The following is a 72,089-nucleotide window of genomic DNA, read 5'->3' on the forward strand; positions in this document are numbered from 1 at the left end:
GCACGCCTCTGACCGAGTTGTCCTGTCCTATTTCAAACTCTACATTTCCAAGCACAAATTTTGCAGTTGTGCATGGATTTGTTGGACTCCCAGACCAGGATCTTGTATTAGGGTCTCGTGTAATCTCATTGCAATCTCCAAAGCTTCAGCCTGGGTGGATAGCTTTTGTTGTGACCGTCCTTAAATGCGGTGTTAGTGACGCTACAAACCATGTGTGGTGTTGTCCATCTGTCAAGGTCATGTTGGCTTTGCAAATCATACTCTTTAGTCTCTGGTGTAGATCCCACGGGGTCTCACCTGGAAGCATCGTGATTTCGCCTGGAAGAATTCATCCACCGTTGTCAATCCATCATATGTCGGCAGATCTCGTGCCTCTGTTGTTACGCAATGCAGTGAGCTAATCATTATGTTGCAGTTCATATTTGTCACTTCATGCAACCGATTTTGCCATCGTTCTACTTCTTCGTCTGAATCCAAAGTGCAAGAGCTTTCCCGCTCCCACAAGATTCTGCCATCTGCAGTCGGATTCACGTGATCCTGGTCTTGCACAGTTATCTTGTAAATACAATCCAGCTCATCATCGCTTTCATCGTCACGCACTGATTTAGTGTAGCACGCTCCTTCGGCTGGGTCCATTGGGACTACTATGCGTAGTGACTTTTTCTCGAATATCATCTTCCGCTTCTTCAGGTTAATGACTCCGTTCATATCGATGGCCCAGTCTATTCCTAACAACCCGGGATAGGGATTGCTGTCATTGACAATCTCTATCACTTCAAAATCCATCTGTGTGCTCACACCTTCAATATCCACTGTTACCCCTTGCAACCTCCCCATGGGGAAATATTCTATTGGTTCACCATTCATAATTGAATAGGGGACCACTGTAACACGGGCCTGCCCATGCGTTCCCATGTTTGCTTCGGTAACACATTCGCGTCCAAACCCAAATCTAGGATTACCTGATCCATTTCATACTCACCAATCTGTGCAGTCAATCTCATTTCCCTCCCGGTGTGCAATGCATGCTTTCCCAATTTCTGGACAACGCGCAGTTCTCCTGACCCCGTGCACCTGGTGATCAGCTAAATAGGGCCAGAACTGAAAGAAGAACTACCTTTAAGGAAGAACCTTCAGCGTTTGAGCAGAAGTTAGATGCAATCATCAAAGGCATGGACAGACTTGGGGACAGAGTGGAAACCATAGAAAGAAAGGCATCATGGGAAGGGCAAACAAGCAACATAAGAAACCAAAACTTTAGAAAGAATCAAAATCCCAATGCTGGAAGAACTGATCCTGACCAACATGTCAGACCCCCTTTCCAAGAGAATTATGCTGAGGCTTCCACATCCAGTGAGCCCAATGAGGATCCTCACATCAACCTAATGGGTTTGGACAGTGGGAATCAAGTCTTTTTAACACAAGAAGATCATGAGGATGATGATATCAAGCAGTTCCAAACCAAATCAGGTGAGTCATTTGATTTCAAACAAGGCTATGATACAGCTGTTTTTGAAGTTCATAAGCAATATAAATTGAGAAGTAGAACAATAAATGTGACACAGCCTGACAAAACAAAGGACACCCCACAACCTAAGAAGGCTATTGTCACAGAGCCAATTGACAAAACTGATCCAATCACAAAGGAAGTAACAGTTGAAGAAATAACTGAAGCATCTCCCTCAAATCAACAGCCAGTGGCTACATCATCCTTGCAGCATAATCCAAGCAATATTTCTCAAAAGGTGAGTAAAAAGGACAAACCCCAAGATCAAAACGAGAATCAAGAAGAAAGCTCTAAGGAGTCCATTGAAAGGGAAAAGGTTGTTAACCAGAACACTAAAACCCAATCTGAAAAACCTTTTGACTTGGAAGCTGAAATTGGAAAATTGAAGATAGCCATTCCTCTCTCAGAGTTGGCCAAACATAACATCTATAAACAACAAATCAAGAGATCCCTTCAACTCACTCATAACAAAGATGATGTCAATGTGTTGGATGACACTCCAGAACTACTTTTCGGCCCAGAGGTTGATGGAAAGACAACAGTTACAGGAATCTTACCGTTCTATGTCAGCCTGCATGTTCATGATAAGATATTACACAATGCAATGTTTGACTCAGGTGCTTCCCACAACCTGATGCCCAAATCAGTCATGGAAAGATTAAATCTAGATATTACAAGACCATATAAGGACCTATTCTCATTTGACTCCAGCCAAGTCAAGTGTTTAGGCCTGATAAAGGATCTCTGTGTCTCACTTGTCCAATACCCCAATAAGACAATCTTGATGGATGTTGTAGTTGCTGATATCCCACCTAAGTATGGAATGCTGTTATCAAGATCATGGGGGGCTAAACTTCAAGGTTCTCTACAATTAGACATGTCTTATGCCACCATATCTGTCTTTGGGCAACCAAAGAGACTATACAGAGAAACACTCATGAAATACATGGTCAGCAGTGAAGAAAAACCTCAAAACTTTCCCATATATGCTGTCCATTCTGACATAGACTCATATATTCTCTTCAATGATAATACAGGTTCTACAAATGATGATGAAACTAAGACATTCAAACAAGATCAGGATATAAATGAACAAACTACTGCTCTAGAAATAATGATCGAGCAATCAATAAACAAAATTGTTCAAGAAGGAAAACCAAGTGTAAGCCAAGATCTCAAGTTGTTGATGCCAAGCCCCATAGTGGTTGACAATTCCTCCCCTGACCAAGAAATCCTATGGTTCCTTGAATTTGATGGGTCAGTCAACAAATTAGGGGCAGGAGCAGGGGTTTGGATACATAACAAACAAAACAGTCATGCAGAAGGTCGAGCCTATAGACTAAATTTCAGATGCACCAACAATATGGCAGAATATGAAGCTCTTTTACTAGGCCTCAAACTGGTAAAATCATTGAAGGCCACAAAACTTTCGATTATGGGAGATTCAGACCTAATCATCCAACAAGTGAAGGGGGATTTTGTCACTAATGACAAAAGACTGAGATCTTATAGGTCTGCTGCTGTTGAAATACTAAATTCCTTCACTGAATTTCAAATTACCAAAATTTCTAGAACCCATAATCTCCATGCTCATAGTTTGGCCACATTTGCAAGCACATGTAAACTACCTTTTGAACCCAAGCATTGCTTTACAGCTGAGATTAAACACCGGCCTTCTGTCCCAAACAATGTCAAGGACTGGCAAGTGTTTGATGATGATACACAAATAAATAATTTCTTGACTTTGCAGCAAGAATTTTCAGGACTAAACATTGATGCAGAGGCTGCAAGTGAGTCACAAACACTAGGTGAACAGGACCAAACAACAATATCACCCAAAACAGCCAACCAAATGCTACATCCAACAATTTTTAACAAAGACAACATACAAGAAATTCAACAAATCAGTTGTGAAGAAGTAGCTGATGCTGAAGCTGAAGTGATACAATTGAAAGACAATTTTCTTCCAACAGGCCTAACTCCATTGGAGGATATTTTTGACTCAAATGATGTCCCTAGAAAACCAAAAATGCAGCCCCTTAATGCTGCCATTGAAGAATGCAACATTGGAACTGTTGAAAAGCCCAAGATAATAAAATTGTCTGCATCCTTACCTCCTGATCAGAAGCCTAAATACATTGACCTCTTCAAAGAGTTTCAAGATGTCTTTGCATGGAGTTATGAGGATTTAAAATCCTATGACACCTCTGTTATCCAACACACCATCCCTCTCAAGCCTAATCAAAAGCCATTCAAGCAAAAATTGAGAAGGATCAATCCTATGCTTCTCCCTTCAATTGAGAAAGAGGTACAAAAAATGTTTAAAGCTGGTATCATAGCACCTATCAGGTTTTCAGACTGGATTTCAAATTTGGTGCCCACAAGAAAGAAAACTGGTGAGATAAGACTTTGTGTTGATCTAAGGAATTTGAACCAAGTATCCCTCAAGGATAATTATCCCTTACCTAAGATGGATCACATTCTCCAAAGAGTGGTGGGGGCTTCAAGAATATCATTACTTGATGGATTCTCAGGCTTCAATCAGATCCTAGTACACCCTGATGATCAAGATAAAACCGCATTCACAACCCCATGGGGAACCTTCAAATATGTAAAAATGCCTTTTGGATTGAAAAATGCAGGGGCTACATTTCAAAGAGCAATGGATATTGCTTTTGCCAAGGAGATTCATGACTTCCTTGTTATTTATTTAGATGACCTCACACCTTTCTCAAAATCTGACCAAGAACACTTGAAGCACTTGAGACAGATATTCTTAACATGTAGGAAATACGGAATTTCCTTAAATCCCAAGAAGTCTCTATTTGGTTTGGAAGAAGGTAAGTTGTTAGGTCATATCATTTCAAAGGATGGCATTAGAATTGACCCAGATAGGATACAAGCTATTTTACAAATGCCCCACCCAAGAAACATCAAAGAATTACAAGCCTTCTTGGGAAAGATTAACTTCTTAAGGAGGTTTATCCCAAACTTAGCAGAATTGATCAGATTACTAAATAACATGCTAAAGAAGGATTCAAAAGTGAAATGGACAGTAGAAGCAAATCAAGCTTTTGAAGGCATAAAATTGGCCCTTACCCAAACACCAGTCCTAACAAATCCTCAATTTGACAGAGAATTTATCATTTTCTCCTTTGCCTCCCAGCATACCATTGCTGCTGTCTTATTACAGAAAGATGACCAAGGAAATGAAAAACCCATTGCTTTCTTTAGTAGAGCTCTCAGAGATGCACCTCTGAAATATCAGATCATGGAGAAGCAAGCTTATGCTTTGGTCAAGGCCATTAAAGACTTTAGGATTTACATCCTATACTCCCATGTTATAGCTTATGTGCCAAGTCCCATTGTGAAAGACATACTCACTCAAGAAAACCTAGAGGGCAGAAGAGGCAAATGGATTGCCAACATCTTGGAATTTGATATTGAAATAAAACCTACAAAACTGATAAAAGGGCAAGGTTTGGCCAAATTAATGACAGAAGCAAACTTTCAAGCCTTAGACATTAACCAACTGGACAATGAACCGGAGCTGGCGACTCCAAAGATCAATGTAGCCTTTGAACAATCCTCTTGGTATTCTGATATATGTTATGTGTTACAAAACCTGTGTGCTCCCCCAGGATTGTCCAGAACTAAACGTAGGTTCCTAAAGATGAAAGCTTCAAGATTTTGTGTTATGGATGGTAATTTGCTTTGGAAAAACCATGAGGGTATATTGTTAAACTGCTTAATTGAGAATGAGACTAACAATGTCATGAAAGAATTTCATGCAGGTGATTGTGGTGGACACTTGTACTGGAAGTCCACTGTGGATAAGATATTGAGGGCAAGTTATTATTGGCCCACTGTTTTCCCTGATGTCAAAAAATTTACCACTTCATGTCATAAATGCCAAGTGTTTGAGGGAAAGAGAAAGTTACTACCACTTCCTTTGAGGCCTATTGCAACAGAGAGACCTTTTCAACAATGGGGTTTGGATTTCATTGGGGAAATTCATCCCTCATCTTCAGGCCAACATAGATGGATTCTAACAGCTACAGACTACTTTACTAAATGGATTGAAGCTGTCCCATGTAGACAAGCCAATGATTCCACTATCATTCAGTTCCTTGAGACCAATATACTTTCTAGGTTTGGTTGTCCTGACAAGATCATAACAGACAATGCTGCTGCTTTCAGATCCAAGAAGATGGTGAATTTTTGTCACAAATTCCACATTACTTTGGGCCATTCTACTGCATACTACCCTCAAGGAAATGGCCTAGCTGAATCATCAAATAAAAGCCTTGTAAACATCATAAAGAAGATGTTGGAAGAAAATAAGAAGAATTGGCATAAGAAGCTTGTCAATGCCTTATGGGCAGACAGACTAACAACCAAGAGATCTATTGGGGTCAGCCCATATGAGTTAGTCTATGGATTAGAAGCCAAATTTCCTTCATCACTAGGGGTTCCTGTTATGAAACTACTCCAAGAAACTCAAGCTGAGCCCAATGACATGCAAAGAAGGATCAATCAAATAATATGCTTGCAGCAAACTAGAGACCAAGTCTATAGCAGAGTTCAAGTTTTACAAGAAAAGTTAAAGAAAGCTTTTGATAGAAGGACTAAGGCTGAAGACTTTAACATTGGTGACAAAGTCCTCAAGTGGGATTCAAGAAGGGAAGATAAAGGAAAACATGGAAAATTTGATTCCCTTTGGAGAGGACCATTTGTTATTCAAGCAGTGCAAGGAAACAATACTTACTTTCTTAAAAGTCTTGATGAAACTGATTTGGATGAAGGTCCTGTGAATGGCAGGATGTTGAAGCACTATTTTGACTACTCTCCATGTATATAGCATGGCTGTTCCCCTGTACATAATTTTTTGTATATAATGTTTTCTTTCAGCATGTGAATAGCTCAGTTTGAAAGGTCTTGCAGAATAAGGAAAAGGCTTTTAGTTCAGCAAGTTCCACAAGTATGACAGATTCCAATTTTGAGATTTCAAGGAGGAAAACTCCAAGTTTTGGTGAAAAGAAATCAAAGGGCCAAGGCATTCTGACCTGCTGTTCTTGGTCTTTCAAAAAGAAAAACCATCCCCATGTGGAGCCACTGTTAGATACCTATACCAATAGGTTTCATATTTCATGATTGGCAAAAGAAGTTCCAAATATGCTCTGCTTTGGTGATGCAAAGATCCCATATTTCCAAGAGAAGGCAATATGTGTACATAGCTTGAGGTTGACTGAATTTTGGATGGATGGTCCAACAGCCTAATCTGGATCATGCCATGTTTCAATTTTTGTTGTAGAATAGAGAAAGAAGTCTGTCCAAACTATTTAATCTTGGCAGACCAATAGTTAGGTAGAGAATTAAGGTTCCCAACTGCTTAATCTGGGGCCTTGGAAGCAATAAGGGTAGTTCTAGATAGAAAATCAAAAGAAAAATCCAAAGGAAAAGAAAAGGCACATGAGGGTCTGCAAGTCTAAGTGCACCCTCCATGAAGAAACAAAAAATGCTAGGCAAGTAGATGGGTAGGTAGATGGGGTTGCAGAAATGTCATTCCTTTCAATTGAATTTTGCTGGTCTAACATAAAGGAAACATCAATGGATAGAGAAGGTCCTCTTCTCCATCATTTTGCAGCAATACAAAGGAGCATGTCTAACTTCCTGTTTCCCCCCCTCACATTCATTGTTAACATCCCATTACCAGTTATGTTCATGAAAGAAAGTCAAGGTCTTATGGTGGTTCTTGTTTCTTTAAAAGCCACATTTCTTGTGTAAAATTCTTTTCATTTTGATCTACTTCCTAAACTAAGTTGATTCCATATAAAACTTAGTGTTATCCCTTCTCATCCCCATCTTCCACTCATATTAACCCCTAAGTTCTTACTATTTAACTCCCTATACCCCTTGTTCCCCCTATTACTATGTAAATTATACAAAAAACCCAAAAAATTACATATCCCCTTCCCCGAGCATTATAGCTCTATGATTGGTTTCAAATGTTTTGAGCGCTAAACATTAGAGCGCGACCCACAGAGCGCTATAAATTAATCCTGGGATTAATCCAAGATCAGCTTGGATTAATAACCTTAATCCCGGTTTTGTAAATGAGCCCGCGCATAATCCACTTTGCCCGTAACACCGTCAAAAAACCCACTTTTCTAATGTTTCCGCCGGGCGCGTATGTCGAAAATAATGTTATTTTATTCCCCGCCCGCTGCCGTATCGTCCTAACAACTTGATGACCCGTCGACCGTCGGATCTGGGTTTTCCCATCCGACGGCCCTTATCCATATCGGGTCGGCACCGATGACCGTAAGTTACCTCCCGAGAAACTGTCAGAGGGTGACGTCAGGCCTTTGCCACACGTCGCCCCCAAATTTTCTCGGGTCGCCCTCTGACAATACTGCTTCCGTATCCAGAGCGGTCCGAGAAAAACCACTTACCGCTTCTGGTTTACCGCTGGTCCCGTCACGTCCTCGTCACCGCCACGACGTGCCCACGTCACGCCACCTCACCGCCTCATCATCGCCCGGCCCGCCACCGCTCCGACCTGTCCACCACCTCACCAGTCCCCGTGGACCACTCACAGGCCGCCACGTCACCCATCCGTACCCGACCCCACCTAATGACGTCATGCTGACGTCATCCAAAAAAAGCGCCAATGACCCAAAAGTCCATATTTTTGCCGAAAATCGCGGTTTTTCTTACTTTTTGCAAAACAAAAACTGTTCTGCTCTGCATGCATACTACGACCGTTAGCCGCCAACCTGCAGAAACCAATACAAAGACCGTGGGCGCGTCCATTACACCTGCATTTGTAACCATTGCCGGCAATTCATAAGGTATTTATCCAAATCGTTCCCTCCGCGCCTGGTTTTGTCCATAATTCTCCAAAGATAGCTTAAAAAGAGTGAGGAACACTGTAACTACCAGCAAACCTCCAATAACCAGTATCTATTTTCAATTGTTGGGTCGGAATTCCTCTGCAGAACCCGCATTTAGCCAAATTTTCCTAAATTCACAGACAGTTCGCGCATTCGTGAACTTAAGACCCGAGCTCCACTAATTCACCGTGAATACAGTTTCACTAGGCCTGGCATTTGCTCTATCAGTCCTCTGTGCAATATTTCAATTGTTGACACTACCAGTTACCCTCTGTTCCTCTGCAATTCACCTCTCTGTTCCAGAGATACCCCTCTGTGTTGCTCTGTTTAGTAACACCAGTTCTAGTACAAGTCATAGTACTACTTAACCATGGAAACACCAGTAGCCCTGAATATTCAACCTCTAAATGCCCCACAAAGAGAGTTAGAATGGAAGGCCCTGGGTGATAAAGATTATCAGATGATAGAGTCATTTCCAATGAATTCCAAATTTAACATCCATATGCTGAATGAGTTAAAGGCCCAACACCTCAGTGGAGCTGATATTTTGGGGATTTGGGACTCCAATTTGCCCATTTTTAACCTTCCTCAAGTCAATTCCCTTCTAGACTTGATCCATAGATGCTGTGAATGCTATGATCCATGTCAGAGAGCTGTTCTCAGTCCCACAGGCTCAGTCTTGTTCCATATTACCCCTAAGGCCATAAATGAGATGCTGCACTTTCACACTGCAAGACCATTGACTCCTCTCTCCATGTTGGACTTATTAAAGAAGGGGGGCAACCTGTCCAGTGCCCAAATCATCAAAATTAATCAGTTATTTATTCAGCCAAGCTCTGAAACTATGAGAACGCCTCCTATTGGAAATCCATATCTCAATGACTTGGGAAAAATGCTTGTAGATTTGATTAGCTATGTCCTGGGCTACAAGGGAGTTGAGGATGTTGATAACACCATTATGGCCATGCTGTCCATATTTTCTCCTGGGAAGCCTCCTGCTGTGCACTATGACTATGCTGAATACATTGCAAACAAGATTCATGAGCAACTGATGAATCTAGAAAGGGAAAAGGTGTTTAGATACACCTCATACATATATCATCTGTTCTTATTTTATCAACCTGACAGTTTCCCTATTCCTCTCAAGAAACTTGATGCCCAGGGAAATCCAAGGTCGGTTGTGTTTTGGACTTCAGTTTTTCATCATACCTCTTGTTCACCATACACATACTGTGAATTCATAGACCTTTTCATTCATCCAGCTATGACTTTGTTATTTGGTGTTCCTCCTCCGAGATTGACCGATGAAATGCAAAGAATTCTCCATCTCTCTAAGACCTACAGCATTGGTGATTGGTACTTTTACCAACACCATACAGTAATCAGAATATATGGCTGTGAGTTGGACCCTTATAGGTTGCCAAGATATGTCCCTATGAGACTATTTGCCTTGGAGTATTTCAGGCAGTTTGGAAATGCAGACCAAATCCATTTCCATAGTAAAAACAAGAAAGTGCAACTAAAAGTCAGGAACCAGCTAGGCCCATTTCTTTACAACCAAAGGGAGGAGGGATGGAAGGAAGCAGATGGCATGCTAGAGGCCCTCCGATTGGAAACCAGTTTTCGCTGGGTACCTTATGACCCTAATCATTTCATTTCTCTTAGGAGGGTAAAACATAAATTGGGTGGCTATGCTCACATTAGATTGCCTCATATTGAGAAATATGCCAATCTACTAAGTTGGAAAGAGGGCACCCTAGAAGAAGCAATTACTAGAGAGAAAATGATTCATAGAGAGGCAAAGAATATTGAAAAAGAGGCTGACTTGGAAACTTGTGGACAGGTTTCCTCTTCATATCAAAGGCAACTTGGAGCAGCTGCCTCATCTTCTACAGCACATCAGCAAGCAGCCAAAGCTACTTATCAGGCTTCCAGCAAAGGCAAAGAGAAACAGATGGAGCTAGAACAGCCACCTCATGAAGAAGTACAGCAACAAGAAGAACAACAAAAACAGGAGCAGCCAGTGTAGCAAGAACAAACAGCTGAAGCCCCTGTATCCACTGGGCAGCAGGCACAAGAAATTGTGCCTCCTAGACAGGAAACGACAGTGGAGGCCTCAGTACTACAAACTCCACAGAAAGAAGAAAAGGGAAAGAAGAGGGATAGAGAGCAGGAGACTCCCCTCACCACATCCACAAATCAAGGGGAGAAAAGGCACAGAATGAATCCCCTCTCTGAGGAAGAAATGCCTATTGGACAATCTTTGGGCATGGGCCCACCAAGTATGGAGGCATCTGCAAGTTCCTTTCAGCAGGAACAAGAAAGAACAGTTGGAGGAGAAGTCAGCTCCTCAAGCCAGCAACGCAAAGCTGAAACAGGCATCAAACAACAATTTATTGATATCAAAAAGAAGAATGAGCCACTTAGGATACAGCTGTACAATCACCTATTGAAAATGGCTCCTACAAACCAGCAGAGGTTGATGTCTGCATATGATGTAGAAGAGGGCAAAATGATAATGAGTCATTTCATGCCAACCATGCTGCAGCCACAGTCAGCTGCAGACTATATAAGGACCAACCTTGAGGTCCTTGCAAAAGACATCCACCCTATGGATCAGATTGAATTGCACAAGCAAACGGGTGAGATGGTATATGCCACTCTGGCAGACAAAACTTTGGTTAATTATAGGTTGGAAAATAGCCTAAACAATACAGCTGCCCAACTTGAGTTGGAGAAAGCATCCTCTCAGGCAAAAGACAACCGAATCAAAGCATTGGAGGATATCATCATAGAACTTGGGCATGATCCCAAGGACACCAAAGCTATACAAGCGCTGCTGAAACTAAGAGATGCAGATATGGCAGCACTAAGAAAAATGGTTAAGATCCCAGCAACTCTTCACCCACAAACAGAAGAGGTTGCCCAGCTGAGGCATGACCAAGATGCAGCAAGCATGCTGATATCATTATACAAACAGCTGATCCAGACAGAGGAGAAATTGGGAGAGTCAGAGGTTGCGCTGCAGGCAGCCCTACAACAGAAGGAAGGAGGCCAAACATCACAGCCCCCTCCACAAATAATCAACCTTGAGGAATCTCCTCAAACTACTGCTCCTCCTACAGAGCAGATAGCTCAAACAGCGCCATCTACATCAGCACCAGCACCAACAACAGAGCAGGCTCCAAGCCTTGATATGCAGAAGCTGAAGAATGAAATTCAGGCCTTAGAAGCCCAAATGGCAGAGTTAAATGAAGCCAGGGAGAATTTAGCTAAGCTGAATGAAAAATATGACAAGTCAAAGCAAAGCATAGCTGAAAAAGGAAGAGAAGTGAAAGCTCTCAAAGAGAAGATAAAGGAGCTGGAGAAAGAGCTCACCCTTGACAAAGTGGTGGCTGAGCTCAAGACAGTTTTATGGGCCAACATTGGCCAATCAATCACAGATCAATGGCAGTATATTGAGACTATTCATGAGCAAATGGAGCTCATAGGCAAAGCACACAGGGAAGTCCAGAGAGCAAGGGCATCTCTAGGCAATATGCCTGAGATAGCCAATAGAATGATTAACGTGCTCAATAACCGTACAGGTCCTCAGCTGGCAGCAATGGGAATCCCCAATAGAACTGAAACCATCCTGCTGATAAAGAGGGTCCTTACATTAAGAAGCCTGGTACAAACATTGGAAAGAAGAAGCCAGGACATGCAGACAGAAGTAAACAAATTTATGGACAAGTTTTCAGCATTACAAAGCAGAGGTCTTCCTGGCTTACTGAACAGCGCAGGGAGACTACTTTCACATGAGAACTATGCTAAAAGGGTCAATACATTTGCTACCAATTAGATCACTGTAAGACCAAGTACCTTAGAAGAAACAGGGCCAGCATCTGGGCAAAGTCTTTATAACAGAGTAGAGAACTTATTTTTTATTATGAATGAGATCAAACATTTGTTTGAAGTGCCTCCAAACTTCTACAAATATACAAAGGCAGATGAGACCTTGGATGCAATTTTGAGACATCAATTGCCCACACAGGAATGGTGGACCAAAATGATACAGTTGATACTGTGAACAAGAGCCTTTCATCAAGTTTTTCCATCAAAAAACATAAGTCATCAGGATCAGAAAGTGTGATGCATACACTATGACTAAAGAAGAGTGGACTGAGCCAACTCAGCAAACCAATTCGGCCACTAAAGCAGCACTGACAGTTACAGATGACAGGGCCGAGAAAGCTACAGCATGACAAAGCCATAAAGACACATCATTCAGCATTAATACAAAACGCTCAGCCGACTCAGTGGCCTCCAAAGGTCAAAAAGACTTCTGACAGAATTAAAGGGCATTCACTTTGTATTTAGAGCAGTAATAACTTCCTTATCTGCTATTTTGTAAAGTTGGTGAACATATTTATTTCTCAAGTGACTCAGCGGTTCAGATATTTTGTATCACCGATTGTATATATTCCCCCTCGCCGAAGGAGCAGGGGTTGTTGTTGATTTTCTCTTCTAGAGATCTTATGCTGTAAATGTTCAGAGTATTAATACAAAGGCTGATGGAATTTCCAAAGTTCTGTGTTGTCTGAGGCGTTGTGTGTGTTTGCTGAATGCTACAGGATTCCTGCGTATTTCATGGCACAATAAGTTTCCTTTAAACTCTTCGTTATGTGTTTTATTATTTCTTCATAACCCATTCATGTTCTATGTTTCACAGTTAATGGCAGAGAAAAAGAATAGTTTCAGGATTTATTCATAGAATACCCTGACCTCAATCTATGCTGTTATAAATGTTTTCTTCAGTTATAGTTATAAGGGTGTAATTCTTAATTGCTGCACCTCCAGGCTATATCTTTCACAGTGGTTATTGTTCAGGAATTCAAATCTGCTCCTGTACAATATATCTCTTTCTCACACCCCCAGCTTAGTGGAAAATTCTTAATTGCCTTCCACTGGTTAAACATACTTCACCATCACAATTTCAAGTTTGTTTCATGAGATATTTAAATGGCCCTGCAGTTTCAACAATCTCACTCAACATTTCAAACAACCTGTAGCCACAGACTCCATTGCCCAATGGACTAAAACTGTCTGAAGATTTCCACCTTAGGTACTGAAAGACATCACTCAACCAAACTATAAAACCAAACCCTCACCTCATAACTAGCCTAAAATCCTCACAAAACAGAGATAAATCTTAAAGAGAGAGCCCTCTCTGATTACAGTGTGGCTAGAAATTGTAATCCAAAGCTTGGTTAGTGGTTACCCCGGCCGTATTCCCTTGGGAGTCAAAGGGAACAACCTTGGTGTTAACAGTGCCCATCTGGAAAGGTAGGCGCACAAGCTATTTCACCCCTCATAACCAGCTCTCATCTACAGCTAAGGTTTTCCAAATCGTATAAGAATCCCCCTTCTACATTCGCACAAATCCCTGAAACTCTGCTGGTGTGTACCCCACCACCTTGAGGGCATAACGCGCAGTGCCCATTTCAGAGCATCGAACTGATGTTGTTCTGGCACTTCGCTTTCAAATTTTTTCAGGAATTCATCCACCAATGTCAATCCATCATACATGGGCATATCCGTTGCCTCTATTGCTACACAACGTAATGACCTTATCATCATGTTGCAATTTAGCGTGGTTACCTCGTGTAACCAATTCTGCCATCGTTCTGCTTCTTTGTCCGAATCCGAAGTGCAGGAGCTGTTGTGCTCCCAAAAAATTCTACCATCTACTGTTGGATTCACCCAATCCTGATCTCACAATTATCTTGTAGATACAATCGATATCGTCATCACTATCATCCTCATGCACCGGTTCTGTGTATCACACTCCTTCAACAAGATCTAGCAGTACTTCTACACGTAGTGACTTTTTCTCAAAAATCATTTTACGCTTCTTCAGGCTTATGACTCCATTCATATCAATGGCCCAGTCTATGCCCAGTAGTGCAGGATAGGGATTTCTATCGTCAACAATCTCTATCACTTCGAAATCCACAAGCGCGCTCGCACCTTCAATATCCACCGTTATCCCTTGCACTCTTCCCATGGGTAGAATCTTCTATTGGTTCACCATTCACAATTGAATAGGAGACCATTCTAACGTGGGCCTGCCCATGCACTCCCATGTCTGCTTTGGAAGTACATTCGCGTCTGATCCTCGATCTAGAATTACTTGATCCATTTCATACTCATCGATTTATGCAGTCAATCTCATTTCCCTTCTTGTTCGCGATGTATGTTTCCCGAGCTTTCGTACTACGCGTGGCTCTTCTAACCCAGAACACCTAGTGATAAGTTCCTGTAGTCCTTTCACAGCCTTGCTGTTGTGCAATAGCTTCATACATGTCTCCAGAAAGGTAGTGAGCATTGAAGGATCCATCTCTAGTTCTAGTTGATCCTTACTACCTGAAGTCGAGGCCTCCGTGAAGCTCTTCTTAGCTTCCATGAATGTCTCCTTCGCGCTCTCCAAATCAAATTCAGGTTCCTTTGTAGGAGCCTTGAGAACCCATGCACTTTCTTCAGGTTGTTTACCTCTGTCATCTCCAGTTGTGATACCACTTCGAAGCACTATGTTTACATTTGGGTCCTCTTCGCGTGGCTCAGACCACATCATTTGTAGGTTCTAAGTCGGGGGAGGCTGGAGTACTCCTTTATCGCACAACCTTTTTATCAGTGTAGGGCAGTCCTCCATCTCATGATCGAATTGGGTGCAGTATAAACATGATTCTCTCGTCAGATTCATGTAATCGCGGGCATAGTGCCTTGGCCCTCTACAATTGTAACAAATTAGTTGTCGGTGACCCCTTCCTGGTCCCATTCTACCTCGACCTTGTCTGCGCCCCTGAAATCCAGCACTCGCCATCCTTGCATTTGGATCGCGGACTCACGTTTTAGTCTGCACTCTATAGGCAGGAGTCCGATCCATTATCAGCTCGTAACTTTTGCAGGTGCACTCATCATGGCCTACCAACCTGCAGAAATTATAGAACAATTGCTGGGACGTCGTGTATACTTCTGTAATAGGTGACAGTTATCTGTAGTGTGTTTTCCTCCTATCTGACAAATCACGCACCATAATTCAGGCACCGCACTTGGTCCTGCTTGTGCCTCTAGTTTTAATGGCATCGACCCTCCTCTCGCCAAGTAATTCGCGAAAACTAAACAGTGGTCCTTGTCATGCCCTTGGCCTTTGCATTTTATGCACCATACCTCTTCGCGCGCCTCTGACTGAGTTGTCCTATCCTATTTCAAACTCTACATCTCCAAGCACAAATTTTGCAGTTGTGCATGGATTTGTTGGACTCCCAGACCAGGATCTTGTATTAGGGTCTCGTGTAATCTCATTGCAATCTCCAAAGCTTCAGCCTGGGTGGATAGCTTTTGTTGTGACGGCGCCGTCCTTAAATGCGGTGTTAGTGACGCTACAAACCATGCGTGGTGTTGTCCATCTGTCAAGGTCATGTTGGATTTTCAAATCATACTCTTCAGTCTCTGGTGTAGATCCCACGGGGTCTCGCCTGGAAGCATCGTGATTTCGCCTGGAAGAATTCATCCACCGTTGTCAATCCATCATATGTTGGCAGATCTCGTGCCTCTGTTGTTATGCAATGCAGTGAGCTAATCATTATGTTGCAGTTCATATTTTTCACTTCATGCAACCGATTTTGCCATCGTTCTACTTCTTCGTCTGAATCCGAAGTGCAAGAGCTTTCGCGCTCCCACAAGATTCTGCCATCTGCAGTCGGATTCACATGATCCTGGTCTTGCACAGTTATCTTGTAAATACAATCCAGCTCATCATCGCTTTCATTGTCACGCACTGATTTAGTGTAGCACGCTCCTTCGGCTGGGTCCAGTGGGACTACTATGCGTAGTGACTTTTTCTCGAATATCATCTTCCGCTTCTTCAGGTTGATGACTCCGTTCATATCGGTGGCCCAGTCTATTCCTAACAACGCGGGATAGGGATTGTTGTCATCGACAATCTCTATCACTTCAAAATCCATCTGTGTGCTCACACCTTCAATATCAACTGTTACCCCTTGCAACCTCCCCATGGGGAAATATTCTATTGGTTCACCATTCATAATTGAATAGGGGACCACTGTAACACGGGCCTACCCATGCATTCCCATGTTTGCTTCGGTAACACATTCGCGTCCAAACCCAAATCTAGGATTACCTGATCCATTTCATACTCACCAATCTGTGCAGTCAATCTCATTTCCCTCCCAGTGTGCAATGCATGCTTTCCCAATTTCCGGACTACGCGCAGTTCTCCTGACCCCGTGCACCTGGTGATCAGCTCCTGTAGTCCCTTAATTGCCTTGTTGTCGTGCAGTAGTTTCAAGCATGTCTCCAGAAAGGTGGCAAGCATTGAAGGATCCATTCATGGCTCTGGTTGATCCTTACTACCTAAAGTGGAGGCCTCCACAAAGCTCTTTCTTAGCTTCCATGAGCATCTCCTTTGCGCATTCTAAGTCAAACTTAGGTTCCTTTGCAGGAGCCTTGTGAGCCCATGTATCTTCCTTGGACTGCTTCCCCTTATCCTCCCCTGTGGTCGCACCGCTTTTGAGCATCATGTTCACATTCGGGTCTTCTTCGAGCAGTTCAAACCTCATCATTTGTATATTCTGAGTCAGAGGAGGCTGGAATACCCCTTTTTCGCGCATCTGTGTGATCAACGTAGGGAAATCTATTGTTTTATTATCAAATTGAGCATAGCACGAACATGATATCCTCGTCGAGTTGGTACAATCATGGGCATAGTGCCCTGTTCCTCTGCAATTGTAACAAATTAACTGTCTTTGGTCTCTTCCTGGTCCCATTCCTCATCGTCCTCGACCTCACCCCTGAAATCCAGCACATGCCATCCCCGCAGCTAGGTCGAGGGCTCGCATTTCTGTATGCATCCTATAGGCTGGGGTCCGATCCATCATTAACTCATAGCTGTGACAAGTGTGCTTGTCATGGCCTACTGACCTACAGAAATTATAAAACAACTATTGGGGAGTCTGTGTATACTTCTGCAACAACTGACAATTGTCTGTCATGTGTTTTCCTCCTATCTGATAGATCGCACACCATAACGTAGGTGCCATACTCTGCCCTACCTGTGCCTCTAGTCTCAATGGCATTGGCCCCCCTCCTTCCAAGTATTTTGCGAACATTGGACAGTGATCCTTGTCATGGCCCTGGCCTTTGCATTTTATGCACCATACTTCCTCACACGCCTCTAGCCGCGGTGCCCTATATTGCTTCAAACTTTGCATTTCCAGGCATAGTTGCGCGTGGATTTGTTGAACTCCCAACCCAGGGTCTTATATCGGGGTCTCATGCAACCTCATCGCCATTTCCAATGCTTTGGCCTAGGTGGAAAGTTTCTTTTGTGACAGCGCCGTCGTCAAGTGCGGTGTAAGAGATGCCACAAACCATGTGCGATGATATGCATCCATTAGTGTCATATTGGCCTCGCAGATCGCACTCTTTAGCCTTTCGTCCAGATCCCAGGTGATCTCGCCTGGAAGCATTGCGATCTCTTTAAACCTGATGATTGCCTGTGTCTCTGATTTTGGCCTGCTAAATTCTCTGTTCAACGCATTCTGGATCTCTGCTATCCCTGCGTTTTGGTGGTTGTTAGAGTGCTTGATATACCATGTCAATGTGAGATCCTACAACCCGCTCACCAATGTAGCCTTCTTAATATTGTTGTCTGTGACACCTTGCACTTCCCATACTACTCTTACCATGAACCAGAATTGGTTCAGATCTTCATTCCCTACTTCTCTGAATACGGGTAGTTTGATCGCGCTCGCCATCCTGAACTGTGGGGGTGGTGGATGTGGAGTGGGTGGAGATGGAGGTGAGGGAGGTGAAGTGGGAGGTGGCATGGGTGAGGTGGTAACCGCGGAATGCACTACCGTATCAAAATTACCGCGCTTCTCGAAGAGACCTTAGTGAGCTCTTCCTCGCTCTCTCGCGAAGGTGAAATTAAGGGACTATTTTCTAACTCTTCGCTTCTTTTGTAGATCTTTCCGCTCCGCGTTGTCCCAAAAATTAATGTATTTGCATGACCCTATTTTCACATGACAACATCTTAATCCAAGTACTCAAAGATTTAATATACTTACCTCGTGGTCCCTTGAGAAAATGTTGTTCTGCTTCACTGTAGCTCACGGTTGTGTCTACCGCAAACTCAGTGATAAATCCCCCTATTATCTGGTTGAGTTAATGGTCCATAGCTCCCATGATCTTATCTTCTGATGCCTCTAGTCTGCGCACTAATTCTGTAGTCCACACTATTGGTTTGTCGAGCCTACACCTACCCTGGCTATCAGCTAACCCCGTGATCCACTCATATAGTTCAGAAGGAAAGGATGCAAAGAAAATCTCGTGGATTTCTGTATACACGTTGCAATCCAGCCACTTTTTCTCAGATACTTGCGGAATTTTGTTTTCTTGTGTCACGAACTCGTGAATCTTCTTGTCCAACCACTCTTCAATTTCCTTCTTTGTTGGGTTCCAGTGGCATGACATCAGACATCCCTTAGGAAAATCCCAGTCCCGACAATGGAACCATGTGTTGGCTACGTGGGGCTTGACCCAGGTTCAGAAGTGATTTAGCCAAGAAAATCTTAGTACTACTGGGCCTTTCAGCAACAGTTCGCAGAGCGCGAACTAAGGTCTTACCTGAAGTAGTATGGGAGGGTGCTGGAACCAGGTTTCCACACCCTAGGGATGTCTTGATGAAGGTTTTGGAGGTTCGCGGTTCGAACTTGCGCGCTTGCACTGCTCCGCGAAGCAGCCTATGCATACCTCTGTAAGGGGCGCGAATACAGTACTATCCTAATCTCGATCCTTACTGCAGTATTATATTAGTGCTTTGACTTAGTTTCTGCGGGCCCAGTGTTCTTATTACTTATACAACTTTGAAGTAAGTGCGCGTAATAAAAAACAATATAAATGCATAAAGATAAACATAACCATAGATGCACAATAGTCTGAATCAAACTTATCTTTATTAATAATCCTTTTCATGTTCAGTTCAATTACATACCCGACTCCGCCCTGCGCACTCAGCTGCGGACTCTATTAGGCCTCTGTGCACTCAGTTGTAGAGTCTCTTCCTACTACTACGACCCAATACACTTTAGATCCACTTCTATCCTCTAACCATGCCTTCGCATCTATCTATTACCGCCTGCTCAAAAAATATCTTTACACTTAGAACCTCACTCTATTTATACAATCCCATGGTCCACGACCATGGGTAGGCTGACACAACTTTACATTATTTTACAATTCTTAGGGCGGACAACCCTATGACTCATCTTAGACTTTCGTGCTCCATGTCTGTACTTCGCGGATTCTTTACATTACATTGACCAAAACTCGGGCTTTTAAGCCCCAAAAACATGTTGTGGGGGATCCCATGCCCAACACCAACTCATCCTTTATCGTAATCGTAGAGTTCAAAGGAATCAATAGCATTTTCATTCAGGATTCCCAACTTGCGATGTGCGATTGCCTTTTTGTTTGGTTAATTTAGTGTGTCCTAAATTGCTATATAAATTGTCAATCCGGGAGTCATAAACTGCTGAAGTGAAGTGCACTGTATATGCAAGAAAACCAATTTCTTAATTCCTTGTCGTTTGTGATTTTTGGTTTGTTTTGGGTTTATCTTTTGTTGATTCCCTAATGTAAGATGGCAAAATAAAAATTCAAGTATGGATATAAGTGTTCAAGGCAATGGTGACCTCTACAATGATTTCCAAACTTCATAGTTCTCAAAAAGGTTTCAAAACTTGCAATGATGAAGTCAATTACCAAGAGAAAATAAAAATGTACCAAACAGTGAGCTAGTGACAATGAAGCCCAGTATCCTTGCTGCTGTATAAAAAGAGAAAAAAACTGAACTTAAAGCAATTCAAAAACTATAAGTAAAGTAAACTAGATCATACTACTTCAACTCATATTCTGACCTCTCACCAGTAGTCTCCCTCTGGCTATAGGAGGTAATCATAAACAAATTGAGTAATCTGATATCTAAATTGCATAAAATGAAACTAAGATCAAACTATGCATTCATACTTCAATCCCTCACCAGTAGTCTCGCTCTGGCTATAGGAGGTAACTGAAAATGACATGAGTAATATAATCACTAACTTGCAGAAAAATAAACTAAATCATATCACATCAACTCATATTATGACCCCTCACCAGTAGTCTCGCTCTGGCTATAGGAGGTAATCATGAACAAATTGAGTAATCTGATTTCTAAATTGCATAAAAGTAAATGAACAAAACAAAACTGAAAGAAATAAAAATGTTGGAATTAGAAATCAGAAAATAAATCAGCAGAAGGACAAGATGATTTCATGTCATTAGTCATTAAAAAGCTATGTAAAATTGCCCGGGATGTCTACAAGAACCTGAAAGAAAAACATTGATCAGTTAACAATCATGAGAAAACATAAAAGAAAATATGGACAGAAGTTAACATGAATATCAAAAACAGTATAATATATACAAACAAACAGTTATGGAAACAGTAACATAATGGAAGAAAGCAAGAAACTATATAGTAGTTACAGAGCCTTGGTGTACAGGGGCCCTCTGCAACCTCGACCAATCAGCAATCAGTCACAAATTGAACTTAAGAACACTGTCTTCTCATATATTAAAATGCAGTCATAAGATAAAGATAAAGCACGACATAGTGGGCTCGTAAAACAGTAAAAATTACATATATCAAGCTAACTAACAAGCGTATTATAACGTGTTATTTATAATTGAGGATGCTACAACTACTTCCTAAATTCTGCGTTGCTAAACAGACATGTGAATAACCACGTCCGGAGATCTAGCAATATGGTAGCCGTGACAATTAAATCCAAGGAGTGGTGGCTGTTGGATTTGGGTTCACGGAACAGTCCACAGGTGTTAGCACACCTCCTGAGATTGAGGAATTTGCCACACAAGTCTTCACGTGGTGAAAAACAGAGTCCTGCCACCGCAAAACTCTTAGGTTGACCACCGCTTTGACTATCCTTGACCATGGCCTTTTGTGGGTGATTTGGCTGAACCAAGGGGACACGTTCCATGTGCACATCATTTACATCTTGCCCATGTGGCCGGATTCTCCACTAGACACCTATAACATAGACTTTAACAAAATGGCTGTGGAAAGTTGAGCTGGCTGCGGAAATTGACAAGATTCTGCAGCTGACTGAGCAAAAATCTAAATCAAACAGCAATCACAGGACATAGTTAGGAAACCATTTTATAAGCTCTTTTTAAACTAATATGCAATGATTTGACAGCTTGGTGGTTCAAGTAACTGGAAAAGAAGGCTAAAAAGGTGTATAGGGAAGATGCAAGTTTGGGACTCAACATACCCCCACTGTGAAGGTGTTGCATGTCCTCATGCAACCAAAATTTTAGTCATTCCCATTTAGTCCATATGTTCTAAAGCCTCTGCTAGTACATCCAGTCCTCTTCTTTTCTTTCTTGGTGCTACCACCATCCTGGGTTTCCTTATCAAACATCTGAATTTGAGATTGATTAATTCCCTGCTCAACTTTCTGCACTTTTTCTTTAGTTTCTTGTTCTTCTTCTACCATAGACCCAAATGTAGCATAGTATTATCATGAATGATTTTGTCCACTTTGCTCTACTCCTTTAGTGCTTCATTTTCTTGTTTAATATGCCTGTTTAGAACCTCTAATTCAAACACTTCTTGTTTTAAGGATTGGACTTGTGCATCTTGTGTCATGTGGGGCAGAGTGGACAATGTACTCGGGCCTGCAGCTGTCTTTTCTAAAGATTTGAGGTAATCATACACCTCCTGCTGACTTGGATCTATTTCGGGTGTTTTTCTTGGACTGACTTCAAAGTCTTGTTGAGGAGGAGGACTGCTTTCTAATTCCGGCCGAGAGGGACTTACATCAACATCTGGAGGACTAGTTTCAACATTTGACTGAGGATGAGGTGGACTACGGCTAGCTGGGGGTTTTTCGGGTGTTTCCCCACCCAAGTCGATGAAGTGGGGTCCTTTTACTTGTGTTTTCCTCCCCTTTCCTCTAAGCCTGCTGCTTCTTCTTAAATACTGTGGGCTAGTACTCCCTTCTTCCATGCTCTGTTTTCCTTTTTCCTTCTTCTTGGCTGTAGCAGCTTGTTTTTGAAGATGCACTAGTCTCTCAGACAATGTTTGATGGTCTTCCTCTATAGATGGCTCTGGTGATTGGTAGACTTCTTCTATGTTCCTTTTTCCTTTCAATTTCCTCTGTTTTCTGACCTTAGTTCTTTCTTCCTTCTCTTTTTGACCAACTTCTTTAGTTTTGCTAACAGGGGAGTCTTGGATTATGGCACTCTTTTCTTTTCTCCTACTCCTTCTCGGTGTCTTTGGTGTACTGCTTTCAGGTGCCTCAGATGGCTCTTGAAAGTAATTTCTTACTAAGAACCGTTCCCAGGTATCTTTGTTCTTCTTCAGTTGGTCTTCAATGAGAATCCTTACAAGTCCATGATGATATAAATGAGGTTCTATGTCCCCTATGTTCTTTTGGACTGTGGTACTCATCTTTTTCAAACTCAGCAGTAAGAAATAAGGCAGATTAAGGGTTTGACTCTCTAAGAAGTTCATCAATAACCTAGCATGATACATGTACATTGCTCCAAAGCGTCCTTCGCAAGTGATAAACTTTTGGATGATTAACAGTAAGCTGGCCCATTCTTCTTTCAATGCATGAACAGGAATTCCTTTTGTAAATACAGTAACGTCCATACCTGGGTTTCGTAATATGATTCTCCATGCCTGTTCGTCCACACTTTTGTTTTTAAACCAACGCTCACCTTCCTGGGGCAAGTCTGTGGCAGCTGCTATTGATGCTTCAGTGACCGTGAACTTCAGGTCTCCAATTTCCACCATCTGGCCGTTGAAAGACCGTGCAAAGGCTTTTGTTACCTCCTTATTATGGCCTTTAAATTTTTGAATGAAGCGTAGCCATTTTGCTTTCTTCAGCAAATCTTTTACTTGAGGGTAACCTTCTAAATACTTAGGTCCTTCTGGTTCTGCCCTGAGTAATCGTCCCATCCTTTCCTCTGTTTTGAAATTCCACTGAAATTCAACTGCGTGTGAGGGTTTAGCAGAGGTAAGATGGCTAGATTGCAGGGTTTATGGCAAAAACGCAGTGGCTGCAATTGGAAGACGGGTAACAGGTAACGGGAGTGTTCAGGAACTGCAAGCGGAAACAGAGGATGAGCAGCCGAGGTGAGTTCACAAAATGAAGTGCAGACGTATGTGAATGAGGCGGCTTTAACAGAATGGCAGGGTAATGGAGTGAAGTCAGAATTTTGAATTGAACGGCTGCGTACGAGATGTTACATGTTTATGGAATGGCTGCGAAAAATGCGGTGGAGAGGAGCCGTAGTGAAATAGGTCACATCTCATGATTACAAGTGGAGTATGAAAGTGCAGTCATCTACGAGTTAAACCTGAAATTTAATCATGAGACCGTTTAGGGAATAAATGCATGGTTTATGGGATAATGTCGTGGAATGGTAATGGGTAATGGAGCTATCGTGATAATCATTGCACATAGTTGATCTTTAAGGTTTAATAACTATGTAAAATTGTGCCTTTGATTGCTATTTGAAAGAAATTTTTTTCTCATACCTTGGAATCCTTGTCATTTGTTGTCCATTAGCCTTTAATCAACTGCTCCTTATTGATGTCTGTAGATGCTCCATGTCTTCATAGCATATGCTCAGTCACACCTGCATTTTCATGATTATTGCACTAACATTTTGACTGTAAATTTGAAAAACAGAGTGGTGGCTGCGGAAACTGCTTTTGGCTGCGGAAACTGATTCCAGCTGCGGAAACTGACACAACACCCACTTGGCTGAATGAAGATAGTTAGATAATAACTAACTGAATGGAAATGGTCATGAAAGAGACATTTATTGATGAAATGGAATGAAATGGATGAGATGGAGTGAGATGAAGTGGAGTGGAGTGAAATGAAAATGAAATGGAGATGGAGTGGAATGGCAATGAAGTGAAGTGAAGATGGAAAAAGAAGGAGAGATTTTTTTTGGAAAATATAGAGTGTCAGGTGTCCCTGATTTTCACTCTACATTTTCTGTATAAGACTGCCAATCAGTGATTGGTTTTCAGGCTTATAATTTTTATTTTATTTTTTTTTAATTTTTTGAAAAATAGAAAGGAACAAAAGCTAGGCTGGTGGGGAAGAAGGATTCTTCTTCACCAGCCTTATTGTAGAATTTTCTTGAAACATTTTGACAAATTCCTCTTTTGAGAGTGGCTTATGATAAATTTTCAATCTGTGGCCATTCACAATAAGAGGAGTTTGAAATTCATCAATGGTCTTGATTCTTACCGCTCCATTGCTAAAGACTTTGTCAATTTCATATGGCCCAAGCCAATGGGTCTGAAATTTACCTTTGAAGTCTTTAAACTTGGAATCAAATAGTAATGCCCAATCTCCCTCTTGAAACTTTTTCTCTTTGATGTATCTGTCATGCCACTTAGCTCTTTGATGTTGAACTAGATCAGTTCTTAAGATTGCTTCTTGTCTGATCTCATCTAGCTCATTCAGCTGCTCCATTCTGTGCTTTTGGGCTTCTGATAGATCCATCCCCAACTGAACTGCCATCTTGAAAGTTTTGACTTGAAACTCAATGGGGAGCAGGACTTCTTTCCCATAAACAAGTTCATAGGGAGAATGTCCCGTTGTATTCCTCCATGTAGTTCTGTAGGCCCATAAGGCTTCAGGAAGCCTTTCTGCCCAATCTCTTCTGTGTAGATGAATAGTTTTGGTGATGATGCTCTCAATAGCTTTGTTTGTAGACTCCACTTGGCCATTTGCTTGTGGATGGTAAGGAGTAGATTTTCTGTGCTTGATTTTGTATTCTTCCATCAGCTTCTCCATCATGTTGGATGTAAATTGACTTCCCTGATCTGTCACAATTTCTCTTGGGACACCAAAGTGAGTAAAAATATCCTCATAAAGAAAAGTAACTACTGAATTTTCAGTAGCAAAAAGTAATGCTTTGGCTTCTACCCATTTAGTGACATAATCAGTGCATACCAATATATACTTCTTCTATTTAGATGGTGGATTAATGGGTCCAATGAAATCTAAAGCCCATTTTTCAAAGGGTTCGATGAGTACCTGTGGTTGTAATGGAATTTCATTTGAAAGAGTCGGTTTCCCTACTCTTTGGCAGTTGTCACACCTTCTGACATATTCTTTTGTATCTTTGAAGATGGAAGGCCAATAATATCCTAAAGAAAGGATTTTATAGGCCGTCCTTTTGTCAGCAAAGTGTCCATCGCATGGTTCATCATGACATGCCTTAAGGATGTCATCTTCCCGATCACATAATCTGGCCCTGTTTTAAACAATTCGTTAGAAATCCATGAATATTTTGAACTCTCTTGAATAATTCTTCTTTTTTCACTAGGAAATAGATGTGGAGGTAGCTTCCCTGTAACCAAATAGTTAGCAATATCTACATACCAAGGAGTCTTAGTAGTTACTGCAAATAAATATTCATCTGGAAACTTATCCTCTACAGGAGAATCTTAGTTAGTATTTTGGATCCTAGACAAGAAATCAACTACTGTATTTTGTTTCCCTAGTCTATCCAACATAGTAATATTGAATTCTTGTAAAAGTAAGAGCCATCTTGTAACTCTGCCATTAGTAACAGGGTTGTTCATTAGATATCTAATTGCAGAATAATCAGTATGGACAAAAGTTTCATAGCCTGTTATATAATGTCTAAACTTATTGATTGCATAAACAACAGCTAAGAACTCTTTTTCAGTCACAGTACTCAGTGGGAGTCAAATTTTTACTGGTATAGTAAATGGCATAAGGAACTAAATCCTTTTGACCCAACACAGCTCCTAGAGCTGTATCTGAAGCATCTGTAGAAATATGGAAAGGAAGTTTCCAATTTGGTCCTCTCAAAATGGGTGCTTCAGATATTCTTGCTTTCAAAGTTTCAAATGCTGATTGACAATCAGGATCCCATTTGAATTCACAATCTTTTGTAAGTAATTTGAAGAGTGGAGATGCTATTTTGGTGAAGTTTTCTATAAATCTTCTATAGTACCCAGTAAATCCTAGAAAGCTTCTAACATCTTTTTGACAATTTGGAATAGGTAACTTGGAGATGACTTCAACTTTTGATCTATCAACTTTAATCCCATCCCCTGAAATATGATATCCCAAAACAATACCTTCAGTAAACATCATAAATCATTTTTCATGACTCAATGAAAGGTTTGTTTCTTTACACCTTATAAGGACTTTTTCCAAATTCTCTAATGCCTCTTCAAATGAATCACCATAAACTGTAAAATCATCCATATAAACCTCTACACAATCATGGATTAGATCAGAAAATATTCCTAGTATTGCCCTTTGAAATGTTGCGGGTGCATTACATAATCTAAAAGGAATCACTCGGTAAGCAAGAGTTCCCCATGGACAGGTAAATGTGGTCTTATCTTGATCTTCAGGTGATACCTGAATTTAATTATAGCCACTAAAGCCATCCAAAAATGAAAAGTACTTTTTGCCTGCTAGAGTATCTAATACCTGATCGATAAAGGGTAAAGGAAAGTGATCCTTCAAAGTTCCTTTATTCAATTCCCTGTAATCAATGCATACCCTCCATTTACCATTTTTTTTAGGTACTATAACCAAAGGAGAAACCCACTGGCTATCTGAAATTGGATAAATGAAGTTTACATTGAGTAGTTTTTGGAGCTCTTCTTTCACTATCTCTCTAAGGTTTGGATTCATCCTTCTCTGAGGTTGTCTGATTGGTCTACTGTTTTCCTCAATGTATATGTGATGAATGCAAGTCTTAGGGTCAATACCTTTCATATCAGTATACTCCCATGCAAATGCAGTAGAATTTTTTTGCAAGATTTTGGTTAGCTCTCCTTGTTGTGATCTTTCCAAGTTTTTGTTGATATTCAATGTTTTTCCTGGAAAGATCTCAATGGCGGAACTACCAAACTCTTCCATAGAGTAAAGAGACATTTGTCTAGATGATAAATACTCAATGTCAGAATCTAACTGAAATTGTGTGTGGTCATATTCTGAAGATGTTTCAAAATTTTCTAATGTGTTCAGAATTTGACTATCTTCACTGATTTCAGAAATGGTAAAGACAGGTTGTATAGTGTCCTCATCATCGACCCATTCATTATCTCCTACTTCTGTAATTGCTTTTGCTGGAGGATACAGATTGAATTTCTTTGTCGAATTACCATCAGAAATATACATATCCCCAGATCTACAACTGATAAAAGCATCAGTTGTGGCTAGCCAAGGTCTTCCTAAGATGAGTGGGTGCCCTCCTAGATTACTCTTGGGAGTTAAAATCATGAAATCTACTGGATATTCCCAAGAATCTAAGGAGACCGAAATGTCTTCTAATACACCATCTGGTTTGATAATTGATCGATCTGCAAGTTGCAGTAAAGTAGGTGTAAAAAGAAGATTAGGAAGTTTTAGCTGTTCCATAGTCTGTCTACTCATAATGTTGATAGCAGCCCCTAAATCAATCAAAGTATTTGGAATTTCTACCCCATTGATATGTGTTTTGACAATTGGACTACCGGGATCTACATACTTTTGCATGGTAATTTTTCCCATCATGATATCTACAATTTTTCCTACTAGGTGGATTCTTCTTGTATCTCTTGGTTTCCTTCCTGGTCTTTTGAGACTCAACTCCTTTATTGTTTTTGCTAGAATAGGAATTTCTCTAATGGCTTGTAACAAGGGAATCTTGATACAAACATTCTTTAATTCATCTAGGAAATCATAGTCAGGCAACAAGATTTGTTTTTCCACCCCTTTGTCAATTTGTAATCTTTCAGGAAAAGGAGGTGTGGATGAAGATGCAGGTTGCTCAACTATAGGAGTTGTGGGGGTTGACTCTTTTTCTTTTTCTTTTTGAGTGCTTGGGTTTTGAAGAGATGCTTCAGAACTTTTATTGGCTTCAAGAGAATCTTCCTCAGAAATGCTTTGTTTTTTAGCATCTATAGAAGGCTTGTCTAAAACTCTACCAGATCTGAGTTGTACATCATTGAGAGGAACAATCATATAAGTAGGAAATTGTTGTCCTTCTACCATGTAAGCATTTTGAGGGTTTTTATTATTGGGGTTTGGCAATGGCTGGGAAGGTAGTTGATTTGTCTTCTGTTGGAATGGAAGCAAGAGTTGGGAATTTGGATTTTGTTGAGAAGGTTGTTGTTGTTGTGGAAATGGCAATGAAAGTTGTGGATTTTGATTTGGAAGTTGTGGAGCTTGTTGATTTTGAAAAGATGGAGGATATTGATAAAATTGAGCAAATCTCCCATAAGGATTTTGCATACCTTGTACCCATGATTGAAATGGATTTTGACGTTGGGACCAAGGTTATTGCCAAGTATTCCAATTTGGTGGGGGTTGAAAGTTCGTAGGGTTGTTAAACCCTTGATTTTGTTGCCCCTGCCAAGGTCTCCTTGAAACCAAACAGAGAGACTCAATTGAATTTGGATCTTCTTGAAAGACAGCTTTGAGCCCAGGAATTGAAGGACAATCCTTAGTCTCATGGCTTTCTGAACAAATCACACATGTTTCTACAACTTTTGCATCCAAGGGACATTCCCTTAGAGCATGTTTCTTCCTACATTTCGGACAAAAGATGGCCAAAGCTTCAGCTTTTGCTTTCTGTTTGTTTTGTATCTTGAGGGTGTCTAGTTGCTCACTAAGACTCCCTAAAATATCAGTTTTGAACTCATCAAGCATGTTGCCAATCTCAGCCCTACTTACTGATCTAGTTGCAGATTTGTTTGCTCTAATGAGAGAAGGATCTCTAGGCCCTTTCCCAGTTTTAGATTTTCCCCTTGAGAGATGGACACATAACTCTACTATATCATGAAGTGGAAGTTGAGATATATCTCCTTTTCCCATCATGTTCAAAATATCTATCCATTCATCTCTAATGGCTTTTAATAGAAGGGCTTTCAAGGTTTCCTCATCTAAGTTATTCATTTTTGCTCTTTTCAGATTGTATTGAAATCTTTCAAGTAAATCCTCCAAGTTTTCATCTTCTTTTTGCACCATTTTGAATACCTCATCCTTATGATTGGTGGGCATACAATAGTCCAGGTATCTATAAAAAAATGTTTGTTTCATATCATTCCAAGTCCTAATAGATTGAGTGACTAATCCCATGAACCATTTTAAAGCAGCTCCCTTCAATGTTGAAGGAAACAATTTGAGTTTTTGAGAGTCTTCCATATAATCATAAGTTCGAAACATGACTTCAAACTCAAATAGAAATGTTTCAGGATCCTCACTTCGCAACCCATAAAAGTTTGGGAGGACAGATGGTGAGATGTTTTTCATTGTTGTTCGAGATTACTCATCAACTATAGGAAATCCAAATGAGTTATCTCCATCCATATTTCCCCCATTATTACCTCTACCTCCTCCATTGTTTCCTCCTCCTCCTCTACCTCTACCTCTACCTCCTCCAAATCCGTTTACTACTTCCTCTGTCATGATAGTTTCCTCAGAGACTTCAGAATCCTGTGGTTCTTCTACTAATGGCGAACGAGGAGGAATTTCTCCCTCTTCTTCTTCAGGTGATTCTACTTCCTCAATTACAATTTGTTTTCCTATAGAAGTAAAGAAAGGGTCTTTTCCTAACTCAGATTCGGTGGATAGTCTGGGAGAGTCTCCTAATTCAGCTACTGCCTCTTGAATTCCAGGAATCCTAAGGCTAGGAGTGTGAGTTGGAGATGATGGAGGTGTTTCTTGTCTATTCCTTGAAGTAGATGGAGTTGTAAAAATTGAACTCTTAGCCCTAGCTATAAACCTTCCCCTAGAATCTCTTTCTCTATGCATGTCATTTTTTTATTTTTCTTCAAGTCGGGCTAATAATTCTCTTTATGATCTTCTAGGTCACTCTAGGTGCAAGAAGAGAGCATACTCAAGAAATTACTGAACCAATAACTCTCTTTTCTGATCCTCCAGATCACACTAGGTGCAAGAGGAGAGCATACTTTGAGAAGTTATCAATTTTTACCTTCCTTGAAATTTTCTTGTTTTTTTTTAAGAAATTGGCTACCTAGTTTCACTTCCCTGGCAACGGCACCAAAATGTTTGGTCAATTTAGTGTGTCCTAAATTGCTATATAAATTGTCAATCCGGGAGTCGTAAACTGCTGAAGTGAAGTGCACTGTATATGCAAGATAACCGATTTCTTAATTCTTTGTCGTTTGTGATTTTTGGTTTGTTTTGGGTTTATCTTTTGTTGATTCCCTAATGTGAGATGGCAAAATAAAAAGTCAAGTATGGATATAAGTGTTCAAGGCAATGGTGACCTCTACAATGATTTCCAAACTTCAAAGTTCTCAAAAAGGTTTCAAAACTTGCAATGATGAAATCAATTACTAAGAGAAAATAAAAATGTACCAAACAGTGAGCTAGTGACAATGAAGCCCAGTATCCTTGCTGCTGTATAAAAAGAGAAAAAAACTGAACTTAAAGCGATTAAAAAACTGTAAGTAAAGTAAACTAGATCATACTACTTCAACTCATATTCTGACCCCTCATCGGTAGTCTCACTCTGGCTATAGGAGGTAATCATAAACAAATTGAGTAATCTAATATCTAAATTGCATAAAATGAAACTAAGATCAAACTACGCATTCATACTTCAATCCCTCACCAGTAGTCTCGCTCTGGCTATAGGAGGTAACTGAAAATGACATGAGTAATCTAATCACTAACTTGCAGAAAAATAAACTAAATCATATCACATCAACTCATATTCTGACCCCTCACCAGTAGTCTCGCTCTGGCTATAGGAGGTAATCATGAACAAATTGAGTAATCTGATTTCTAAATTGCATAAAAGTAAATGAACAAAACAAAACTGAAAGAAATAAAAATGTTGGAATTAGAACTCAGAAAATAAATCAGCAGAAGGACAAGATGATTTCATGTCATTAGTCATTAAAAAGCTATGTAAAATTGCCCGGGCTGTCTACAAGAACCTGAAAGAAAAACACTGATCAGTTAACAATCATGAGAAAGCATAAAAGAAAATATGGACAGCAATTAACATGAATATCAAAAACAGTATAATATATACAAACAAACGGTTATGGAAACAGTAACATAATGGAAGAAAGCAAGAAACTATACAGTAGTTACAGAGCCTTGGTGTACAGGGGCCCTCTGCAACCTCGGCCAATCAGCAATCAGTCACAAATTGAACTTAAGAACACTGTCTTCTCATATATTAAAATGCAGTCATAAGATAAAGATAGAGCACGACACAGTGGGCTCGTAAAATAGTCAAAATTACATATATCAAGCTAACTAACAAGCGTATGATAACATGTTATTTATAACTGAGGATGCTACAACTACTTCCTAAATTCCGCGCTACTAAACAGACACGTGAATAACCACGTCCGAAGATCTAGCAATATGGTAGCCGTGACAATTAAATCAAAGGAGTGGTGGTTGTTGGATTTGGGTTCACGGAACAGTCCACAGGTGTTAGCACACCTTCTGAGATTGAGGAATTTGCCACACAAGTCTTCACGTGGTGAAAAACAGAGTCCTGCCACTGCAAAACTCTTCGGTTGACCACCGCTTTGACTATCCTTGACCATGGCCTTTTGTGGGTGATTCGGCTGAACCAAGGGGACACGTTCCATGTACACATCATTTGTAGCTTGTCCATGTGATCGGATTCTCCAGTAGACAACTGTAACATAGACTTCAACAAAATGGCTGCGGAAACTGACAAGATTCCGCAGCTGACTGATCAAAAATCTAAATCAAACAACAGTCACAAGACATAGTTAGGAAACAATTTTATAAGCTCTTTTTAAACTAATATGCAATGATTTGACAGCTTGGTGGTTCAAGTAACTGGAAAAGAAGGCTAAAAAGGTGTATAGGGAAGATGCAAGTTTGGGACTCAACACTTTTCCACCATTGATTTTGTCCACAAGATCAATGGTTGTCGCAATATCGCATCACACCATCATTTGACTTCATCACCTCTCACATGCGATATGTGATAACACAATCGAACTTCAAAAGAATGAAACCATGCTTATAACCTTCTTGGGTCCACTCCTTTCCAATTCGTCAATTGAACAACAATTCGTAATTGAACAACACTCGGGATTGAACAACAATCCATAACTGAAAAACACTTTTTTGATTGAACAACAATTCACCAATTGAACAACACTTCACCAATTGAACAACAATTCACCAATTGAACAACAGTTCCGTCCTATGTTTACTTTCACTCTCCATCGTTAATCTTCTCTCTCTAGATCTAACGGTCATCACTTTTCCCAATCACCAAACAATCTAATCGCCATCCTTCACCGATTGATCAAGGCATGCTTGATCAAATCATTCGATCTGACGGTCTACGGGACTTCAATAAGCACACATATTGTCAAGGTCTCAACCCCCGTAGTTGATTATGACGTAAGCATTTGGATTTGTGATCAACGACCAATAACAATTGCGGGCCTTCAACTGCAATCAAGGCATCCTGTACTTTCTACCCCTGTTGCGGTTCCTAATCACCTCCTTACTTTGGTTTTATGTCATTCTTTAGTGTTCTTTTGTGGTTTCATCTTTCTCCAGGGTTCTGGTCTTTAGCTCTTCTGCCTCACAACTTCCTCCTTAACTTAGCTCCACTCACACCTCTATGCTTCTTCCTGTATTGTCGGTGTGTGTAAAGCCATAATACCTTTCAATCACTCTTCTCTGTATGCCACCTCTGATTCTACACTTGCAACCTAAGTTATGCAGAATAACTCAAAATCATACACAGTCTATATCTTAATTACTCAATGCACACACATGAACTCCCAATCGAGTTGTTTGTATTAATAAACAAGTATTTACACAAGAGTCTCTCTCTCAGGCTTGATTTTCTTATCAGTGGCCTCTGTTTCCCTACCTACCCGTAGGCTTACAAATAAACCCTGTTTCCTAACTCTCCAACTATCAATTGACTCGCTCTCAGCCTTTTAGGCTTACCTTTATACAAAAATGTTATATTGAACTAACTCTAGTTTAGATCCTTAATTTGCTTAACTAACTCCTGAAAATCTTCTAAATCCACTTTTAACTCCTACTTATCCCTAAGAATCCTCTCTGGTTCCTCGAATCATGAGACCTATAAGAGTTACAATTGATTTCCAACTCTCTCATCATCATTAATCACTCATGTTCTCCTACACTTGAGACCATTTACAAATATCCTCACACTTATCTAATTAATTCCTACTTTAACCACTCAAAACATTAATAATTACATAAATAGGAATCTAACTTCCTTGAAAATACAAGACCCCATATGTCTACTGAAATACAATAATAGTTTCGAGTCAATGCTCCTGCATCAAACTCCCAAAGTAGAAAACATTCATGATCTCATGATCATGTGTCTTCATCTGTTGATAGGAAACCTCCAAGGTCCCAAACTTTAGTTTGTAGTTGTCTGAATGCTCTGCACCTTTGCTGCCGTTGTATGTCAGTTGTCTTCTATTTCATCTTCCTCTCGTTGTCAATCAGGTTCAACTTATGATTGATCATTCTTCCTTCTTCTATCAATCTCCTCCATATAGACTGTTTCATCATCAATTGCCATAATTTTTCAATTTCCATTTCCAGCACATCCTTGGACTAGTCCATACTTTGCCACTTACTGTTACCTCTTTCGCTTTGTTTCTAGTTGTTTCTGCTGTCTACTAACTCTTCAAACTTCTATTCTTCTCTTTGAAGTTGTTGAATTCTATCACTTACTCTTTCTCCTACGCTTACTTCTTCTTCGCTTATTTTTACTTGTTCCCTTGTTCTTACTTGTTCTGCCATTCTTATTGGTTCTGCCTCCCTTTTATCCTTACCCTCTTTCATTATTATCTCTTTCTATATTGAATCCTGGCTTTCCATCATTCTCTCCAGCTATTTAACATCTTTGTTCCATGGATTAAATACTTCCACAAATCTTCCTCTTTCATTTTTATTTGGCTGCTCATCTATGCCAAATTTTCTCCAGCATCTACAACTAAACTTGCACTCACCAAAAAATTATAAAAGTAAAAATCATAAGGCTTCTGTGCCTTTTCTTCCTTTGGCAGCACATCAGTATGTTGCTCTAATGCTTCCTCCTCTGTCAGCACATCAGTACGCTGATTTGAATTCTCAATAGAATTCACGAGATTTTCATCTAGTGTCTCCTCCACACCATCTATTTTAATAATGTATTCCTGTCCTTGTCCACTGTAGTGAACTTCTTCATTCTCATTCAGTTCTGATTTTACAACTTGAACACTTACTTTTTGGTTTTCTAGCCTTTTCTCCAAAAGACTTAACTCATGCCATAAATTTTCCATCTCACTTGGAATTTCTTCTAAAAGCTCTGTACAATCCTCACTATCTTCTTCTCTGTCACAAGTATAACTTCTTGTTGACACTACTTCTTCATTCTTGATTAGAATAAAATTTTGATCCTCCATCTCTGTGATAATTCCAGATGTTTTTCCATCACTCTCCCTTTGGCCATTTAAGAAACTCAATTCCTCTTTGTCCTCATCAATAGAAAATTCCTTATCATAAGACATAATTGTCTCATCTCCACTGAAGATATTTTTTCCACTAAGAAAGGAATTTTATGAACTCCTTATGCTGTAATAACTCAACTTGATCTTCATTTGAAAGACAATCATCATCATACTTTAATTGGCAAATTTCAGCTTCATTGAAGACAGTTCCATAAGATGGTTTGTCTTCTGCAGTACCTGCATTCACACACAACTTGTAAGTTGTAAAGCCACAAGACCTCATGATCTCATTTGACGATTCAATCTCCAAGTCCTCCTATCATTCCAAGTCCTCTACATGACTCAGAAATATTTCAATGATCTTCTCTTCAATCTCATCAAGTCCTTCACTTGATTGCTTGATATCCTTCTCTACTTCTTCTTTCAGAACGGAATTTAGATTCTACCTGTCTTCTTCCTCCTTTATGACAATATGAGCAAATTGTCCTTCTTTGCATGTTTCATCTGCAAACATACACAAATTATTAGATTTAAAATCATGTGACCCTTTGGTCTCACTTGAAGTTTCAGTCTTCAAGTCTTCATCTTCATCTTCACCTAGAACTTCACCCTGCTTTGGTTCACAAATGGACACTTCCATTTCCAACTCAGCTTCTCTAAGTTTTCCCATCAGCCACTTTACTTGCCTCTGTTGTATCCTTCTCTGTAGCTTATGCCACTTTACTAGATTTTTCTTTAATACCCAATCTTGCCTCTGGTTTTCCTCCAGTATTCTCCATAATGTATTGAGTTGTTCTTTCATCTCTGTAATTTCCTTATCAAATTCCTCTTGACTCATTCTCTTGCCATTTACCTTGGCATCCTCCTTCTTCACTTTTCTTTTGTTGTGATATTCCTCAGAACCTCTGTTATGACTATCAGTAGTCATTTTCTCCTCCATCTCTATGAGTTCCTCGCTCATTCCCTATGAGCTACATTAAAGCCTCTACAACAACAAGTCCTTCCTGCTGCCTCTTACCTCACCAAGCTTTTCCTTGTACTTGGTCTTTTGGCAAGCCCTTGGTCCTCTATCTCTGGAACCTCTTTTGAGCAATTCTCTTTGCTCCTTCTAGGCTCCAACTCATATAAGAACACAACTGTCCTCTTGTACTTCAATCACAAACGAAATACTAGATTCTGACCACCTCTTCTTTGATTCAGAAACTCTTACCAGCTTCCTTCATCCCTTAGAAATTATACCCACATCCTCTGTGGAATTTCCTTTTTGAGCTACAACAATACCTCTGCAGTAACAAGTCTCCTTCTTGCTACATATGCCTCACTAAGCTTCTCTCCTCTCTAAGCTCAGTATTTTAGCATCTCTCTGGTTCTTTCCTCTGGAACCAATTGAGCACTCCTTGCTCTAGGTTGTTGCAATCTTCTCACCTTCCTTCGTTGTCACCTTCATATCAATGTTATTCAAACCAAAGATTATTCCCAAGCTTTCAAAAGCTTGCTTCTCATCTTCCTTCTGAGAACACTCTTATCCTTTTTGTCCAACCTTCAGTTGGATTCTTCAGGTTCACTGCCACTTTTCATTCACTTTTTTCTTTAGAACACATACAACTTTCCTTGTCTATCTACTTCTATCAATCTTTACTCTATCTTAAACTTGCAAAACTCAAACCAGAGTTAAATAAAACAATACCTGCATGGCTTCACAAGCAGTCTCCATCCATTCTTCACATTTGAGTGAACCTCCACTTTCCTCAAGGAAACAAACATCACTATGCTTTCCTTATGCTTCTGTAATATCCTCTTAAGAATATCACTTACTCTCATCTTATGTCATATCTTCTACTTATCAGATTCAAATAACCTGATTTCCTTTTCCTTTTGTAATCACACTTGTATTCTACACAATTTTGCTTTAATTAAAAAGAGCTTTAACTAGCTTTGATACCACTTTGACGCAGGAAAACCTACGTATACCCACAGTATTCATATAAAATGCAATGTCTATTTTGCCCCAAGAATTTCAGACTCTCTGCTGAGTCAAATCTTCATTACTTAATGGTTTAAGGCCCCTTAATTAATCTCATGTGGAACGAGTTAATAACTAACCCAATCTGACCCTTTGGTAATCCTTCTCTAGTAGAACCTTATAACTCACCCCTTTAACCTTTATAACAACTGTGGTTAATTTTATAACCACACACATTAACCAAACTCCACTCTATAAGCCAACTCATCCTTTATCGCAATCGTGGAGTTCAAAGGACTCAATAGCATTAGCATTCAGGATTCCCGACTTGCGATGTGCGATTGCCTTTTCCACCGTTGATTTCATCCACCAGATCAACGACTGTCGCAATATCGCATCACACCATCATGTGACTTCATCGCCTCTCGCATGCGATATGCGATAACACAACCGGACTTCAAAGAATGAAATCGCGCCTATAACCTTCTCGAGTCCGCTCCTTTCTAATTCGTCAATTGAACAACAACTAAACAACATTTGGGATTGAACAGCAATCCATAATTGAACAGAACTTGGGATTGAACAAAAATCCATAACTAAACAACACTTTGCCGATTGAACAACAATTCGCCAATTGAACAACACTTCGCCAATTAAACAACAATTCACCAATTGAATAGCAGTTCTGTCCTACATTGACTTTCACTCTCCGTTGTTGATCTTCTCTCTCCAGATCTAACGGTCATCACTTGTCCCAATCACCAAAACAATCTGATCACCATCCTCCACCGATTGATCAAGGCACGCTTGATCTAATCATTCGATCCGACGGTCTGCAGTTCTTCAACAAACACGTGGATTATCAAGGTCTCAACCCTCATAGTTGATTATGACGTAAGCATTTGGATTTGTGATCGACGGTTAATAACAATTGCAGGCCTTCAACTGTGATCAAGGCATCCCATACTTTCTACCCCTGCTACGGTTACTAATCACCTCTTTACTTTGCTTTTATGTCGTTCTTCAATGTTCTTTTGTGGTTTCGACTTTCTCCAGGGTTCTGGTCTTTAGCTCTTCTGCCTCACAACTTCCTCCTTAACTTAGATCCACTCACACCTTTATGCTTCTTCATGTACTATCGGTGTGTGTAAAGCCATAACACCTCTCAGTCACTCTTCTCTGTATTCTGCTTCTGATTCTGCACCTGCAACCTAAGTTATGCAGAATAACTCAAAATCATACACGATCTATATCTTAATTACTCAATACACACACATGAACTCCAAATCAAGTTGTTTGTATTAATAAACAAGTATTTACACAAGAGTCTCTCTCTCAGGCTTGATTTTATGATCAGTGGCCTCTGTTTCCCTACCTACCCATAGGCTTATAGACAAACCCTGTTTCCTAACTCTCCAACTACTGACTGACTCGCACTCAGCCTTTTAGGCTTACCTTTATACAAAAAGGTTATGTTGAACTAATTCTAGTTCATATCCTTAATTTGTTGAACTAAATCCTAAAAATATTCTGAATCCACTTTTAGCTCCTACTTATCACTAAGAATCCTCTCTAGTTCCTCGAATCATGAGACCTATAAGAGTTACAATTGATTTCCAACTCTCTCATCATCATTAATCACTCATGTTCTCCTACACCATTTACAAATATCCTCACACTTATCTAATTAATTCCTACTTTAACCACTCAAAACATTAATAATTACATACATAGGAATCCAACTTCCTTGAAAATACAAGACCCCCTATGTCTACTAAAATACAATAATAGTTTCGAGTCAATGCTCCTGCATCAAAGGAACTTGCAAATAAAATGAAAACTGAGTTTGGGTTGTCAAGAAGTCACGTGGATACTCTATCTTCTCTATTACAGACCAAGCGTTGTAGTTTGCTGCTTAGATTTTGGCCGGAAAGGTGATGAGAAAATGTTGCGTAGATGAGGTTCTGACGCCAGTAATTTCATTGGCTACACAGTGCACAAAGGGGGTCCAGTACAACTAGGTGCAGTACCTCTACAAGGAATTCTTAGCAAATTGTCGCGAAGCGCGGGATGAAAGAAAGCAATTTCACTATGCCTGGCTCCTACTGTTGATTGTACTCGTTGCATGGCGACTTCCGGAGGATAGTCAGTTCCCTCCGTAGGATGAGGATTTACTGGAGGCAGCGAAGTTCACTTCATTGTGGGCGACAAAGGATCCAAAGAGGATCACAGAATCAAAAGCCTTCTAGACACTGATCGAAATGGACCTCCACATGGTGATCAGTTAGAGGCCAAGGTTGTCTCCGACCTTGCTTGAGCAGTCGTGGGACTATGCAGAATTTAAGGCTGATTTTCATAATGTATCCATCCATATTGTGGGGACATGGCCAGTGGAGTGGCGACAATCCACAGATCTTGGTGTAGGTACCAGCAAAGGTAGAGAAATCTCTTCTGCACAGACGTCAACTATGTAGAAATGGAAAGAAGCAGCACAGGAAGCAATGCAGGAGTTGGTCAATTAAAAAAAGAAAGAAACTACTGCTAAAGCAGTTGCTGCTAAGGCAACTGCCAATAAAGAGCGCGTTGCAAAAGAGTCCATAGCAAAAGTCGAAGCACAGGTTTCCCATCATACTGAAGAGTAGGAACAGTCCGAGCAAGAAGGAGGCGGAGGTGAGGAGCAGAGAACCCCCTTCAAATTGCAAAAGCAGACCAAGGAAATGACTTCTAGACCCAGGAAGAAGAAAAAATCAGACAAGCAGGCACACACGGATCCAATGGTCCTCACTGAGGGGAACTTGGATGAGTTCGAGGATAAGGTCTGTGACACAACAACAGAGCTGTGGACTCAATTTGACTAACAGTACATGCAGACGTTGGGGAGTGTCCAGAAGGATATGCACAAGTTGAAAATTCAAACAGGCAGAATTCAGGCGAGCGTGGGACAAGCGAGCGGGGTTCAAGTGAGCCTACAACAAGCAAGCAAGAGCGTAATGGAAATAGAACGAACTCTGGACCTCAGAGTCATTTCCTTGCTAGAAGGAACATTACATAGAGTGTTAGAGGAAGATAATTACTAGCTCAAAAAGATCAAAGGCGTGGGTATGAATTTAGCCATGTTGCCACTTCATACCCTTCACGCACTTCATTAGGGGATCTCAGATGAGCTTTAGATCGAGAGTAGCATGCGCTATCGGTAATTAGTGAATTCAAAATGAACAATGAGAAGATATTTGCCAAAAAGGCTTAGGTTCTTAAGGAAAAAGAAGAGTTAGCAACACGAAGTCAGAGCCTCTAAGTAGCAATTACACAAGCATGTAATTCCGTACAAGAACTACACATTCCAGAAGATGCGGTAGCTTCAGTAAAGATTCAGAAATTGGCTGCTGCAGTGCGACAGTGTAAGGATGAGGTAGGGCGAGTTACTTTTGACTTTCAAATGAAAATCTTGCAACTGCAATTGAAACTGCAGCCGACTACTTTGCTAGAGGTTAGGGAGCAGCGCGATGCAAACATGAGAGAACACATGACTACTTTGGATAATGCAATATCAGGATGTAATGGTCTTTTTGAAAATGCAATGCAACTATGGACCACTTTGTAGGAGGACTTAAACCTGCAGTGACTAGGTACAAAGATCAGAAAGGCCCAACAGAAAGTTGATGAGATTAGGGTGACTGCACGCACTTTGGCGCCAGTCAAGCACTTCGTGCACTTACAAGAAATGAAGCTGCTGCAGGCACAGGTTGAGGAGTTGCATCGTAAAGAAGGAGTTTTGAAGCCTTAGATTCAACCATGGTCAGAGGAAGCAAGTCGGATTACTCTGGCTATCCAAGAGAAGCTAAAGAATTTCCAGCAGACACAAAGGACCATGCGCTTCACAATGGAAGGGTAAACTATGGAGAAGCTGGTCGAAGAAGTGCAATAGTCCGCAGTACAAAGCACAATAAACCTTGAAGTACTGAAGCTAGAGTTTAGTGATCTCTACAACAAAGTGGAGAAGCCAGCTGAGTGACTTGAGGATGAGTCACCATATTTGTGTTGGGGGCTTGTTGGGATGGGGTCCCCAAGGTCAAATTTTGTCAGTTAAGTCAATTTTATAGTTTTGTTAAAGAATATAAAGTCTTCGCGAAATGTGGAAGTGGAGCATGAAGCTAAGTGAAGAAGTAAAGGGGCATTAGTCCCTTGTATGGGTAAGTGACAGGATGGTTTTGTGACCCGCCCATGGTCCACAGACCATGTTATTGTAATGAAAATGTTGTATATAGTTGAGTCATAGCGAGTCTAAGAAATAACTTTTGGTAGAGAATTATTGTAAGGGCAAGGTGCTAAGGCAGGAAAAGTTTGTTTCTTGTACTTAGGCGAAAGGGGAAGGCTCCTACAGCTGAGTGCGCGGAGACCTTGGTAAGTCCACAAGATGAGTGTGTGGGCCCCTGCAGCTGAGTGTGCAGGGAGGAGAAGTCTGTAATTGAACACTTATTCATAATAAAGATTGTTTTGAGCTGAATCTGTGCATCTGTGCCTTGTTTATTTATTTATGTTAAGTTTATGTATCTTCGCTCTATGATATGTTTTATGTGAATTAATGCTTCATTTCTGCGCAAAACAGATAGATCTATAATGTTTATGCATAATAAGTATAATTAACCACCTTCACAGAAATCGAGAAGTCATTAGATAGATCTGCATAGTTAGTTGTTCGGAAAGGGTAGATCTACGTGATGGCAGATCTACCCTTTCCATAAGAGCTTCAGAATATACAATTTATTGCACGAAAGTAGTGAATTTGTATCCTTTATGCATGTTAAGTACAATCAAGCACCTTTGAGAAAGTCTGAAGGTCATTTCGATAGAGTTGCAATAGTTAACAGTCAGAAGGAATAGATTTGTAGGAAAGTAGATCTAAGCTATAATCTCCGTAGGAAGACCATCACATAGGCCTTTGGATGCAGAAACCTGGTTATAACATCCCCCAATATTGCTTCGGGTGAGACTATAGCCTATGTTACGCAAGTTGTTTCCGAAAGGGCTAGCAATTAGGGTTTTGTTTATTTGGCGCGAATAAATCTGAACCTAGGTTAGGCCCCCTTAAGCCAACAGGGCTAGATAAAGTACAAAAATGGTTAGCACCCATCACATCTAGCTCATCGAATGAGGAGACCTAACCACCATCAAGGGAATCAAGAGACCAAATAGTGTTTTAAATTTTCCTCCCATTAGCGTATTGCTAGAAAAAAATGGTGTTCTCGTGTCCACTTTTCAACCATATAACCATACTTTTTAACCGCCAACGTTCTTTCCTTTCAACTAAAATCTTTATTTAAGCAACTTCAAAATTGAAAGATTCTCTATTTTCCTTCAAAATTTAAGTAACCATCCCTATCTAAAACCTCCAATAATAAATATTTAAATTTAAATTTAATAAATTTAAAATTAAGATAAATTTATAATAATTTATACATAAATAATAAATTAAATAATAAATCCAAATTAGAATATATAAACTTATATTATTAAAAAAAATACAATTTAGTAGGAAAATACCTTTTCCATATATATTAAAATTTACTTTTACAATATAAGTTTTATAATTTATTTATTTTTAAAAATTTTAAAAATACTAATTATTTAATTTCTTATATACAAAATTATAATAGAACATGCTATTTTCTCTTTCCCACATCCCTTGAGGTCAATGCTATCATTAGTGTTGGGAAAAAGAGAGTTGAAAGGGGAAATAGTATAGACAAAATAATATATGTACCCTTCCTCAGCTTTCCTTCACTTTTATATGTACCCTTCATGAAAACAATCAAATTTGGGGTACCTTTCTCCTATACTAATCCATATGAGAGTAGAATTTGTTCCACCCACTCTTTTTAGACTAAAGAAATCACTTCATAGACTTTCTTTCCGTGATAAGGTTGAAATAATGAAATTTCGACGTTCGGCTTTTCGTATTAGGTGGAGAATCCAATGCAATATTACTTACCACGAGACTTGACATCTTAAAAAATAATAGTTTTTGTTTAATATATTCGTTAATCTTTTATATAATAGTTTTTGTTTAATATATTTGTTAATTTATATTTATATTTATATTTTCATTTTATTAACCTTCTCTTTCACTCAAGTTGTAAGATCACGTCATTTCCTAAGATAATTCAATAATGAAATTTTATATTTCACCTTAAATGGGCTAGATATGGGTTTATAGTTCTCAAGAAATTAAAAGCACACTTATTTTAGAATTAATATCATGTATTTAAATTATTACTCCATGATCATTACGTGGGTTCATAACTTAAAAAAAAAAATCAATATAAATATTTAATTAAAATAAATGTAATGTATTTTAATAATATTTAAGAGATTATTTTATAACTATGTGTTATAATTGTATTAAAAAAAATATTTTATAATTATTAATGGATATTTTTAAAAATAATTTAATTGTATTAATAAAATTTTGTTATAATGTTTAATTTTTGTAATTAAAAAAATTAACACTTTAATGATGGTGATTTTGATAATGATAATGATTAACACCCATTAAGATTAAGGTGGTTTGTAAGATTTTAAGAAAGAGATTAATTGAGATTTTTCAATATTTTATTTCTTTGATAAAGAGGAAGGAAAAGAAGTGTTCCCGGATCACTATAGTTTTGTTGACTTAGTAAGTCAAGAAGGTTGACAGCGTGACAAATGTTTTGGAAATGAGAACGGATGTGCGTAAGAGCCCAACAATCCAAGAGAAAGTGTTTTTCATCTTCAACCCTCTTAGTTTTGCAAAGGCCACAAATTCTTTCATCCCAAAGTGTTTTGGGAATAAACTAATGCTTGTTTCACTTCAGAGCTCACGATAATTAGTTCTTATCTCTGCAACGTTCATTTTATTCTTAGCACTAGTCAAGATGGAAATATAATTCTAGTTCGCAAGAGTGAGGTTGATTACCTCATTATAATACCTTAGTTTCCCTTTCCCCTTTAGCTCCTTATCACCCCACAATTTACCCTTAAATTTGGAAGTAATAATATTTTTAATATTATCCTTATTCTCCAAGATGATCTCCTCCTTTATCACCCAATGGTCAAGCCAAGACAAGGCATCATTGTGCCATCCTCGCTTGATCTGGAGGATGGGTATCTAGCTAGAGTTAGAATAAATTTTGGGGAACCTCTTGGCTTCCATGTTGTAAAGCTTCGTCTTAAACATCCGATACCTAAACATAGTTGTGCTTTCAATGGGGGGAATACTATAATAATATTTTTAATATTATCCGCATTCTCCAAGATGATCTCCTCCTTTATCACCCAATGGTCAAGCCAAGACTAGGCATCATTGTTCCATCCTCGCTTGATCTGGAGGATGGGTATTTGGCTAGAGTTAGAATAAATTTTGGGCAACCTCTTGGCTTCCATGTTGTAAAGCTTCTTCTTAAACATATGATACCTAAACATAGTTGTGCTTTCAATGGGGGGAATACTATATTCAATAAAGATGATAGGATAGAGAGAATTATCTTTAATCTTGAGGTTGTAGGTTATAAATTGTTTTAGATAAGCTTGACCTTCCTCCACGATTCTCTAGATATACTGCAACTCTAAACCTTACAACCATATAGAATAACAGGGGTGATGAGAGTCTAAAGAGGATTTTTTTTTACTCCAAACCCAAATATCAATTGACTTACAGTTGTTTTCAAGTTCATAGTAAGCTTTCCATCCTTCAATAATCATTTTCTCAATACTATAATTCTAGTTGAGCTAATGGTGAATGTCGATACCTAAATATTTGTATGAAGAAACATTCTCCAAGCGATTGTTATCATAGATGAAACTATCATGGTTGATCTTCTTGGATTTAATTATCATGACTTTAGTCTTTTCAGTATTAACAATCATACACATCTTGGAGCAGTAATCTGAGAGGATTTTAAGTTTCTTATCAAGAACCTCATGGATTCTAGCTAGAAGAATGGCATTTAGCATAAAGGAGAAGAGTAATGACCATGTTAGCGATATCGGGGCCATCACGTCATGTAGCTTCCAAACACTCTTCTAGCTTATCGATATAAATGCAAAAAAAGGTAGGGGATAAGGGACACTCTTGCTTAATGTTGGTATTGCATTTAATTTCTTTAGACTAGCCCTTAGTGGTCTTAAGATTAGCGAAAACATTTTCATATAACCTAATCATAACAACCCTCAACTTGAGAGGAACCATTATCTCTTTGATTCTTTTTCAATAGCTTATCTTGAGGAACTATGTCGAAAGATTTTCTAAAGTCAACAAAGCAACATAAGAGATAAATTTTGTTATTGCGACATTCTTTGGCAATGATCCTAAGAGTGAAAATATGGTCATTAGTAAAGTGTTGTCTTCTAAAACCTGCTTGCACATTAGCTCTTTTACCACGGATTTTAAGCTAAAGGCTAATCTTATCCAAAACGATGCCATATAGTTTGGCAAAAACGGGGCTAATCGTAATGGTCCTATAGTTAAAGGGAATGTTTTTATCCCTATTTTTAATGATAGGAAGAATAAGACTTTGCATCCAAGGCTTAGGGAAGATGTGTTTTATCGCAAAATTGAGAATTTTTTGAATATGAGGGATGACAATAGACCTTCCCATTTTGAAAATTTTAGCTTGGTTATCTTCAATATCTCTAGCTTTCCCATTGACAAGATTCGTAACCCCAAACTCCATGTCTTCCAAAGAAAAGATATATGGTGAGCACCAGTATTACAACAATAATGCTAAAACTCCTGGGGCTTCCTAATTTAGTTTTATCAACCCAGTAGTTCGTAAAAAACTTGGAAGCGATAGTGTTGTATGCACAAGTACTAGCTCTTACTGTAGGCTGTCACTTGGTCAGTTGGCACAAGATCACTAGGATCTTAAGCCAACTTCTATGAGTTCTCAGAAGAAGCTTTTAACTGTGATTAAACAAAGCTAACTCTATAGAGGCTATTCTATTTGTAGAAAGAGAAGGAAAACTGAAATGTAATGCAAACCCTAACAAACCCTAATTTACCTACTAACCCTACTTTTGCAGGAAAAGAGAAGAAGATTGATAAAATGAGTGCCATTGACTATTGAAAATGTATATTGCATTTATTCAAGCTACTTCTGAAAAGAAATGAGAAGAAAACATCTTTTTGTGCTTTTGAGTGTTTTTATGTGAAATTATTATGCTTGTGATTTATCTGGTTGTGATTGTGCAGAGGTTTGGTGGCGAAGGAAGATGGAGTTGGCTTTTGCAGAGGTGGAGGAAGGTGTGGAGAGGTCCTAAGAAGCCCCTAGTACCCTTCTGAAGACTTCCATTGCAATCAGATTTCGAGAAACCACTTACAGAGAATTCTATCGGAGGCTGCAGGGGATCTAAAGGAGGATATACAGGAGGGTCTACAGGAGGAGGCCGAGAGCTACTTTTGGAGTTTTGAAGATGGAAAAATGTTGGGAAAGGGTAACTGAAGGCTAGATGAAGGTGTTGAGGTGTTTGGAGCTTGTTAAGGAAGATCGAGAAAGAACATGATGGTTGGATTTGTTCAAATGGCAAGAGGGAAGCTTATGGAGAAAAATGCAGAAATTAGGGCAGATTGGTGAAATGTTGCGAATAACTTGGGAAATATGTGAGAAGTGAGCTGATGCTAGCTACTTATAGATGTATGGTGAGCTGAGCTGTCTCACAAGAGATTTGCACATCTACTTACAAAAACTGATCAAAGAAAGAACTAACTATACCCTGAAAATAGAAATTTCTCTAACTTGACCTAATTTCCGACCTACAAACAGAAAATGCTGAACAGTAACCTTTGAACAAAAAAGAACGCAGAGAGATCTATGGTAAAAGAACAGGAAATGATCCAGGCAACTAAATCCAGATCAATATATCAATCTTTCTGAATCAAGTCATCACACTAGCAGTTGCATGGAAGAGCAAAACCGTGTTTTTGGTGGTAGTAGTAGTGCCTTGTCCTCAAATCATAGTCTCAGAAAGGGAGAAAGGAGATCAGGGCCTACTGTTGGCATTTTTGAACCTTATTCTATCACTGCATTAACCTACTTTGAGCAACTAAAAAAAAAACAGCTATGCAAACCATCAAAATCAACCTAATCTAAACAAAGTAAAATGAATCTATGTAACAGAATTTAACTCATGAATTGAAGCAAAAACATATAAGTACAAAGCAAGAGGTGTTGGGCAGCTTGGGTTGGGCCTTAACCCAAGAGCTTCAACCCTCTGAAAGAGATCAGTGCTAGCTCAAAAACTATTTCATCTCCATTATCAAAAATAATAGTCACATTACATAAATTGTTCTAAAAAAGGAACTCGAAAATAAGCTGAACAAGTGTTGCACAAAAGTGTGAAAATTCTACTAATGACTGGCTAACCTACTGAGGCTCTAAGCCCCCTTATTTATACAAATGGAGTCCTCCAATAGTCCTCCTAAAATCAAGGAGCTCAGCTTCCCAGAACTGGAGATAAACAACAGTCCTTCTTTACTTGCTCGGCTGCCCCTTGGAATGTGGACCTTTGTGCTCTGAGTTGTTGATGGAGGGTACCCCCCTACAAATTCTCTTCCCTGTTTCCCTCGTGTATTTGCTACCATTTGCTCACAAATCCCTTGACTTTGTCTAAAATTGGTCAAAAAATCTGCATAAAGCACACATTAGACTACATGGCAAAATGACTAACCCAATTCACTCTATTAGCATAAATATATTCAAAAACATGCAATAAACTAATGAGAATGATGGATTAAGTCAAATTAAGAGGCAAAATGAGCCCATATAATTACCCATTTCTGGGGATCATCATCACCCCCCTACTGAATGGGTTGCTCATCCTCTGAGCAACTAGTCTAACTCTTCATCCTTGATGGCTCTGACAGATTCCCTGACATCCCATGCTTCTGATGTGATATCTTCCTGTTTATCATGGAATCCTGCCTTTCTATCCAAGTTTTTTAGTCTCTTGGAGCTTTGCCAATGTCTCCTATAGAGAGGTACGCGCCTCCTGTAGGACTGTTTTAGAGTCCATTAGTTTGATCCTTTCTTTCCAAGTAGAGGTCTTAGGACTTCCTCTTTCGTAAGTGATGGGGGTTTTAGATGGAGATTCCTCCTTTGTTGCAGTAGGGACATCCTCAATGATGATGGGCTCCTTTGAAGGTGGCTGAGGCTTCCCCATCTTTATTCTGGTGCTCTTTCGAGCCTTGAAGTACATAGATGGTTGTCTCTTCCTTTTTCCTTTGGGCTTGGCTGGAGTACTAAGTGCAGCAAGAATAGCTACTACCTCTCTTGCTAGTGTCTCAGGAGACACTTCTTCTTGCTTTGCTTCTTCTTCTTCATCTGTTGTTTTTCCTATTTCTGCTGGTTTTGTTTCTATTGTCTCTGCTTTTGTTTTCTCCTCCTCTTGCTTAGTTTTTTCCTTTCTTGTGGTAACATTTTTCTACACTATCTTAGGCTTCTTCCTTTCAGTTCTTGGTCTCTTCTTTTTCTTTGCTATGGTTTTACCCTTTTCTGCTTTTGATTCTTTCTTCTTCTCTGCTTTAGGCTCATCTTTGGTGGTGTCATGTTTCTCCTCTCCTATCTGGTTTCCTTCTTCTTCTGTGTGGGGTTCCTCTTCTTCCAATTGAGTGTTCTTTTCTTCTTCATGGATTTCCTTCTCAGCTTCCTCTTTTTGTCCCTCCTCTTCACTTCCAGATGGACTAAGGTCATCAGTGAGAGTTTTTATATCATCCTCTTTAGTCATGTTCCTGAAAATCTCCCAGGCTATGGGGATTGTGAAAGTGTGGAGGGCATCCTCCACCAACAATTTAATTAGCCCATGGTGAGCCAATTGGTCTGGAACCCCTGCCTTCAATTTGGTGCTAGATTCTATTAAGGATTGGAGGAGAAAATATGGAATACTGAGTTTTCTGGATGCAGGAAGGTCCATGCCATATCTTAGTTCATGTAACAGTCTGAAATGATACCCATAAACTATGTTGTATCTTCCTTCACAGGAGATATATTTCATGATCTGATAACTGACCTCACCCCATGGATAAGGTATACTTGTCCTCCTGATGCCATTCTTATCCTCCACAGGATGTTCATTAGGCTGGAAAAAGGTCTTTTTGGCCACTTGACCCAATGGTTTTTCTTCTTTGCTCCGAGTAGACCAAGTGGGAGACTGGTGACCCTACTGATGAATTCCGGTGTGATTTCTATGGTTAGACCCTTGAAACTGATAGTGGCATGGGTTTTTGAGTGAGGTTTTAAAGACAATAAAAATTCCTCTGTGACTTCCTCATCATACCCATGAAATTTTTCAAAGAAAGGCATCCAATTTGCCCTGGTAAAGAGGGCTACCACTTCTGGATGTTCATGTAGCTTAGTTGAATTCAGAGGCTCCTTCCTCATAAAACCCCTGTCATGATGTTCAGAGACTGCTGGAATGTCTCAGGTGAGGAGGAAGGCAACAAATTTCAAACCCAGAAACAGAGGAACAGTTGAGGTTTTCTTTCTGGAACCAGAGAGAGAGTTTTTCGTGTTCTTCCTTGTTAACAAAAACAAATTGCAACTTTCCTTCCTTCCAAACTCTATTCTTAAACTTACATCACTTCTCGGTTTGTTTGAGGGAAACAATATCTTAAAAAAATAGAGAGTATACAGAACAATGTTTTTTTCCTTTCACAAAATAAGCAGACTACCCAATGCAAGTTCACTTTTTTTTTAGGCTTAATTTTCTAGAGCTGCATCATCTCTTTGCAGAGGAGAATACCACGGAGGAGAAAGAGACAGTATTTTAGTGCAAAGAGTAAATGGAGAAACTATATATATATTTAAAAAAAAACATAAGCAGACTCTATTCTCACTTTCCTTCCCTTTTTCAACTCAATACTTCGCTTCAAATCCCACCACCTTTTGTATATATATGGAAATGCAGAGTGGGTTTTACTGAGCCTACCTTTTCGAGCTCGAATTTGCCATAAAATCTCGAATTTTCCTCTGCGATGCTGCTCACTGGCCCTCCTATAGAAGGGCTCCTGTAGGATTGTGTTTCTGCTCCTGTAGAGTTCGATAATACTCTTATAGAGCCCAATAAGCGAAGAGTGGTAGGTAGGTTTCTATAGCCGAGAGCTTGTTGATACAAATGAAAACAAAGGTGGTGGAGGCGGTCGACTGCAGTGTACTTAAGCTTACGGGAGTGTTCTGCGGTGACGAGGTGAGGTGGTAGGAAGGGTACGTTATCCCCATCCGGACCATTGGTCCCTACTTCAGTGCCATTATGAAACTTCATGCCGCCTGCCCGCAATCACTTCCATCATTCCGTTAGATGCTGCCACTACCTGTTTTGAGTTTTTTTCCCGATTGGACTAATCACACATGTTGATTACACCCACTGAGTGCTGTTTGGATTGGACGAGGCGTTGTTTGAACTGGACGAGGCACTGTTTGAACTGGACAAGGGGTGATGTTTGAACTGAACGAGGGTGGCCTGTTAGCTGGCCACCGATCTCGATTAATCACAACCATATCACTTTTCCATGCAGTTTTTAAATTATACTCACGCAACAGAGGAACGAGATTAGTCACTTGCTTATTAGTCACTACCGTGCTGTTGCATGCTCAAACTTTGGTGTTCTATTCATGGATTGTTGCTGCTGGTGCCCGTGGCTTTTGAATTGGTGGCTCGGCTACCTCATACTGGTGATATTTAATCAGGACCGACTCCTTGCATGTTTTATAAATCTGTGGCTACACTGACCCTGCCTCTGGAGCTTGATTTTTAAGGGGATCAGCTGCTACAGGAATCCTGCAAGATTTCCTGTAACTGCTTCTCCCTCTAAAACTTTTGGCTGAGGCTTGAGCAGGGACTGGAGAGATAGCTGAGGAAGGTTCTGTCAGTCAAGGAAAAGTAGCTGGTATGCACTAGGTAAGAGTTAAGTTAAGGGTGCTGCTTGTTTATTCTTCATTTTTTTTAAAACAAAAGAAACAGGATTTCTGTGTTTTCTGTGCAGGGAAGAAAGAAGCGAGTGGAAATGCAGAGGTGCAGGCACAGAATGGAGAGTTAGGAGGATGAATGGTGGCAGGGGGATCCATAGGTCTTTTGGACAAGTTTCTAGCCCTTTGATCCTTTTCTTGATTTGATTTCGAGCTTTCTGTGGTTTCTACAGGAGCCTCCTGTAGGATGCATAATTTCTAGAACAAGTGAGACCATGGACTGGGAAAAGATAATAGCAATGGATAAATGGTCTATCAGAGGTGTATTTGGTTCAGCCATGTCCCTTTTTCTTCCGTGGCCCTCCTGCAACCTGCAATGCATTCAAAAGAAGTTAATTTTTCTGTTCCTGTTTTTTTAATTTTTTCTTTTATTTTTAATTTTTTTTTTCAAAGATACAGTTGGGGCGCCTCCAGGAGGTTTTCACCCTCACTGCCTACCCTGGGCGCCTCCAAGGGGAGGTTTTCACCCAAGGATCTTTTATTCTCCTCATTGTTATTTTTATTTTTTATATATATATATTTTTTAGGGTGTGGGTGGAGTGGAGGCAGAGACTTGCTCCACTACCAACACTGTTTTACTCAGATTCTCAATGAATTCTTGCTTGGAGAGGGGCTTTCTGTAGATTTTCAACCTATGCCCATTGACAAGCATGGGGATGGCTTCTTCATCGATGATCCTGATCAGAACTGAGCCATTGTCATTGCACCTTTCTACTGTGTACGGTCCCAGCCATCTTGTCCTTAGTTTGCCATTGAAATCTTGATACCTTGAATCATATAGTAGCGCCCAATCTCCTTTCTAGAATATTTTCTCATTGAGGTGTTTGTCATGCCATATTTTCCTTTGAAGCTGGACTACCTCTGAGTGGAGAAGGGCCTGCAATCTTTGTTCATCCAATCCATTTAGCTGAAGTAACCTTTCCTTTTGTGCATGGCTGAGATCTAGGTCCAACTGAGCTGCCATCCTTAGTGTGTTATATTCAAATTCTATTGACAGCAAAGCCTTCTTCCCATAGACCAGCTCATAGGGTGTGAACCCTGTGGTGGTCTTCCAGGTGGTGTTATAGGCCCAGGTGGCCTCAACCAATTGATCTGCCCAATCTTTTCTGCTGCTGCTCACTACCTTGGTCAAAATTCCTTCCAAAGCTCTGTTAGTGACTTCCACCTGTCCATTTGCTTGCGGATGATAAGGGGTGGAAGTTTTGTGCTTAATTTTGTGATGTGTGAGCAGGTCTTCAATCAAATTGGAGGTAAACTGACTCCCTTGATCTGTGACTAATTCTCTTGGATATCCAAACTTGTAGAATATATTCTCTCTCAAAAACTTAGCTACTTTTTCTTCTGTTGCTACCTTGATCGCCTTTGTTTCTACCCATTTTGTTAGATAATCAGTGCACACAATGATGTAAGATTTCTGCTTTGAAGGAGGGTTGACAGGACCCACAAAGTCCATGCCCCACTTCTCAAATGGCTCGAAAGTCACTTGAGGTTGTAGGGGCATCTCATCCCTTGGAGTAGGTTTCCCCATCCTTTGACATCAGTCACATTGGCTGATATATTCCTTACATCTTAATGAAGAGTGGGCCAATAGTAACCTACTTGCAGGATTTTGAAGGCAATCCCCTTTGTTGCAAAATGGCCCCCACAAGGCCCATCATGATAGGTTAGGAGAATGTCAAAAACTTCCTCCTCCTTGACACATCTCCTCAAAACCTGATCTGGGCCAAGTTTGAAGAGATTGCCCCCAATCTAGGTGAAAGAGGCACTTTTCCTCACGATCTTGCTCTTCTCTTTTGAGGACAGGTGTGGTGGGAACTGTGCGGAAACCAAGTAATTTGCTATATCAGCAAACCATGGAGAGAGTACTGAGATAGAAAATAGGTGTTCATCTGGCATTTGATCATCCACCATTCCTTCTTCACTTGCAGGAAGATCTATTCTAGACAAAAAATTAGCAACAACATTTTCCTTACTCGGCTTATCAACAATGGTTAAATCAAATTGTTGCAATAAAAGAAACCATCTAATAACGCGAGCATTTACATCTGGTTTTTTCATTAAATACCTAATTGCAACATGATCAGTGTGTACAAATGTTTGATAGCCAACGATGTAGTGTTTGAACTTATTTAGGGAATGGACTACAACTAGGAGATCCTTTTCGGTTATAGTGTAGTTTAATTCTGCCTTCGACAAGTTTTTACTTACAAAATATATGGCATAAGGTAGCTTCTCATCAACTTGCCCTAAGGCTGCTCCTATCACTTTGTTCGAGGCATCTGTATGAATGTGGAAATGTAGGGCCCAGTTTGGACCTCTCAAAATTGGAGCAGTCACCAGTTTACTGTTCAAAGTATCCAGAGCCTCTTGACAGTTGTCAGTCCATATGAACTCAACATCTTTTTCCAAAAGACCAAACAGTGGAGAGGCTAGCTTATTGAAATCCTTACTGAATCTTCTATAATACCCTGCTAAACCTAGGAAACTTCAAACATCTCTTACCTTTTGAGGAGGTGGGATCCTTTGGATGATGGCAATTTTGTTGGAGTCCACCTGTAATCCTTGCTGAGAGATTGCATGACCTAGCACGGTCCCTTCAGTCATCAAGAATTCACATTTTTCAGGACTGAGGGACAGGTTCATTTCAATACACTTGTCCAAAACTTTTCCCAGGTTAGACAAAGCTTCTTGGAAGTTAGAACCATAAGGGGTAAAGTCATCCATATAGATTTCCACTGCATCATGAACCAGTTTAGAAAATATACTCAATACTGCTCTCTGGAAAGTGGCGGGAGCATTGCACAAACCCAAAGGAAGGACTCGATATGCAAAAGTACCCCAAGGAGAAGTGAAAGTGGTCCTATCTTGGTCTTTCGGGCTGATTTCAATTTGGTTGTACTCGCTAAACCCATCTAGGAAGGAGAAAAACTTCTTCCCTACCAGGCCATCTAACACTTGATCTATGAAAGGCAAAGGAAAATGGTCCTTCTTGGTGGCCTTGTTTAGTTCCCGATAATCGACACAGATTCTCCACTTCCCATTTTTCTTTGGCACTAGCACCAAAGGAGAGACCCATTCGCTGTTAGAGATAGGGTAGATGAATCCTGCATCCAGTAACTTTTGCAGTTCTTCTTTGACAATGTCCTTAAGGGCTGGATTCATCCTCCTTTGAGGCTGCCTGACTGGTTTTCAATCTTCCTTAATGTAAATGTGATGAGTACAGACTGAAGGGTGCACTCCCTTCATCTCCTTATAGTTCCAAGCAAAATCATCCAAGTGGTTTCTTAATAAGCTACACAGTTCTTTCTCCTGAGAGGTGGATAGGGATGAGTTGATCTTCAAGGTTCTTTCTAGGCCGAATTCCATATTCTTAACTCGGAGAGAGGTCAGGTCAACCACACAGAGATCAACTAAAGGATTGGCTTGGGTTTCTTCCACCATCTCTTCTAATGGCAACACACTGGGGGGTGGATTATGAATTAAGTTTTCAATAAGATCATCCTTGGTTTGTGCCACCCCCCCCATGGTAGCTTCCACTAAACACAATGGTGTGGAATAGACTTCATCCTAAACTTCTTCCTCCAACCAGAGAGGTAAATCATGTTCTAACAAAGGCTGGGCAGGAGGATATAGGAATAGCTATTTGGACATATGCCCATTCTTGATTGTCATGTTCCCCGCTTGACAACTGATGTAGGCATCTGCAGTAGCCAACCAAGGTCTTCCCAGGATGATAGGATACCTAGTGAGCTTTGCCTTTGGTTGGAGAACTAGTAAATCAGCAGGGTACTCCCAAGAATCAATGAAGACCATTACATCTTCCACAATCCCTTCAGGGGTCACAGTGGAGCGATCTGCTAACTGTACTACTGTTGTGGTCTTTCTCAGGGAGCCCTGAAGGTTGAGCTTGAGCATAGTGTCCCTAGTCATCACATTAATGACAGCCCCTATATCAATCAGGGTATGGGGAATTATGGTGCCATTGATGTGGACATCGACTACAGGGCTTCCAGGGTCTAGATATTTCGGACAAATTACCTGCCCCAACATTAGGTCGGACAGTTGTCCTATGACATTGATAGTTGGAGCATCTCTCCTGCGCCCGCCTAGGTGCCTAAAGCATTTCTCCATGATCATCTTGTTGTATATAGGCACATCTGTTATGGCTTGGAGAAGTGGTATCTTTACACATAATTTTTTCAATTCTCCCAGAAGTTCAATTTTTTCTGGGGTAGGTTGTATTGTTCCAATTAATCTCTCAGGAAAGGGTGGAGTGGCTTTTGGTTCACTTTCCTCTTTTTCTTCCTCATCCTCCTTAGGGGGAGGCTGGTTATCTGGGAGAACCTTCCTAGATCATAGGTTAATCTCCTGAATTTCCACAGCATAGGTTGGGCATGATGGTTCCCCACTATATATCCGCTGGGCCTGTCTATTATTCGGGTTCGCATTCGGTTCAGTAGGTATTTGGGGTTTCCTTGGTGGAGCAGGAGGCAATGGTTGCGGTTGAGCAGGTGGTGGAGGCAAAAGAGCGATAGGAGAGTTGTATTGGGGCCTCCACCCTTGATGAGGTGCATTCCACTAAGGCTATGGCTAAGCATAAGAATGAAATGAATGAGCAGCTGGTTAAGCATGGTATTGAGATGGATATGACCAAGGAGGGGGTGTGGACTAGGAGGATGAGCAGGGGGACCCCAAGAAGGCAAGGAAGTGGCTTGATTGGGGTTGCAATATGTCTGGGATGTCCCTTGCATTCCCTTCTGGTAAGGTTTGGGCCCATGTGGCCTCCTTTGGTTCATGAAATAGAGTGGTTCAGTGGCTCCTTCGGCCCCCTGGTATGCAGCTTTAAGTCTAGGCAAGGAAGGGCACTAATTCGTAGAATGGTCTTCTTCACAAACTAAACACACTTTTATAGATTTCAATGGACATTCATTCCTAGGATGCCTTCTGGTGCATCTAGGGAAAAAGATGGCCGAATTTCTCTCTGCTTCCTCTTGTTTTCTTTTGATATGCAAGGTATCCATTTGCATGGCAAGAGTTTGCATCATCTCACTCTTGAAATCTTCCAGCAGATTTCCAAATTCACCCCTAAGAGATGAACTGGATGAGGATGTACTGGCTAGGGGCTTACTTCCCCTACCTCTCTTTCTAGCTACCCTAGAATGGTTTCTAAACATAGTCTTTATGTATTCATAAGGTAGTTGGTAGATGTCCCCCTAGCCAGCAAATGGAGGGCATCTAGAAGATCTTCCGGGACTCCTCTGAGCAGGACCAACTTCAGAGAATCGGGGTCAAGTGTGCACCTGGCCCTTTTATCACTGAGCTGAAACCTCTCTTCATAATATTCCAAGGATTCATTGCTTCCCATGGTCATTCGAAAGACTTATTCCTTGGTATCCTTTGACCTATAGTAGTCCTGGTATTTGTTATTAAAGGCTTGCTGCATCTGAGCCCAAGTTGTGATATTGTTGCCAGGTAACCCCATGAACCAGCGCAATGTCACATCCTTGAGGGTAGAAGGAAACAGTTTCAACTTCTGCTCATCTTTTGCATAGTCATAGGCTCAACAGATAACAACAAATTCAAACAAAAAGGTATCAGGATCTTCGGTAGTCAACCCATGGAAGTGAGGTAAGGCTGAAAGACTTATGTTCTTCATTTTAGTGTCCCCATTAGTCTCTCAGATGGGAAAGGTACCCTCTACTCTTTCCCCATTCCCTCTAACATTTCAGTTTTCAGCCATGGTCTCAGGAGGAATGGTTTCTTGCTCTTCTTCTGCTATAGGATCTTTGCATATCTTTGGTGGTTCACCTATAGGTTCTTCTGGATCACTGCCACCAAAGAAGAGATAAGGGTGACTTTGTGATGTGGTGGGGGTGTCAGGTAGCAATTTTCCTGAATTATCTGTGTTCCTACGAGGCATGAAAGGAAATCTCTATTTGGGTGATTTTTGTTTTTTCTGTTTGTACCTGCAAAACTGAAATGGATTGAACAACAAATTACAACTAACTGAAATGAACTTGCTGAAATGAAATTGCAGAATTGAAATGAAAGTAAGGAAATGACTAATCTACTTTGCTGGAATGGAAATTGTAGAATTGAAATGAAAGTGAGGAAATGACTAATCTACTTTTGCTGAAATGGAAATTGCAGAATTGAAAGGGCTAATCTACTTTTGCTGAAATGAAAATTGCAGAATTGAAATGAAAGCAGGAAATGCCTAATCTAATTTTTCTGAAATGGAAATTGCAGAATTGAAATGAAAGAAGAAATTACCTAATCTACTTTTGCAGAGTTGAAATTGCAGAATTGAAATGAAACAACTACTCTACTTTTGCTGAAATAAACTACTTAGCAGAATGTTGCAGTAGAAAATAGAAGAAAGCAGTAATCACAAAATACTCTGACGCTTCCCCGACAATGGCGCCAAAAAGTGGTGAGCACCAGTATTGCAACAATAATGCTGCAACTCTTTATCAACCCGGTAGTTCGTAACAAACTTAGAAGCGACGGTGCTATATGCACAAGTACTATCTCTTACTGCAGGCTGTCACTTGGTCAGCTGGTGCAAGATCACTAGGAGCTTAAGCCAACTTCTATGAATTCTCAGAAGAAGCTTTTAACTATGATTAAACAAAGCTAACTCTACAGAGGCTATTCTATTTGCAGAAAGAGAAGGAAAACTGAAATGTAACGTAAACCCTAGCAAACCCTAATTTACTACTAATCCTACTTTTGCAGGAAAAGAGATGAAGACTGATGAAATGAGTGCCATTGACTATTGAAAAGGTAAATTGCGTTTATTCAGGCTACTTCTGAAAATAAATGAGAAGAAAACATCTTTTTGTGCTTTTGAGTGTTTTTATGTGAAATTATTATGCTTGTGATTTATCTGGTTGTGATTGTGCAGAGGTTTGGTGGCAAAGGAAGATGGAGTTGGATTTTTTAGAGGTGGAGGAAGGTGTGGAGAGGTCCTAAGAAGCCCCTAGTACCCTTCTAAATACTTCCATTGCAATCAGATTTCGAAAAACCACTTACAGGGAATTTTACAGGAGGCTGCAGGGGATCTATAGGAGGGTATACAGGAGGAGGCCGAGAACTATTTTTGGAGTTTTGAAGGTGGAAAAATGTTGGGAAAGGGTAACTGAAGGCTAGATGAAGGTGTTGAGGTGTCTGGAGCTTGTCAAGGAAGATCGAGAAAGAACATGATGGTTGGATTTGTTCAAATGGCAAGAGGGAAGCTTATGGAGAAAAATGCAGAAATTAGGGCAGATTGGCGAAATGTTGTGAATGACTTGGGAAATCTGTGAGAAGTGAGTTGATGCTAGCTACTTTATGGATGTATGGTGAGCTGAGGTGTCCTACAAGAGATCTGCACATCTACTTACAAAAACTGATCAAAGAAAGAACTAACTATACCATGAAAACATAAATTTCTCTAGCTTGACCTAATTTCTGACCTACAAACAGAAAATGTTGAACAGTAACCTTTGAACAGAAAATCATGCAGAGAGATCTATGGTAAAAGAATAGGAAATGATCTAGGCAACTGAATCTGAATCAATATATCAATCTTTCCGAATCAAGTCATCACACTAGCAGTTGCATGGAAGAGCAAAACTGTGTTTTTGGTGGCAGCAGTAGTGCCTTGACCTCAAATCATAGTCCCAGAAAGGGAGAAAGGAGATCAGGGCCTATTGTTGGCCTTTTTGAATCTTATTTTTTCACTGCATTAACCTAATTTGAGCAATTGAAACAAAAATAGCTATGCAAACCATCAAAATCAACCTAATCTAAACAAAGTAAAATGAATCTATGTAACAGAAATTAACTCATGAACTGAAGCAAAAACATATAAGTACAAAGCAAGAGGTGCTGGGAAGCTTGGGTTGGGCCCTAACCCAAGAGCTTCAACCCTATGAAAGAGATCAGTGCTGGCTCAAAAATTGTTTCATCTCCATTATCAAAAATAATAGTCACATTACATAAACTGTTCTAAAAAAGGAGCTTGAAAATAAGCTGAACAAGTGCTGCAAAAAAGTGCGAAAATTCTACTAATGACTAGCTAACCTACTGAGGCTCTAAGCCCCATTATTTATACAAATGGAGTCCTCCAACAGTCCTCCTAAAATCAAGGAGCTCGGCTTCCCAGAACTGGAGATAAACAGTAGTCCTTCTTTACTTGCTCGGCTGCCCCTTGGAATGTGAACCTTTGTGCTCCGAGCTGCTGATGGAGAATTCGAGGAAAGGGGTCATAAATGAAGGAGACCCCCCCCTACAAATCCTCTTTCCTGTTTCCCTCGAGTATTTTCTGCCATTTGCTCATAAATCCCTTGACTTTGTCCAAAATTAGTCAAAAAATGCGCATAAAGCACACATTAGACTACATAGCAAAATGACTAACCCAATTCACTCTATTAGCATAAATATATTCAAAAACATGCAATAAACTAATGAGAATGGTGGATTAAGTCGAATTAAGAGGCAAAACGAGCCCATATAATTACCCATTTCTGGGGCTCATCAATATCCTCCTCTATAAGAGTGTTTAATATGTTTCCCATGTTTTCTAGGGAGTCATAAATGTTCTTGAGATAAATATCCCAGTACTTTAAGAGGTTACACGACATTCAAACATCCTGTCTAAGTGGGATTTCAACTCTATGTTATTTTAAGGAGACATAATGGTGAGGCAGTGATGGGTAATCTATTAAAATAAATAAAACATGTGAACTTTGTGAAAATAAACGCACTAGATATACATGAGCATGAAGAAACGTGCATCTTTGTGTATAGGTATTATTAATCTTATTTTATTTTATCAATATAGATTTAGAATATTTAGTAAATATGGAGAAAGATTATTTTTTTTAATGTTCAAGTTATTTTAGAGCATAAAATTTAGAAAAAAGTTTGTATCTAAAAATATTTGATTTTTTGGGCACTTTCTAAATTTATGGTTAAAATGTATTTATATGTTGATCTAGTTTGGTTTAAATTAGACAAACTAAATTATATAATTCCTTAAATCTTGTTATCACAATAAGATAATGAGACAATTTGCAAGTGGAAATGTTTTGATATTTTATTTTATGGATATCTTTACATTATAGAAATAGAAAGAAGAAAACTTATATATACATTTGGAGCATGATATTCATAGTGAAATGAATGATTAATAGGTATTAAAGAAAAAGAAAAATCAAAATCTTGTAGAGCATAAGCTGTGAAAAGCAATGAATAAATTTAACAAAATACAAGAGGCATACAAGGAAAAGATTGTATAGAAGAATAAACTAATTTTATTAAAATAGTAGCAAAATCTTAACAAGCGAAGACCATTGACCAGTTCTAAGACTCAAACTACTGCAATGTACAGAGTCATGTGCAATGTACAGACTCGTATACAACAATCAAGGAAATCCAATGAAAATGGCAGCATATCGATCCTTCAAGCAATTTGCATGAATGGGTAGCTTGCTTTCTGCATAAAGATCACTGTTAGCACTGATAAAATAAAAATCAGACCTTCTAAACAACAAGTAAATGATCAGAAAGAACACAAGATACCTTCACAAATCCTTGAATAATTGAGGGAAGTCACCTTAATTGGTCTCTCCTTTAGAGATAGAACTATTGTCACCATCAAGATCAACTCTCTAGTTTACAGAGAATAAAAATCATAGGAATAAAGAACAAACTAGTTTTGTTGTAGCATACCTCTCTTCACAATGTTCTCCCTTTTCCTTCATAGCTCTCTCCTCTTTCTAAAGAGGCATCAAGTGGTTTTGACAGTTTCCAAGCTTAAAAGGTCAAATTAGTTGCATTCTTGGTCAATGTGATTAGGGTTAAGAGGAAGGACATCTAAAGACTCGTTTAGAATTTTTTTAGTCAAAAAGTAAGACCCTAATTAGTGGGACTCTCATTTACCATTCGACTAGGCTTTGGATTTAAACCATCAATTTATTATCTCATAGATATTGGTCACTAGTAAACATAACATAATCATGTGCCAATAACCAATAAACGACAATATACACAAAAGTGACCTGTGCGATCAATAGAAACACTACTAGTTTTCTTGAATGATGTGGTAATATCAATTAACTCTTGGAATAAGACCTTGATTTTTTAAACAAAACACAAAAGGACACAACTGAAACAAGGAACGAGGAATGCATATGTACATTCATATAGTCAATCCCAATGGCAGGGTAGAACGGTTACATCGACTGCATACTTTCAAATGAAGTAATGAGTTTTTGTGAGTCATAAATGTATCTAAAAATTGTTTATGAAATAATGGATGGAACCCTAAACATGGATGCCGAAGAGGTGTGGGACTTGTGTGAATAGCGAAATGTTTTCGCATAAATCAGATAACAAAATTAAGATAAAATTTTTAAAATGAGTTTATCGTAATGACGTGAATTTACAGTTCTATGTGCCTAAGTAAATTTATTTATTTATTTTTATTTTTATTTATTTATTATTATTTATTTATTTTTTATTTATTTATTATTATTATTATTATTTTTATTTATTTATTTATATCTATCTATATATATATATATATATTTCTACAAATAAACATAAGAGAACATACATCCTTTGACCATTTACATGACCAGAATGAGAAATGCACCATAATATCAATTCTGTGAAGAATTTTACAGTGACAATTGAGCAAAGTTAGACAAAATTTGTGTGCATGGCTTTCATATAGATTTTTGCGCAAATCTCTAGGGCCTTAAGAGCTCCCTCATAAAACATGATGGGAAAGAAAATTCAGGAATGAATTCATTAAGTCTTTGGTTAAAAAAGAAACCACTATAGGGTTATTTCAATTGAGGGTGCGAAACATTTATCTGACATTGAAATCAAACTAAAAATTCTTGTAAGGCATCAACATGGAAATATCGTTTAATGAATAAATTATCCTAGAAAAACTAGTTGAAAACCATATAACCATGATTATATTCGAACCCTACTTATATTTGTTTAACGAATTCATTAACTAGAGGATGGTTAAATTAATAGCCATGGTCGCCACAATTGAGTAAATCATAATTACATACCAGAGAGTATAAGCCCGAGGCTCTCGAACCTCAAGGGCTTTAAGTCATAATGCATAGGAAAGATGTTGTTGGAGCTCTGTAAAGATAAATGTAACAACATTGGGCAATAAGACTTCTCAAGTTTGTAAAATAACAAATAATTACCAACCATGGGATTGACCACCTTCATACATTCACATGTAAACTTCAAAGGAGGGAACATAATGCAAAGATGCTGCAAAGGAAAATTAAACTTATGAAAAATGGCCTCCAGTCAATGTTATCCAATTCTAGACACACAAAAAACCCTTATTGTTAACCATAATCCATTTGCATAGAAATGGGGGGTGAAAAATGGAAATCAAGGATTTTGAGCAGAATTTGGTACTCAAGTACCACAACTGTCTACACAAGTACATCCAAGACGCGATGGAGTTCCTGGACATCTCCTCGCTCAGTATGACCTACCGATACACTGTCAAGATTGAGAAGAAGTTTAAAGAAAAGAAGCGAGACTTTGGATCTGTGAAGCTGAAGCAAGGAAAAGGCATCCCCAAACCATAGAGCAAAGGCTAAAGCCAAGGTGGGGTGACCCAGGACAACCTTCCAAATCCACAAGCAAAGAACAACACCACAGAAACAAATAAGGACACGGGAAAATGGTGTGAGTTCCATAATAGGTCCACTCACAACACAAGTGAGTGTCGGGCCAAGTAGTCACTGGTGGCCGAGATGAAGGCTTCCGAAAGAGACGCATGTTCGGACTCTGAGTCAGAACCTGACAAGGGGAATGATAAAGGAAAGAAAATCATTGACGCAGAGCCCAATGCCACCATGGCCACCACCAAAATCTAGAAGAATGAGCTTGGAGATCCAGAGGAGGGGGAACACCTTTTCCACTCACGGATATGGGTGAAAGCTTCTCTGCTGCAATTCATTTTCGACAACGGGAGCAAAAATAACCTCATTTCAACAGAGGTCGTGAAGTGGTTTGGCCTACTGACGACAACACATCTGTAGCCGTACATCATCGGGTTGCTTTCACCAAGGACAAGATCTTCGCGTCAGACAACAGTGCTGCCTTCCCTACAACATCAAGCCCTTCACTAATGAGGTATTGTGTGATGTTTTTCCTCTTGAAGTTTTTGATGTATTATTAGGACAACCATACTTATGGAAGCGGCATGTTGTATATGAGTCTACACCTCGCTATGTAATTATTATTTTGGGCAATAAGTTGTATAGGATACCTAAGGTAGCCTTGCCTACTGCCATCTCTTTGTTCATTGCAAAGAAATGTAGTAAGATCATTTTCCAAACCAGGAAATTTATTTTCCTTATGATTCGCCCTCAGCGCAAGAGGAAGGTTGTGGCCATGACTTCTAGACACGGCTCCTCCACCCAACAAAAAATGATGGATAAGGTCATGGAGGAGTATAGGGACATTTTTGCCTCACCTATGTTGGGCATGGATCCCCCCGAGGCATGTTTTGGGGCTCAAAGCCCATGTTTTGACCGAATGACGTTGTAAAGTCCCACGAATTGCGAGCACGGAAGTATGTTAGAGTCATAAGGTTGTTTTCCCTAGTTTGTAATGTAATGTTGGCCTACCCATGGTCACGGACCATGGGATTGTATAAATAGAGTGAGGCTCTAAGTGTAAAAGATAGTGAAGTAGAAGAAAAGAGAAAAAGTCTAAGTGTGTCTTGGGTCGTAGGGTAGGAGAAGTCTCTACAGCTAAGTGCACAGAAGCCTAGTTTTCCGCAGCTGAGTGCGCGGACCCTTGCAGCTGAGTGTGCAGGGCGGAGTTGAGTCTGTAACCAAGGAAGATAATAATAAAGAGAAGTTTTATCTTAATTCCGTGTATCTGTTCTTGGGTTATTACCTGTTTGATATAAATTGCAATTATACTGTTTATTTACTGCACGCACTTGTATGAATGATTTATATTGCTAAGTATAACTTAACGCTTACAAGTAGGCTAAGTTAATCAACTAACAATGGAATACTAGTAAGGACTTGGGTAATAACAGTGTTCGGCCCCCAAGTAGGGTTGCACGAAGGCAACATTTCAGGCTGCGAGGTACGGGTAAGTGCGCGTAGCGACGTGTGCACAAGGTCGAATTGCAAACAACTTGAAACTCATCAGACATCTCCAGGGTGCGGAAACCTGGTTCTAGCACCCTCCCATACTACTTCGGGTGACTGTTTCTGAAAGGCCCAGTAGTACTGGGATTTGTTTGGCTGAATCACCTATGAAGCTAGGTTAGGCCCCAACAAGCCAACAAATGGTTCTGTTTCCGGGACCGGGATCTGCATAAGAGATGTCTAATGTCGTGGCATTGGAATCCGATAAAGAAAGAATTTGAAGAGTGGATAGATAGAATGATTCACGAGTTCATGGCGCAGGAAAATAGGAATCTATGAGTATCGAAGGAACAGTGGTTAGAGCGCTACTTATATATGGAAATCCATGAAATTTTCTTTGCATCATTCCCCTCTGAGTTGTACGAGTGGATCGTGAAGCTAGTAGACAGTAAAGGAAGGTGTAGGCTCGACAAACTGATTGTGTGGACTCAAGAGTTGGTGCGTAGACTAAAAGCCTCGGAAGATAAGATCGTGCGTGCTGTGGAACATTCTCTCAATCAAATCATAGGAGGGTTTATCACCAATTTCGCGGTAGATACTTCAGTCAGCTACAGTGAAGCGGAACGATGCTTCCTCAAAGGACCGCGAGCTAAGTACGTTAAATCTTTTAACACTTGGATTAAAATGCTACTGTGTGAAAAGCGGGTTATGCGAATAAATTGATGTTTGGGGGTACAAAAAGTGGGAGGATCTATAGAAATGAAGGTAGCACAGAGATAGAAACGAGACCCTTGATTTCACCTTGGTGAGAAAGCGAGGAAGAGCTCGCGAAGGTTTCACCAAGAAGTGCGATCAGTCTGATAAGGCAGCGAATTCCGTGCATACCACCTCCACCTACACCACCACTAGTTTCACCATCTTCACCCCCATCTCCGTCCACACCACCTCCGCCTCCACCACAGTTCAATATGGCGAGCGCAATAAAACTGCTTATGTTCAAAGGAGTAGGGAACGAAGATCCGGAACAATTTTGGTTCATGATAAAGGCTGTATGGGAAGCTTAAGGAGTCACGGATGACAACATAAAGAAGGTAACACTGGTAAGCATGTTGCAGGATCATGCACTGACGTGGTAGATTAAGAATTCTAATGACAATCCAAATGTAGGGATCGCGGATATGCACACTACGATAAACAGGGAATTTAGCAGGCCAAAATTGCAGACACTGTCGATTATCAGCTTTAAGGAAGTCGCGATGCTTCCAGGTGAAAACCCCTGGGAGCTGGATTAGAGACTGAAGGGTATGATTCGCGAAGCCAACATGACCTTGACGGATGGGCAGCACTGCGCATAGTTTGTAGCGTCACTAACGCTGCATCTAAGGATTGCATTGTCATAGTAGAAGCTATCCACTTAGGCCGAAGCTTTGGAGATTGCAACGAGACTGCATGAGACCCCAATACAAGATCCCAATCTAGGAGTCCAACAGATCCACGTGCAAATGAAAAACCTGTGTCTGGAGATGTAGAGTTTGAAATAGGATAGGACAACTCGCCTAGAGGTGCACAAGGAGGTATGGTGCATAAAGTGCAAAGGCCAGGGACATGACAAGGACCATTGTCCAGTTTTCACTAACTACTTGGCGGGAGGAGGGCCAATGCCATTGAAACCAGAGGCACAAGCAGGACCGAGCGCGGCGCTTGCATTATGGTGCGCAATTTGTCATATAGGAGGAAAGCATGCTACAGATAACTGCCATCTATTACAGAAGTATACGCAGACGTCCGAGCAGTTGTTTTGTAATTTCTGCATATTAGTAGGCCATGATGAGCACACCTGTAGAATTTATGAACTAATGATGGATCAGATCCCTACCTATAGAGTTCAGACCAAAACGTGAGCCCTTGATTAAAATGCAGGGATGGCGTGCACTAGATTTCATGGGCGCAACCACGATCGAGGTGGAATGGGACCAGGAAGGGGTCGCAAATAGCTGATTTGTTACAATTGCGGAGGGCCAGGGCATTATGCCCGTGATTGTACAAATCCGATGAGAGAATCATGTTTATATTGTACCCAGTTTGATCATGAGACGGAGGATTGCCCCACACTGATAGCAAGGTTGTGTGATAAAGGAACACTCCAACCTCCGCCGACTCAGAATATGCAAATGATGAGGTCTGAGCCATAGAAATAGGACCCGAATGTAAACATCGTGCTCCAAAGCAATATCATGATAGGATATGACAAGGGCAAGCAACCTGAGGAGAGTGCTTGGGTTTGCAAGGCTCCTACAAAGGAACCAGAGTTCGATTTTGACCGCGCGAAGGAGAAATTAATGGAAGCTAAGAAGTGTTTCATGGAGGCCTCCACTTCAGGTAGTAAAGACAAACTAGAACCGGAGATGGAACCATCAATGCTTACTACCTTTCTGGAGACATGCATGAAGTTTCTGTGCGACGGTGAGGTGATAAAGGGACTGCAAGAACTCATCACTAGGTGCGCTGGGTCAAGATAACCGTGCGTAGTTCAGAAGCTCGAGAAGCACACAATGTGAAAAGGAAGGGAGATGAGATTGACTGCACAAATTGGGGAATGGTCTCCTACTCAATGGCGAATGGCGAACCAGTAAAATATCCTACCGATGGGAATATTTCAGGGAATAATGATATATATCAAAGGTACGAGCACGCTTGCGGATTTTGAAGTAATAGAGATTGTTGATGACAACAATCCCTATCCCGTGCTACTAGGAATAGATTGGGCCACTGACATGAATGGAGTGATAAATCTAAAGAAGCACAAGATGATTTTTGAGAAAAAATCACTACGTGTAGTGGTACCTTTAGACCTTGCGGAAGGATCGCACTACACAGAGCCAGTGCTCGACGATGAGAGTGACAATAATCTAGACTGTATATACAAGATAACTGCTCGGGAGCAGGACTGGGTGAATCCAACAGCGGATGGCAAGATTTTGTGGGAGTGTGAAAGCTCCTACACCTCAAATTTGGATGAGGAAATAGAATGATGACAGAACTGGTTACACGAGGTAACCACGCTCAATTGAAACATGATGGTAAGATCACTGTGCTACTAGACAACAGAGGTAAGGGATCTGCCTATGTATAACGGGTTGAGCAAGGTGGATGATTTCCTAAATTTTTTTGAAAGAGAGGTGCCAGAATAGCAGCGTTTTGACTCTTTGAAATGGGCACTGCATGCTATGCCCGCAAGATGGTGGGGTACACATCAAAGAAGTTTTAAGGACTGGCACGGATGTAGAAGGATGATGCGCCTACGATTTGGGAAACCACAGATGTGGCTAACAGACAAGTATGATGGATGGGATGATCCACATGCACACCTCACGAAATGGACCAAGGTCTATAGGGAAGAGCCACAACTTGAATGGGTGCATTTGTTCTGTCATACCTTGGATGTCATACCCATGAATTGGTATACTGAGACAGAGCTCCGCCATGGCATGAGCGAATGGGATATCTTGTGCGAAGGATTCCTGTTAACCTTCACGTTTGAAGATCATTGGTGGGATACTGTTGATGATGCGCTACAAGCAGTAAAAGCAGTTATCTTCAAAATACCCCAGGAGCCAATGGAAGAGCTTCAGCCGGAATGGGTGACCCAGCTGAGCTGCGCACTGGAGTGTTACAATGTAAATATTGAGGAGGATGATGAGGATCCACAGAATATTAACATTCCAGAAACTGAAGGCTGTCACAAGGTTCGAGGACCATTGATTGAGGATCCTGACATCACTACACCGCTAAAAACGAAGCAGGTAAACATTTGGATGGCAGTGGAACCAAAGTATGCAATGCTCGATGACTATTGGGATGATGCCACGGTGGATAAGGTCGCTGAGTTACTTCGCCAATACCAAGACTTATTACCAACCAAAAGTACAGATTTAAAAGGGATCGTTGGCGACTTAGGGATGATGAAGATCACCCTAAAACCCGATGTGAAGCTAGCCAAGCAGAGGCCTTACCGCTTAAATCCGAAGTATAAGCAAAAGGTCTGTGTAGAATTAGACAAAATGCTCGCAGCCGGAATTATTGAGCTGGTGGAAGAATCCCACTAGGTGAGCCCTATGGTGGTGTAGGAGAAAAAGCAGAAGGGCGAATAAGAATATGCATGGACCTCAGGAAACTGAATGATGCCTGTGTACACAACCCATTCCCGACACTATTCACAGATGAAGTATTGGAAAATGTTGGCGGACAAGAAGCATACTCATTCACGAATGGGTTGTCAGGGTACCACCAGATCAAAATCGCGCCCGAAGTCAGGAGCAAGACAACCTTTGCAATGGAATGGGGCTTCTTTCAATACACCATTATGTTGTTTGGGTTGAAGAACACGCTAGCCATCGTTTTGTGCATCATTGTTTCCGCATTCAAAGAATACATCCACAAGTTCCTGGAAGTCTATCTAGACAATTGGATTGTCTTCGGATTAGTTAAGCGCCATCTAGCAAGCTTACACTTGATGTTGGATACTTGCCGACGACACCAGATTGCATTGAACCTTAAGAAGTGCACATTCCTTGTTCCCTTTGGGAACCTCTTTGGACATGTGGTCTGCAAACAGGGGTTGATGGTGGACCCCATGAAGATTGTCGTGATTCTAAATTTGGAAGCACCGGGAAGTGTTAAACAGCTACACGCTACCTTGGGACATACAGGGTACTACAGGAAGTTCATAAAAAGCTATGCCCAAATCACCACGACGATGGAGAAACTATCGAAAAGGATGTCACATTTTGTTGGAATGATAATTGCATGAAGAGCCTAGATGTCATAAAGGGGAAATTGGTCTCTGCTCCAACCTTGGTCTTCCCCAAATGGGATGTGGAGTTTCATGTCTATGTTGATGCGTCATGTATTGCGCTAGGAGGGCGGGGAGGGCTTGGATCATCCTATCGCGTTTGCCAGTAGTAGGTTGTCCAAATCTGAGAAGAACTATTCCACAACCAAGTGCGAGGGGTTGGAGATGGTGTATGCGCTCCAAAAATACTGACACTATTTGCTAGGAGGACATTTCAAGATGTATACAGACCATTCCACGCTAAAGTACTTGGTCAATAAGCCTGTGTTGGGGGGCGCATATGTAGGTGGTGTAGGTTTTAACCCCATACAGAAATTACCTGCATACGAATTCTAAATCACAGAAAAATAAATAATGCGAGAGCATAACACATAAAACACATATACACAAAGATTTTCCCCTGGATCCCAAAACCGGGACTACCAGCTTGATTTTTCATTATATTCCTTTCAATGTTACAATACATATTTATACATGCCGAAGCATCCAATACCATGGACCAAAAACCATCGCGTCCAAAACCATGGACCGAAAACCATAGGTAGGTTCGCCCAACCTAATATAGGGTCCAAAAAAAAAAATTTCCGGGGTGCTGCCCCGGACCCCATAGAGGGGGGCTACTCGCCCCCCTCAAACCCCCCGCTGCGCAATTGACGCAACGAAGGGGGGGCTCCACCCCCCTCTAACCCCCCTATTCACTACGTAGGTTAGTCGTGGAAAGAATATAACACAACCCAACAATCTCCCACTTGTTGTTTTCTTTCCACAGGGGGCCACATGAGAGCTTAGTCATTTTTCCAGCCCTAAAATGCCCATTGTTTCTCTACACCAAGAGAACTTCTCAGAGCTCACAGATTTTGCCAATGCATCTACCGTATTCTTCAAAGTGTCCACCTTTACCAGCAACACCTTTTTGTCCTCTATCATATCCCTCACAAAGTGATACTGAAAATCAATGTGCTTTGTCTTTGAATGATAAGCAGGGTTCTTTGCCAAGAAAATTGCACTTTGGCTGTCACAGTCTATTCTTATAGCTCCCTGTACTAACCCCATACTTGAACACAATCTATGCAACCAAACTGCTTCCTTGCTTGCATGAGTGGCTGCCATGTATTCTGCCTCTGTAGTTGATAGTGCCACTACAGATTGTTTCTTACTCATCCAACTGACTGCACCTCCAAATAGGTTAAACACATACCCCACTTGTAGATCTTCTCTGATCCAGATCTCCAGCCCAGTCTGCATCAACAAAGCCACGAATATCCAACACTCTGTCCAATCCTGGTCTTCCTTGGTAGCACAAACCATAATCACTAGTGCCACGCAAATACCTAAAAACCCGCTTCACTGCTATCCAGTGCTCCTTCCCTGGTTTTGACATAAACCTGCTCAGTACTCTCACTGCATGTGCAATGTCTGGTCGAGTACAGACCATTGCATACATCAGGTTACCGACTGCACTTGCATATGGAACACAAGACATGTCCTCTTCCTCTTCTTGTGTCTTGGGACACTGTTCAGCAGATAACCTCACACCTACAGGAACAGGAACCTTCACTGGTTTACTACCCTGCATATTAAACCTCTGCAGTATTGTCTCGACATACTTCCTCTGGTTTAACCAGAGCTTCCTCTTTGCCCGATCTCTTTTAATTTCCATGCCCAAAATATAGTTTGTAGCACCAAGATCTTTCATGTCGAATTTGAAGGACAATTGGGTCTTCAAATCTTGGATAATTTCTTTGTCATTTCCAACCAGCAACATATCATCCACGTACAAGATCAGATAAATAACACGGTCACCAATTAATTTAAAATACAAACAGTGATCTGCTTTGCTTCTGGTGAAGCCAAGTCCCCATATAAATGTATCAAATTTTTGATACCACATCCTTGGTGACTGTTTTAACCCATACAGAGACTTCTTTAACTTGCATACCAGTTCTTTCTTACCCTTCACCGCAAAGCCTTCAGGTTGCTTCATGTATATTTCCTCTTCCAAATCCCCGTGAAGAAATGCTTTCTTCACATCCATCTGTTCTACCTCAAAATCAAAAGCAGCAGCAACATATAAAAGTAACCTAATAGAAGTTACCTTAGCAATAGGAGAAAAAATATCACCAAAATCAATTCTCGGCACCTGGGAATAACCTTTTGCTACCAACCGAGCTTTGTATTTCTCCACCTTCCCTTCTGCATTTGTCTTCCTTTTGAACACCCATTTGCTGCCAATGGGTTTCCTTCCAGCTGGCAACTCCACTAGATCCCAAGCCTCATTTTTGTGCAAAGATGCCATTTCATCAACCATGGCCTCTTTCCAGAGTTTTCCATCCTCCGAATCCACTACTTCCTTCACAATTCTGGGATCATCATCAGTAACAGAAAAAGAAAAATTTGAACAGAAAGAAGATGGACTATACCTTTCTGGCTGCCTTCTTTCTCAAATTGATCTTCTCAGAGCCGGAGTTTGTGGCTCTTCATCTTCTGATTCCTCCTCTGCTGCAGAGTCTGATTCTTCCTCCTTTAGCTCAAACTCTATCTTCTCAGGTTCCTTTGGTTGGAGTTCATGTTTAATAACATCTTTTACCTCTTTGAACACCACATCTTGGCTGTACACAACCTTCTGTGTGACTGGGTTCCAAAGCTTATAACCCTTTAAACCATCCTTATACCCAATAAAGATGCACTTTTCAGATTTACTATCCAACTTGGTGTAGAGCCTCTACTTTACACTTGATTATCCACCATTACCTACAATTTTCCCTCATTCATCTCTCACTTTTGCCTCATTTTCCTTGCAAACCAACCCAGATCATTACATTATATGACTTTAAGCATGATTAAGGAATTTTGCTAATGTGTGACTGTTTTGTTTAGATTTTGACATATTTACAGGCATTCCGCAGCCATCTGCTGATTCCGCAGCCATCTGATGATCCCGCAGCCTTTTTGTTAATCTCAAGGTTCCACGTGTCATTTTTGCCAAATGAGCCACATGGGCACTTAGGAATCAAGGTGCTCGAGGTTCCTGTGCTATTTGTTCAGCCATCCACATCATCTGTACCTCCGGTCAACGAGGGTCAAG

This window comes from Pinus tabuliformis, chromosome 4_1, assembly GCF_031772625.1.
Source record: "Pinus tabuliformis cultivar Carrire ecotype Pingquan chromosome 4_1, CPIR1, whole genome shotgun sequence".
Taxonomy (NCBI): Eukaryota; Viridiplantae; Streptophyta; class Pinopsida; order Pinales; family Pinaceae; genus Pinus; species Pinus tabuliformis.